We start from the raw sequence: 72,089 nt of genomic DNA on the forward strand, positions 1-72,089 counted from the left end.
GCTCCTCTTTAATATGCATTGCACAATGCAGCCCAATATGCAACACTGTGTCCACAGCAACACACTGTGTAGGATGCACATAGCCTACATGGAGTTTATTGAATCCTGAGGTAAGAGTAATAATTATTTACGCTATGTACAAAGTATGTTGGACTTTCTGTGTGAATTGTCAAAACTAAAAAATAAAATAAAAATTTGTGCTACTGATAAATATATATTTACACGTTTAGAAACTAATGAATTGAACAATGTATTTACATAATAATAGCATTAAATTAAATGTATTATTAGTTTAAATTGGTAAGTTTAACAAATGTGTATTTTGAATTAGCTTAAGAACACAATAACAAACCAGGTTCACTGCAATGATGACAAAGCAGAAGTAATTCAAGTGTAACAAACTAAATAAGAAAGCAGAAATGTTTCTTAAGAGCTTTTGTTCTTTTACTCAAACAAGAATTTCATCAGAATACATTACATCACTTCCCCTTCTATTTTTATATCAGCAATGACCAATCAGAGTTTGTATATAAATACACAAATCGATCTTCTATTGTATTTTAAAATAATGCATCTGTTTATTTCACTTATCTATGACTTGGGAACAAATAATTTTAAATGTTTAAAGTATAGTAATCACAAATTAATTCAAGTCAAATTGTTCTTACAATCTTTGTGCTTGTAAAAATCATTTGATGTTTATATGTTTGTTCAATCCTGTTTTTTCATCTGCATTTAACCTTATGCGCCATTCAGCCTCCTTACATTCCAAGAGATTATTATAATCTCCATTCAGAGTGTTTGCTACACTGTTCAGCACAGAAACAAATTCTTAAAATTGTCACATTCCAAAGACTTCTTGGCTAGAGCATTACTAATGCTGTGTTTCTTAATAGCAGAGATGTGTTCATATACTCTTTTAGATAGTTTCCTTATTGTTTTCCCTACATAAAAAACGATCACAAATCTCACACAATGCTATGCACATATTACAGTCATAGTTTCTAGCCCAAAGAATCTTATCTAAGCTTTTTAAAACTATAAAGGATGTGTTCATTAAAAACCCACAAAATTTCTTGCTTTTAAATCTGAATGTGCCTGGAAAGGTTATTGTTGCTGCTGTTTCTCAAATTTTTAGAAATTTCCATCAATGCTTTTAAATTGCACCCTCAATTGTAAGTAAAAGTAGGTTTGTCACCTACTACTTTTGCCAAATCCTTTTTACCTAGAATTATTTTCCAATTTGTACTTGTCTTTAGTGATTGGTAATGCAAATGCTCTATTAAATTCATTGGATAAAGTTGTTTCTTTATATCCTTCAGAATAGGTTTACATTTATTGTACCTGTTATGAAATATTTCCAGTATGATATTATCCAAAAAGTTATTCTGATAACCTATTTCCAAAAATAACCCTTTCAACAACTCTGCTTTGCTGAAAGAATAGCATCATCACTAGTAATTTTGCTTGGTTTAATAAATGGATCTTTAGCTACATTCTATTTCATAAACATAGGATGTTGTCTATGTGTATGTAAATAGTTGTTGACAAAAGTTTCCTTTTCTATATACTTTACTTTCAAAGCTCTTGGTGTCTCTGCTGACTATAATGGTTAAATTTAAGAAGTGAACTGATGAACCCCTACTATTTGAGGTGAACTTTAAGAATTCAGTTTTGTCTTATTTATTTCATCAAAAAAGCTGATCAAATTCAACTGATGAGCCTCAATAGGAGAATAAATCATCAATGTAACATGTAGAAAATCATCTTTTCAAAGAGAGTTTACGTCTTTAAAAAAAGTTTTTTCCCACCAAGCCATAACTAAATTTGCAAAAAACTGGAGTGACTCTAGCACAGATGGCTACACTCTTTGTTTGCTGAAAATATTTTCTTTGAAACATAAACACATTGTTTTCAAGGATAATTTCAAGTAGGGTGCAAATGGTGCTAAGAAATGTATTATCAAGTTCAGTAAACTTAGATAAATAGTTCCAAACAAACTGTATTCATGTATCTTTGTGTATAAAGCTGTAATATCTAAAATAACCAGAAATCCTTCCTTACCTTTAATATCACAGTTGGGTGGCAGTTGTAATACATGTCAAGAATTCCTTAAGTATATTCTGATTTTTGAACAATGGGATTTAGCATTTTGTCCAAAAAAAATAGAAATTGTTTCTGTTTTGTAGAAATCTGCTGCCACTACTGGTCTAAAGGGTGGCCTTATTTTATTTTTACAAATTTTAGGGATATCAAAGATTCTGGCCACCTTGGGTTGTGATACATTACCAAATTCTTGCAGTTCTAAGTTAATATACCCTTAGGTGAACAAGTCATAGTGCAGTACATCAGTTTTAGCCAAATTTCTGACCAACGTCCAACTTCTTAATTCTTTATAACAGTTACTGTCATTCAACAATTCAATCATAGCCTGATTGCAGTAACATTCATAATGACTATACCATTCCCCTTATCTGCCTTCATTAGGCAAATTTGTTATTTATTAATTCATTGAATGCTTTTCTTTCATTCACTGTTAAATTATACAATTTGGAACTGTTCTTATACTGCAAAGACTTGAATGCAGCACAGGGGTGTGTGTGTTGTGTTTTTTTGAAAGATTTGTCTTGAATAGCAAAATGGGGAATATCATGTAGAATTTCCAATTTACAAATGTATAGTTTAAGATCTACCTAAACTTTAGTTAAATTAGCTTTTTGAGAAGAGATAAATAATAAACCTTTGTGCAATACAGAAACATGTTACAAATCCATTTTGAAATTACTCTTATTGTAAATATTATTACAATTAATCATACTCTTTCCCCCTTTTCCTTTCCTTTTTACTGTGTCTTTCCATTTTGTAGTGTTTGTGTCCCTTCTGAAGTTGGGTAACTGGTGGGAAAAGGAGTAGAGGAGGTGTTTGCTTCTTCTTCATTTCTTGTTACCATTTGGATAAAAGAAATGGTGGAAAATCAATGTCTTTGTTTGCTCCTGCTGTGCATTATTCTCTCTTGATCTTTTGGATTTGTTTTGATCTACTATACCAGAATTTACTGAAATTGCATCAATTTCTTTGGTTTTAATTGGATAAGCTGTGCCATTTTTATAAGCTTGAGCATCCCTTAATAATTTCTTTTCTTTTCTGTTTACTATAGTAGAAATGTGTCTGTTAACTTTGGCAGTGATTCCATTATATAAAACAACACATGCACTGAAAGCAGGAGTGTTTTCTTGATTTGGTTATTTAATACTTTAATCTCTTGTAAAATCTCATTGGCTTTAGTGTAACCATAACAAGTATTTCAAACATTTCCAAGCCTGTTCTGTTGAACAGCTTGGTTAGACTAACATAAAGTTTGTCTCCACAATTAACTCCACTGGGATACTTAAAAAGACATAAGCTAAATGGAACTTGTTAAATTTTTAAACAATGCTACGGATATTGGATTTCACATTGCCATGATTTAAATTTCAATAACATTTTCTCCAGTGCAAATATTTTATTTCTACATGCCAATCATTTTAGTAGTTATACTGTCTATTTGTGCAATGAACTCAGTTGGATTGGTATTGGAGCTGAATAAGCCAAACAGTTTCATGTACATATCACATAGCTTTTCAACAGAGTTTTCTCCTTCATTTCCTTCGTCCACAAGTATATGGTCATCTTCAAAACTTAAAAACAAACTGCTGAAAAATCCACTTTTGGTATTGTCACTATAATGTTCCATTGCTTTCATCTGTTTGATGGAAGCACTTCCACTTTTTAAATGGCTGAGAACCTCCTGACCTTCGTTTACAGCGGAGGTGAGTTGTTGGGTTAAACCAATTAAACACAACAGGAAGATCAAATTTTATTGGACTTGACTACACATGATTACCCCGATACAACATACTATTCTCCCAATGTAATGAATGATCAACTGGAAAACATAGCAGAAACTATGATAAATAATGGTGGGAATAGTAATAACATTAATTATACAAACAATGAAATGTTGGGAAATTATGAAATTAATATTCCTATTAATTTCCATATTGATTTAAATATTGATAATTACCTGGATAATGTTAATCAATGTATATCAACTAATAATTTTGAACCAATTGATAGAGAATTTTTAAGCAATCCAAACATAATAACTAACACCCATGGAGATTATAAAATATTTAATTATTCTAAACATGTATTAAATAGTAAGCATGCCAATCTATTTTCGTGAGGGTTTAATTTTGTACCCTGTCGCAAGGGGAGATTAGTTAGTTCAATCATTGATTTAAAATTATTTAGTAGAAAATTAAACTTAAAATTATTTTTTGATGGTAATGTACAAGACAATAGGAATAACAACACAGGATCTGATTTGAGTAAACCCAGTGTATTTAATCCACCTATGAATGATAAAATAGCTACATTTGAAAAACGGGCTGAAATGGACATTAGGGAATTTTTCAAACAGTATAGAACACCCATACATAGTAATATGACTGAAAGTGAGGAAGAAATATTTAAGCATATACTAAACATCAAAGACATCAGAATAATGAGGCCTGATAAAGGCAGTGGTGTTGTTATAACTGACAAAGGGGACTATGTTTCTTACATGACTGCTATGTTATTGAGTAAATCTTATTCTGAAATAAGCATAAATGAAATTAATATCGCCCATAAAAGAATTGATAATTTATTGGAAGACATGTTAATGCAGGGTGAAATAATGGAAGATGAATATAAATATTTAACCAATGAATTCCCGGTTATTAGTGGAATATTTGGCATACCAAAAATCCACAAAGGTCTTAACAATTTACAATTTAGACCAATAGTGGATGGAAAGAGAAACAAAACATGTTTCATTAGTCAATATCTAGACTATCACTTCAAACAAAGTATGTCCAAATTTCCATATATAACCAGGGATTCTTGGGACTTCCTTAACATGATGAATCAATTTAAAATGAATGATGGAGATATAATGGTAACAATAGATGTATGCAATCTTTTTACATCAATACCACATGATATAGGATTGATCTGGCTAGAAGAACAGCTTTTTGAGTCCAAAACATTTGACCAGACAAAAATCAATACCTTGATTAGCCTTATGGAAATTGTACTTCACAATAATTATTTGTATTATGAAGGGAATTATTACAAACAAACTGATGGAGTTGCAATGGGGGCAGCATGTGCCCCCATGTACGCAAATTTAATAATGACATATTGGGAGTATAATTACATATTCAATAGTCCATTTCAACAATATATTAAAATATATTCCAGGTATTTGGACAATATCTTTATAGTATGGGACAACGATGAAACAGCATTAAAAATATTCCTTGAATATATTAACCACAATGTTCGATTTTTGAAATTTACACATCACATTGGTTATGAAAACATATCATATTTGGATGTGCAATTAACATATGATAAAAATAGGGGACAGCTAAAATCAAACATTCACAGAAAATCGACCTTTTCAAATTCTTACCTTCACTATGATAGCTGGCACCCAGACCACCAGAAGAAGAGAGTTGTTAAGGGTCAGATGGTCAGGGCGGCCAGGATGATTAGTGAAGAAGGGGAATTTAATGAAGAGTTGGAGTTTATGGAAAATATGTTTTTAAATAGGGGATATCCAAAAATCTTATGTGAAACAATCAAACAAGAAGTTAAAACCAAGAGACAGGTAGGAATATATCAAGCCATACTGTGTTATGGCTATGATAAAGATACAAGTAAAACACATAATGAAAATAAGGATCAGATACCCCTATACATTTCTGTATTTGACGACTCTACTCAAACAATAAGGAATATCATCAAAAGAAATTGGAGCCTATTCATTAACGATCATATGGTGGCACAAATATTTCAGGGACCAATTAAGTTTGTATACAAAAAGGATACATCCTTTAAGGAATATTTTGAGAATAATATGGAAGTACAGAGATATAAAACCCACAGACCAATAGGCAATTTTAGATGTGGAAGATGTACAACATGCAAGTATATCCATGATACACAGGATAAAATTAAGATAAACCTATATAATATTAAAATTAAAGGGCATTTCAATTGTCATACCTTAAATGTTATATATGTTGCACTTTGTCAACATTGTAAAGCCTTTTATATAGGTAAGACAAGTAGAAAGTTTAGGAGCAGAATAAAAGAACATCTTTTGGATATAAAGCATATGAAAACTACGAATGCCCTAGTGAGACATATTCAACTATATGCTGATCATAGGTTTAAATTTTGCGTCATTGACCATATATCCAATGATGCACAGGGAAGATACACAAAATATGATTTGGATATACAGGAGCTAAGATGGCAGATTCTTTTGAATGCCCACAATTGGCCGGGGCTTAATGAATATTGTACAATAAAACCCATTCTTATGAAAAATCATATTAAGGGTAAGCATTGATATAGTTTTATACATTACCAAATTAATAATTTCAAAATAATCCTAACATTAGGGAAGTGTAATACACTTAATGTGCATTCTATGTACATCATTGTATAATAGATTGAGTAATGTATAGGTACATATAAAAACCCTAAGGAGTGACAAACACAATGGTAAATGTCACTAAATAAGATATGTGTATATATACCATATAATGAATAGTATTCATACAATTAGGGTGGTGTGTTATACAGATATATATGTACATTGAAGCGAAACAACTAAAGATATTCACACATTGCATCATAATTCACATATATACATACATATACTTTTAACAATAGATTAGTAACATAATATTTAGTATTTTATTATGCAATATATTTTCTATGTCATTTTTTATTATTTCTTACGTCATTTTTTATGTGATTTTTCATGTGATATTTATGTTATTTTTATATTATGTACATACAAAATATACGTAATGAATATATATAAGAATTACATGAATTTATTATGTCTATCTAATTTTAAACATTTTAATCCATAAATTGTTTAAGTAGTACATTTAATTATCAATTAATTAAACAATTGGGTGGATCTGCATGTATATATAAGGGAAGCAGTAATCAGTTTAGTTATTCTGATGAAGTTCGTCTTGGCGGACGAAACCCGGGTAAATCATTGGATTGTGTTTGCTGCACTAACGTTGTGTTGGCTGTACTTGTTTTTGTACCTGTTTTTACAAGAATAAATATCCATTATTGCTGCAGAAATTTGGAGAAAACTCTTCAGCGTGGAATTTTTGGTGACAGTGATAACAGTGAAACATTTTTATGCAAGGAGGTAACGTGCATTAGCTGTGGTTTACCCCGACCGTGGAACTTCCTGGTCGTTTATTACCAGTTTGTGCTTTACTTTTGGATTGGTATTGGAGCTGAATAAGCCAAACAGTTTCATGTGCATATCACATAGCTTTTCAACAGAGTTTTCTCCTTCATTTCCTTCGTCCACAAGTATATGGTCATCTTCAAAACTTAAAAACAAACTGCTGAAAAATCCACTTTTGGTATTGTCACTATAATGTTCCATTGCTTTCATCTGTTTGATGGAAGCACTTCCACTTTTTAAATGGCTGAGAACCTCCTGACCTTCATTTACAGCGGAGGTGAGTTGTTGGGTTAAACCAATTAAATTTGCAGGTATAGACTGAATGGAGAAATCCAAATATGAGTTTATGACATGCAGAGCTCTGTTTACAGGGGCAACCATATTTTTATCGTTTGCCATCACTCCCCACTTATCTTCAACTTAGAAACTGCACCAAAGTGTAAAGAATGTGTATTTTGAATTAACGTAAGAACACAACAACAAACCACATTCACAGCAATGACGGCAAAGCAGGAATAATTAAACTATAACAAAATAAATAAGGAAGCAAAAACATTTCCTAAGCACTTTTGTTCTTTTAATCAAACAAAATGTCATCAGAATGTACTACATCACTTCTCTTCTCTTTTTATAACAACAATGACCAGTCAGAGTTTGTATTTAAAATACATGAATCAATCCTTCATTGTATTTAAAACAATACATCTGTTTATTTCACTTAACTATAACTTATAAACAAATAATCTTAAATGTTAAAAGTATACTAATCACAAAATAAAAATAATGGATTTAAAATACTAAGTGCTAATTGAAGTCAATTTGTTTTTACAATCTTTGAAATGGAATGTAGATAAAAGCCAGTTTATTAGACTAAGTAGAATGACCAGTGACAATGCTATTTTTTCACCAAAGCAGAGGTGTTAAAAGGGTTATTCTTGGAAAGAGGTTATCAGAATGACTTCTTGGATAATATAATGCTAAAATATTTCATAACAGGTGCAATAAATTGAAACATATTTTCAAGGATATACAGTTGAGCACAACATCTTATAACACTAAGGTGGCAACATCTCTATCCAAAAGATTTAATAGAGCATTCCCATTGCCAGTCCTTAAAGATATGGGATGGGCATTGTATGGGAAGTTTTAAGTATAAATTGGAAATAATTCTATGTAACAAGGATTTGACGAAAGTAGTAGGTAACAAGCTTACTTTTACTTTCAAAGGAGGAAAATAATTTAAAAGCAGTGATGGAAAATTCTAGAAATTCAAGAAGTAGCAGCAACAATAACCTTTCACAGACAAGCAAATGCAAAAACTGCAAATTTTGCAGGTTTTTAACAAACACGTCTTTTATACATTTAAAAAGCTTAGATAAGACTCTTTGGGCTAGAAACAATTATAACTGTAATTCTATAGGAATACCATACATAGCATTGTGTGAGACTTGCAGAAGTTTTTATGTAGGGAAAACAATAAGGAAACTACATAAAAGAGTATATGAACACACTCCTGCTATTAAGAAACACAATATTAGTAATGTCAAGCATTCTTTTTAATGTGCCAGTTTTAAGCAATTTTTTTTTTTTGTGCTGGACAGTGTAGCAGTTGACACTCTGAATGGAAATTATAATAACCTCTTGGAATGTAAGGAGGCTGAATGGCAGATAAGGTTAAATGCTGATAAAAACAGGACTGAATGAACATATAAACATCAAATGCTTTTTACAAGTACAAAGACTGTAAAAACAATTTGACTTGAATTAACACTTACTATTTTTAGAGCCATTGTTTTTATTTTGTGATTAGTATACTTTTAACATTTAAGATTATTTGCTCACAAGTCATAGTTAAGTGAAATAAATTGGTGTATTATTTTAAAATACAATGACTGATTGGTCATTGTTGGTATAAAAAGGGAAGGGAAGTGATGTAGTGTATTCTGATGAAGTTTTTGTTTGATTAAAAGAATGAAATTGCTTAAGAAACATTTTTGCTTCCTTATTTTGTTACAGTTGAATTATTCCTACTTTGCTGTCATTTCTGTGAACGTGTTTGTTAAATTGGTTAAGATATTTGAGACTTTAGGCCAAAGTTTAAAATTTCGTAAATTTTCTTTGCTGTTAGAGTTGGTTAAAGTGATTCCTTTCTTGTGTATTGATTTAAGAAAATCAGATAAAGTTGGGGGATCCTCTAACAGGCAGTTTTAGTGATTGCAATGGCATTTTTATAATCCAAAGTAATGGAAAATGGCATTTCTATAATCCAAATCATTAAAGAATATGATTATTGGACAGAACTGTATCATCACTAAGGGCTTTTCATCCAGAAAAAGGAGGTCATTGTCCCACTGTACTCACCCCTCATTAGACCCATTATAGAATACAACGCCCCATTTGGTATGTACCTCTCAAGTCACCTGCAACAACTGGAAAGGCCACAGAAATACTTCACCAAAAGAATCACAGGCCTAAAGCAGATGCCCTATGCTGACCGCCTTAAAAACTCCAGTTATACTCTGTTGCATATCGTCTACTCCAAGGCGATCTCTGCTTAACATACAAGGCCATGTCAAACCCAGAGCTGTTGGACATGCTACACTTAAAGAAATCCCAATCCCTCAGAGCCACATGCTCCAGGGATCTAAACCTTGTCATCACAATAAACAAAACATGCTGGAGGGATAGGTTTCTGACTCAGAGACTCCCCAGACTCTGAAATAGACTGCCCATACATGTCAAGCAGAGCACCTCTTTGACCCTCTTCAAAAGGAACCTAGATGATTGGATGGGAGAAAGGAAATTCACCCCAGGGATCAGGTCAGTCACCCTGCTAGACAGGGGTCCATGGAAGTAAATAGTATGGGAAGAAATAGCCAGGGAATTGTTATGGTTAGTCTTCTATAGGCCCTAGGGCTGATAGCCTAGTACCAACCAATGAACCTTTGAACCTATTTGTCTATAAAATCTGAGTAAAACTTTCTTTCATTCCAAAAATTAGAAAGTTTTGAGCATGCATATTTAATATGTTCCCAGTTTGGTTTCTTTCCTGAATTACACCTCAAACATTTAAAATAGTTATTTTTAATGAACTGATTTAACTTATTTAGTGAATAACACTTTCAATGAAAGATGTTCTGTACATACATTTTCCAAAAGAGAGATCTAGATGTTTTCTTTATAGATTCAAAAGTTATATATATATATATATATATATATATATATATATATATATATATATATATATATATATATATGGGTCCCCTTCACATGGTCAATATTTCATGTTGAAGACCATATGGCTGAGACCATATGATCAACATTGAAAATGTCGACCATGCGGAATCGGCATCTCCGTACAGCACAGAATGAAAAGATTTCCATCTTCCGCACTGTAGTGCGATATCGGACTTGGTATATTTAAGTTACAGGGGGTTGGTAGTGGAGCCCCCCCCATGGGGGTGCAGGGGGCATAGCCTCCCTGCTAGCAGTGTGAAGGTAAGTTATTGTTGTTTTTTTTATTACATGGTCGACATTTTGAATGTCAATCATATGGTCTCGATATATGGTCTTCGACATATACTGCTCAGACAAGCTCCTCGTGGTTCTACAGAGTGGTCCTAGCAGTAGGGAACTCAGAAAAGTGACTACTTTCTGGATTTAAGTATCTTTGCGTTTTTTCACTTGGAATAGCTTCTGTAGCTTACCCTGAACTAGCTTGAACTGTTTTTTAACTGTTTGCTGCATTATTTTAAAATCTGCACTTAAAGTTACATTTTAGTCGAATTTGATCGAAAGTTTGTTTGTTGTTTGTTTAATTTAACTGTGGAAGCTGCCCACTAAAGTGTGTTAGCCTGTGTAACTAATTTATCACTGTTTCTGCATTTTCTGTGTGTTTCTACCAAAAAAACCAAAAAAATAAAAAAATAATCCTTGTTTTCCCGCCTCTCCTCGACTAGTTTAGACCAGTTTACAGGCATTGCTGTATTCTGGGCTGTGGTGTAGTTCCTGTGTTGTCCATTACCTTACTTGGATAGAAGGAAGTTTCTTTGCTCACCAGTGGGAGTGGGGAGCCTTGAGCAGCCTACCTGTCCCTGTAGGAAGTGACCTCAGCACAAGAAGCTGTAGTAATTGGTTGTTTTGGACCATTTCTAGCTCTTTTGTAGTTCACTGTTTAAAATCCACCTCTGGGCATTTTTTTCTGGCTATACTGCTCAGACAAGCTCCTCGTGGTTCTGCAGAGTGGTCCTAGCAGCAGGGAACTCAGAAAAGCGACTACTTTCTGGATTTAAGTATCTTTGCTTTTTTTCACTTGGAATAGCTTCTGTAGCTTACCCTGAACTAGCTTGAACTGTTTTTTAACTGTTTGCTGCAATATTTTAAAATCTGCACTTAAAGTTACATTTTAGTCAAATTTGATCGAAAGTTTGTTTGTTGTTTGTTGAATTTAACTGTGGAGGCTGCCCACTAAAGTGTGCTAGCCTGTGTAACTAATTTATCACTGTTTCTGCATTTTCTGTGTGTTTCTACCAAAAAAAAAAAACAAAAAAATAATCCTTGTTTTCCTGCCTCTCCTCGACTAGTTTAGACCAGTTTACAGGCATTGCTGTATTCTGGGCTGTGGTGTAGTTCCTGTGTTGTCCATTACCTTACTTGGATAGAAGGAAGTTTCTTTGCTCACCAGTGGGAGTGGGGAGCCTTGAGCAGCCTACCTGTCCCTGTAGGAAGTGACCTCAGCACAAGAAGCTGTAGTAATTGGTTGTTTTGGACCATTTCTAGCTCTTTTGTAGTTCACTGTTTAAAATCCGTGTTTGCACGGCTTTGCGCGGTTGTGTGCATAGCACAGCGCCGGTTAAACAAGGTTAAACTTTTTCTGGCTCCGCCAAGTCTGCTCTTCAAATTTTCCCTTAAGGAAGCTCTACTCTTAGTATAACCAGACTAGTTACTATATTATAAGCCTAGCACTTGTTCTCAATACTTCTCTACTAAGTAAGCACTCTCGTACTAAGTAAAGCACTACATCTACTTACCACCCCTGTGAATATCCACTTCCCTTAAAGGTACAGCACCCCCTTATACTGTTCTAGCATGTCGAGTGGTAGATTACTGGCGTTGTCTCCAATTCAGCTGGTCAATCTGGGAATCTTGAGACAATGCTACAATTGTCTCATGTACACAGACAACCCTCTCCTCCTCCCAACAAACACAAATACATGTGAGAGATGCAACTATATAGCCAAACTGGAGGCTGAACTCTCTCAACTCAGGGCTGGCATGACCAGACAGGAGGAGATGGCAACCACACACACAACAATCCCAGTCCCACATAGACCTACCACAACTGCAAACCAAACACATAAAAACACAAATACATACTCGGAGGCTCTAATAAAAAACTTACCAAAACAACAGAGGCTCCCAAAGCAGACATCCAAAAATCCACCACCTCAAAACAAAACACATGCAACAGATACTTCAATAAATCAGTGTGTCAACCAATCACAGCCCTTAAGGCCAAACACCTTGCCAGATACACAAGTAATAGGTGACTCTATAGTCAGACACACTGATGTCCCGCTGACCAGGCTGAACAAGAAGAAGGTGACTGTGAGCTGTCTATCAGGAGCTAGGATCCGCCACATAACACACGCACTCAAGTCACTCCAAAGCAAGTACAAATATGACTCTGTCATTGTCCATGCTGGTGTGAATGACCTAAGACGTACCTCCCTGGACTACATGAAAAGAGACATAGAAGAGCTCTCCGATTATGTAGCCCAGGCTGGTATGACCCTGACCCTGAGCAGCATCTTGCCCTCACCAAGAATGATGCCACAATACAAAGACAAGATGATCAGCTTTAACAATTGGCTCAAGTACTGGTGTCATTCTAAAGGGATCCAATGTCTGTCTGCCTTGGATGACATGTTGGACAAGCCACGCTGCTTCACAAGGGATGGCTTACACCTGTCACCACTGGGCTTCCGGATATTGGCTAAGGCTCTTGCCACCCCCATAGTGCCTTTTTTTAGGCAAGGCTCAAAAGACAAACCCACCTCCTTAGAAAACAAAAATGGAAAAAAAACTAAGGGTAATGCTGCTCAACGCCAGAAGTCTAAATCTCATGATGCAGGCACTTGATGCACTCCTCAGCATGGAGAACATCGACGTCTGTGCAGTAACTGAAACCTGGTTCAAGGCTCCTGAGAGCACCCCAGCACTACCAGGCTATACCTTGTATCATGCTTTTCGGCCCCAAAACCAGGGCCAAACCACAAAGGGAGGGGGAGTGTCCATATTCATCAAGGACATCCACACCTCCAGATTAGTAGCAACACATGAAGCATCAGAGACCATATAGGTGCAACTAACCATAGGCAAAACTGCTATACAACTGGTAGCATGTTACAGACCACCCTCCCAATCTCAAGAACCCCACTCATCCTTCCTGAAGACATTGGAGGATATGAATGTATCACAAAATACCATCATACTGGGAGACTTCAACTACCCAAACATAGATTGGGTACATTATTCTAGCCCTAATAACCTATCCCAAAGGTTCCTGGAATTCATAAATTCAAATGCACTGGAACAACTAGTCACCTCTCCCACTAGGGGAGATAATATACTAGACCTGATCATCACAAACATGGGGACAAAATGCTCCACACCGGAAGTATACCCCTCACTAGTGAGATCTGACCACAAACTAATCACCCTGGATATACATATCCCACCTCCACCCCCAGCACAAAAGACCACAGTGAAAAACTTCTCAAAAGCAGACTTCACTCCTCTTAAGACTGAGATGGTATCCTTTAAGCCCACTGTGCCAGTGGATACCATATCCCACAATGCCGAATCCTTCACAAATGCTTTCTATGGACATCTCCAAGAATGCATGGATCATGCAATCCCAAACAAATCCAAGTCCCTCTCCACCAAAGGAAAGCATCCTGTCTGGTGGACCTCAGCCATAAACAAATTGTATAACAAAAGAAGGAAGCTACTGCATGTCAGAGCAAAATCCCATGAAGGGAAGACATCTCTGATCAACATTAGCAGAAAACTACGTTCTCTCATAAAAACATCCAAGGCCAACTTTGAGAGAAAAATCGCTAAGGACACTAAAGATAACCACAAAGCCTTCTTCAGCTATGTTAGAAACCTGGGCAGAAACCCTCAGATATGCTCAGAGTTGGTTCACAACAACAAAAAATACACTGAACCCACAGATATTGCCAACATTCTGGCTGACAGGTTCAGTGCAAATTTCTCCCCTCCTTCACCCCCAAAAGAAGAAATACTTATCCCAGTTGAATGTAATCTCCCTGTCATCTCAGATGTCCAAGTGAGAACTGCCCCGAACAAAGCAAAAAACACAGCATCAATGGGACCTGATGGTATCCCAGGTTGCATGTTACGTGAACTCTAAGAGGAGCTAAACCCACACATAAAAATGCTATTTAACCTTAGCCTTACTTCGGGATATGTACCTGAACACTGGCGTACAGCAACAGTGATCCCACTCCACAAGGGGGGTGCCTCTACAGACCCTGGAAACTACTGCCCCATAATCTTAACCAGCCTGGTCTGCAAAGCTATGGAAAGAATCATTATGGAACTCATAAACAGAGACATAGGGGACCTACAGATACTTGACCCCACCCAGTTTAGCTTTGTAAAGGGCAGATCCTGCCTTTTAAACCTGGTTGACTTTTTCAAAACAGTCACTAGAGCCATTGATGAGGGCAAAGCAGTCCATACAGCATACCTGGACTTGGCTAAGGCCTTCGACACAATACCCCACTCAGGCATCATAGATAAGCTCAACAGCTTAAAAGTAAACCCTTATGTCACTAGATGGGTTGCAAACTGGCTAAAGGACAGAACCCATAAAGTTAAAATCGCTGGAGCAATGTCAGACTCAAAGCCAGTCACAAGTGGTGTCCCACAGGGATCTGTCCTGGGGCCCCTCTTGTTCGGCATTTATTTCTCAGATGTTAAAGCAAACATGGGAGGGCTGTGGCTGACAAAGTTTGCAGATGACGGCAAACTAGGCGCCATAGTCGATACACCAGCAGACACACACATCCTACAAAAAGGCCTCACAGAAATGGACAACTGGTGTCGGAGCCACGGCCTTAAACTAAATGCCAAAAAATGTATAGTCATCCCCTTTGGGAAAAACAAAGTACCCACAAATTATCACATAGACAGCAACCCACTGAGTATGGAAAAAGTAATCAGAGACCTAGGGACCCAAGTCGGCAGCGACCTCTCATTTGACACCCACGTTGCCAAAGTGGTTAGAAAAACATTCTACCTTGCACACCTCATCATGAAGGGATTCACATCCAGATCCAAGGATGTCATTGTACCCCTATACTCCTCCCTCATCAGACCCATGATTGAGTACAATGCCCCATTTGGTATGTACCTCACCCGGCATTTGCAACAGCTGGAGAGACCACAAAAGTACCTCACCAAGAGGATCAAGGGTCTCCAACATATGTCTTATTCTGCCAGACTAAAGAAACTTCAGCTCTATTCAGTAGCATACCACCTGCTCAGAGGTGATCTCTGTCTGACGTACAAGGCCATGTCCAATCAGGATCTGATGGACATGCTCCACCTCAAAAAATCCAAATCCATCAGGACCACGAGAGCTAAAGACTTAAACCTCGGCACAAGTATGAATAGGACATGCTGGAGGGATAGATTCATAACCCAGAGGCTTCCCATGCTTTGGAACAAGATCCCAGTTCGTATTAGGCAGAGCCCTCACTGACTCTCTTCAAGAGAAATCTTGATGAGTGGATGGGAGATCATAAGTTTACCCCAGGGGTCACATCTGTGTCACTGCTAGACAGGGGCACAGTAAACTAATTCTATTATATATGGGGACCTTCATTGTGTCACTACTAGACAGAGGCACAGTATTCTAAATTTATTCTGTACATTTTTGTACCATTTCATGGGGTGGCAAAAGCCACATCACTATGGCTAGGCTTACAAATGCCCCAGGGCAGAAAGCCTAGTACTATACTATGAAACTATGAAACTATGAAATATCGGCCATGTAAAGTAGACCCATATATATATATATATATATATATATATATATATATATATATATATATATATATGTATATGTATATATATATATATATATATATATATATATATATACGGTTCCACTTCATATCATCGAATTTCATTTCATCGAATTTCAAAACATGAAGACCAAATTGTTGAAAACCCAAATCATTGAAAACCCATATCATTGAATCTCAAATCATTGAAAACTAGAAAGCAACTAGAAATAACATTCCACAGAGTTAGTACTGCATTTATGTAGGGGGGGCAAGCCCCCCTGTACCCCACACCTCCCGTAAATAAATATACCAACTCCAAGATTGCACTACAGTGGGGGAAAAAGGTAATTTCCTAACCACACTGTAGTGCGACCTTGGAGTTGGTATATTTAATTATGGGGGTGTGGGGGGTACAGCCCCCCACATGGGGGGTGCAGGGGGGCTTGTCCCCCTGCATAAATGTAGTAAACAGTGTCTGGGATGTTATTTCTAGTTGCTTTCTAGTTTTCAATGATTTGAGATTCGATGATATGGGTTTTCGATGATTTGGGTTTTTGACGATTTGGTCTCGATGTTTTGAAATTCGATGAAATGAAATTCGATGATATGAAGTGGAACCGTATATACATATTTATATATATATATATATATATATATATATATATATATATATATATATAACTATATATATATATATATATATATATATATATATATATATATATATATATATATATATATATATATATATATATATATATACTGTGTATATATGTATATGGGTTCACTACAAAATTTCAAATTCCCCAAATCTCGAGCTTCAGAATATCGAGTTCAGAATCTCGAGATCTTGGAATCTTGAAATTGTGAACCCACAAAACACCACCCAACACACTAAAACATGTGTACGCAGGGGGCAAGCCTGCCTGCACCCCCATGTGAGGGGCTTAGCCCTCCACACCCCCACAACTTAAATATACCAACTAAATATACCAACTATGAGATTGCACTACAGCGAGGACAAAGGAAATCTCCCAGACCGCGCTGTATGCCAATCTCCATTCAGGATTTCGTAGTTTTGAAACTTCGAACATATGATCTTCGATCATATGAAATTCGAAGTTTTGAGCTTTGAAATTCTGAACGGAACCCATATGTGTGTGTGTGTGTGTGTGTGTGTGTGTGTGTGTGTGTGTGTGTGTGTGTGTGTGTGTGTGTGTGTGTGTGTGTGTGTGTATATATATATATATATATATATATATATATATATATATATATATATATTTTTTTTTTGAATTGTTAATTTATATTCATTTTAAAACAAAACCTCCAAAATGCTACATTTAAATCAGATTTAAATCAGTTGTATATTATAAGAGATTATGTAAATCTTATAGATTGCAATTACTGTCCTTGTTATCATAGACAACTTTAAATAAATACTGTAGAAATTTAGGTATAACAGATTGTTGATATATTACTGAATCTAGTTTTGACTGTAACATCTTTGTAATACCTTGAATTATTAACTTGTCTTCATTTTTGTATTAAATTAAATTATATTAGAATTGTTTATTTAGAGCAAGTGAGATTCTTTAAAAAAGTTATAACCACCAATAAATCCTTTACTTCTCCATTTACTCATTAATGATGAATTTGCTCTTTCTGTTAAACCCTTTTTTATGTACAGAAATTGAATAAAAAGATATACCCATTTCTTTAAGTCTAAATGCTTAAATATAAAGTGTCTAAAGCATTTAAGAATATTGTTAATATAAGGAACCTCTGCTGGATTTTATATATATATATATATATATATATATATATATATATATATATATATTGTATTATAAAAATGGTATACTATCCCCATTTTATTACCTGTGCTTATTTTTGGATATTCTACCATTTTATTTTTTTTTTCTCATTCATGAAGGCCAAGTATAAATTCTTCCAGTTAGTAGCATTGCATGAGGAATCAGCCAAAATGTTATTGTTTTAAAGGTAAATGGTAGACAATAAGGTTCATTATCAGGAAATTTTAATTTCCATTTATCACAGGTCTTATACAATGTGCATAAACCAGCCTGTTTTTTTTAAGATACCATATCATGTTTACAGTTCATGTTTAATAATTAATTGCTGTTTATTAGGGTTAAGAGCAGTAGACTGATTAAAATATAATAATTTAGGTAAATGGCCATTTTAATGAGATCTTCAAAAGAAAAGTAAATTTGATTATAATTAGTAACGAGTTTTTATTTAATTATCAAATTACCAAAACATAATTAAACTTCTTCTAAATTATGTTTAATTACACTCCTATATATTTGAGTTCTTTATCAGTTTTTAAATTAAACAAAGCAACTGTTAAACTGTTAAATGATTTATTCATAAGTAATGATTGTTTTATTTTTATTAAAAAATAAAGCATAAGTTGATTTAAAAAAATTATATATTTAGATGAGTTGTTGGATTATCAATGTTTGTAACAGTTAAGAGAATGTCATCTGCAAAAAGTAAAAGTTTTGAATTATAGCTATGTCTTAGAGTTATCTGATGTATTTTTTTTAATCACTTCAATATGTTATTCCATCACTAGGACAAATAAAGGTCACAAAGGACAGACTTGTTTTGTTCCTTAATTCATTCAAGCCTATAGCAACTTTTTGTGTACTCCCAGTTCACACCCATAGCTCTTTATGGTGTCCAGAAGTTTTTTAGGTCTGGTTCCTTTAACTAAATGACTTACCAGATGATAATAATATGCTTGGTTAGGAAGTGTACAGAATTATTAACAAAATTACACTAAGATTTTAGTCTGAGATGTCCTGCAGTAGAGAAATTAGTCACTATTTGTCATTTATTATTCATATTTTTCATATTTTTCATATTTTCTTAACATCAAGCCCTATATGTTATTGAAATGTATGGTGTGCATATAATAAGGAATCACCATCCATAATATTAGGAAGATATTTTAAATTTAGTAAATTCACATGACTTATAAGCATTTTTGCTGAAGCTGATATGCCTGTAGTTTTCTGAGCACTAGCATCACTACTATCAAACATGGAGTTGAAATATCCATAATGAATTATGCTACCTTTCATTTTTATGATTAGTGTATTTACATTTTTCTTGACTTTTTAACTCCCATACCAGATATAAAATATATATTGGCTAGACTAGATATTCTGTTTTGAAATTTGATAATAACCATTGTAACCATGCATTCATAATTACTATAACTAAATAATATTTTGTCATAATAATATTTTGTTTCCATAATATAGCTACTCCTCTTTTATGCTTAAAAGTGGAATGAGCTATAATGTCATATTTGCTAACATTTAATTTAATAATTTATTTTGAAAGTATGCATGGTTCTTTAAGAAAGAAAACTTTAATATTTGTTTTCAGATAATTTATCAGTGCTGTTTTAAGATGATTCTTTATACCATTAATGTTTAGTGAAAGGAAGTTTATGGTAAACATTTTCATTCAAAACAAAATTGATAAAGTTTTAAAAAAATTACATAAGATATCCTCAATAAACAATTTGAAATATTAATTTTAGTTTTGACATAGAAACATGGAAAACAAGAAATACTTTTAGTTCAACACATTTGAAATAAAAGAGATGCTAAAATATTTGCTCTGATGTTGTCTTTTCTGTCTGGGTTCAACCTGTGAGTTATTGTATCTGACTTGGATCTGATGCCAGATGATTTTCAAGACTTCAAGTCAGCAAACTCCACCTCTTCTACTCACAACCCCCCCACAGTACTGTAACTGCCTCAGATCTAGTTTGCTATGCTTCTGGATAGCAGCTCAGTCATTCTATCCTTCCTGTATAGTTTTTTGGAAAGGTTCTTTGCTCCTCTATCTGTTTTTTCCTAGTGTTGCTAGGATAGTGTGTGTTTGTTGGTGACAGGTTTTTAGTGTCAAATTTTTAGATAGATTAGATAGTTGTTTTTTCCACCTTTTGGGACTTGTACTTGATTGCAGCTGTGTCTATGTGTATTAGTAGTATAGAGAAAAGCTTTAAAATGTGTGTCTTGTGGTCATAAGCTTCCCTCCCAGGTTGCTCATGATCACTATGTTTACTGTCTTGAGGCCACTCATCTGGAGTTCCCTTGTGCGATTTATGAGGGCTTTGGCTCTTGGTGTTCAGTAAGAGGAGGTCCAAGTTCATTCTCAAGGGTCTTCTTCCCTCAGGGGATTCTTCCTTGGTGGCCTTCTCTAGTAAAGGTTCTTAAGGTGGGTCACAAGCATGCTAAGGATCCAAAACCCTCTAAGGTAGACCTTAAGCAGTCAGCTCCAAGTGCTGCTCCCACTCCTAGCCAGCCAGATCTGAAAGTCTGAAGCACCTTCAGATCTTCTGGCAGCCTCAGCTCCATTGTTGGCTCCAACATCTGAGTCAGTTGACTTTGGGGCGGTGTCTCAGGGCTGATCTCCTTTGGTTTCCCTGGCTCAGAGTCATTCTCCTTTGGCTTTGATTTCTCATAAGGCACCTTCCCAAACCATTAGGGTTCTGAGACATTTTTTGACTAGGGTGTTCCTTCTAGATGGGATTTCTCCCTTTTTTCTCCCTCAACACCAAGGGAGTTCTCTCCAGAGTCTTCCCCTTCATGTTCTCAGATCTGAGCTTCTCCAGCTTAGACCAGAAAGCTGGAGCCATTGCCTTGTTGGTTGTTATCCAAAGCCCCATCAGTGGCCTCCTCAGTTAGATCATCCTGGTCCAAGGGACATCATAAGGCATTCAATTTGGAGCAGATGATACACTCCTTTTTGCAGGCACAGATTGAGTTAAGCTTCATCCTTTTGGCTCTGGACCCACAGCCTGGTGCCTCTGCTCCCGTTGCTTAGTTTCCTCCCCCTGGGCTGTTTGGATCCATGGTCTTTGGATCCGGTCATCTTTCATACTTTACAACTGGAGTGGACAGCCTGGCTGATATTGACTGTTGTCCTGACTTTGGTTTTCTCAACCCTGGCTGTGCTGCTGCCAGACAAACACCAATGCTGACAGATTGAGGAAGGAGTCTATGGCTAGGGTCGAGATTCCTGTTTTAAGGTTGTACCTCCCACTTAGAGTTTCTGCCTTTGATAACTTGGCATCGGGTCAGAGTGGAATGGCTCTAGATTCTGACATATCCTTGGGGTCTTTGGAACCTAGAGCCTCTAAGTCAGGATGGGCTGCATCTGCTTCTGCATTACACATCATGGAAATGATGTTCTTCTGTCAGGTGTGGGAATGGTCTAGCATGACTGATATACCCCCCTTCCATTTCTGTGCCTGTGTATGCTCCTCAGCTAGCTCCAGGCTAGCCTGATCTGGTTGGTCTCCAAATTGTCCTCCCAGTAGGGCCCCCAGCCTCTTCCTTTTCCCTCCCAGTTTTCTGGGGTGGGAAGTCTCAGGGAAGAGAGAGTGTAAGAGGAAGCACTTAGACTCACCTGAGAAATCCCTCACTGAGGACACCAACTTTGAGGAAGAAGGGTCCCCAAATCCCCCTGTGAAAACTCCTCTTTTGGCGATCTTTTGGAGCTCCTCCACAGATTAGGCTGGACTGCTGAAGCCCCTTCAAGGAGTCTGTATTTTTGAAGGTCTTTGGGTGAGCTCATTTATGTCCTGGGTGGTTCCCCATCTGGACACCCTTATTGATTTAGTGTTCTGGAGGGAATAGAAGAAATCCATTACAGTGGACAACCCCCAAGAAGCCCAACAAGATTCTTGTTCCCCCTGAGGATCAGCTTCACTGGAGTAAGTCTCTCACTGTGGCTGCTATTGTGGTGGTGGCCATCAACAAAAAAGGACATTTCCAAGGAGTGCTCCTCAGTCCATCTGCAAAACAGACAGTCTCAGGCACTGGACCACTTAGAGAAGCATGCTTCCTCCTCAGCCACGTTTGCATTGAGGGTGTTAAATTATTTGGCTTACTTGACCACGATTCAGCAGGACATTGTGTCAGAAGTGTCAAAAGCAGTAAGGGCACCGCATTGTTCATAAGCTCAGAATGTTTTATAGTTTAACCTGTTCACTCTTCAATCTATTTCCAGTTTGTCCATTCGTCTGCTTTTCAATGCAGCTAATGGTATGTACTGAGCAGCTGGCACCTGTATCGCTATATATCACCATGCCTGGATGAGTTGTGATTTGCGGACTGCTCTGAGGTTTCCTTTGTTAATGCCCCTTTAGATGGCTCATCTCTGTTTGGGCTGAATGTAAAAGACACTTTGACCATGAGTGAGCAAAATGAAAACATGCTGTCTGCCACTGGAGTTCAATTTGCTACCCCTCAACATTCCTTTTCTCTGAGTCTGAAGGGTGGCAAATGTCTCTTCAGTCCTTTCAAAAAGTTGTTTTTGAGGGCTGCCTCACCGCAGAGGTTTAACCACAATAGATGCTACCCTCATAGCAGGGGCCACAGAACTAGGGCTTCCATGGAGATTTCTCTGGGAGGACCTTTCAGCAGTCCTTAAGGGTTGCCTGGTTGCCCTACTCTGGATGCAGTCAGGGGTCAATTGGCTGTACACATGAAAGCTTTGCAGGCCATTGCCTCAGATGAATGGGTTAAGAATCATATCCAGAGGCTACTCAGTTCCCTTTTTAGAAGTCTTCTGTCTAACTCCCAGAAGACTTCCAGACATTCCACCCATTAAGAGAAGAGCAGCGGCCATCAAAATTCAGAAGCTGCTTAGCAAGTCAAGTCATCAAAGAGGTCTCACCAGACCAACAAGGATACAGAGTCTACTCAAGGTTTTTTCTGGTTCCAAAGGAGAACAAGAACCTCAGGACAATTTTGGATTTGAGCTAGGTGAATCAGGTTTTGAAGAAGGACAAGTTCCAGAAGGTCATGGTGCAGTACATCTTACCTGTGAGGAAGGACGACTGGATGTGCTTTAAAGATCACAAGGATGCCTACCATCATTTAAAGATAGCAAGGCAGAGCAGGAGATTCCTGTGCTTCCAAATAAGAGTCAATCATTATCAGTTCAGAACATTGCCATTTGGTGTCACCACAGTCCCAAGGTGTTCACCAAGTATATGGCAGTAGTAGCAGCCTGGCTCAGGCTGCAAGGGTTTCAGGTCTTTTCTTACTTGGACAATTGCCGCATAACCTCTGCCTTGAGAGCATCTTTAATCAGGCCAGGGATACCTTACTCTAGCTTTGCAGTTCCTTATGTATGACAGTCATTTACCAAAAGTCCAGTCTGCATCCATTTCAGGCTTTGGAATTGATAAGATGTTATCTGGACACAGCCTCCCAGATTGCTAAGCTTCCACGGTACAGAATATCAAGCCCTTGGGATCTGGCAAGCTGTTTATTAGTGTACAGAAAGCTTCCAGCATATCTTGTCCTCAGACTTTTGGGCCACATGGCAGCTGCCATTTGCTTAGTTCCCTTGGTCAGGTGACACATAAGAGTACTACAGTGGACCCTGGCAACTTACTGGCCATATTGAATACATCCAATTGATTTTTCAGTTTCCCTGATGTGAGTTTGTCGGATCAAATCAGTTGGTGGTTAGAGTTTCCTCTGGTGTCCACCAGGAGATCATTTGTTCTTCTCCCTCCTCAGGTTATGGTCATGATGTACAACTGTCTGCTGCAATGGGAGGGATATTTCAAAGTGAGGGCAGTCCAAGGGTGTGATTTCCATCTAGATGTACAATATATCTGTAGTCTGGTATCTGAATAAATGGGGGAACCTGATCTTACTGTCTTTATTGGGAAGCCATCAGGGTCTGGCAGTGGGTGACTTCTATTCAATATTTTCTGATTGCAATGCACATCTCAGGATAATCCAACATCTTAGTGGACACTTTGAGCAAGAATATTCATCTTCCTCATGAGTGGTACCTGAATCTGAGACCTGCTGCTTGGATTTTTTGGCATTGGGGCCTGCTGTGTTGTGACCTGTTTTCTTCCCCATATAGCACTAACGGCAACAGCTATTATGCCTTAGTTCTCCTCAGGACAGTCACCCAGGGATGCTCTCCTGTATGCTTGGCCCCAGGGTCTCCTGTATGCTTACTCTCTGACCCCAATGATAATAACATTTCTTCAGAAAGCATCTCATTGTAGAGTGACTGTAATCTTCATTGCTCCCTTTTGGCCTTGCCAGGTGTGATTCCCTTTCCTTTGGCCTATACTGAAGTATCTTCCTTGGGTCCTGGATCCCATTCTGGATTTCATTTCTCATCCATTGGGCTTCAGCCTGCCAATCCTTTGAACTCTCAAGTCAGCTTCTTGGTTTCTTCAATTCCCTTGATAGTCATGAATCCCAAGCTTTTGGACCATGTTGCCCACATCCTTATATCTTTCCAATAGTCGTCTACTCATAAGGAAGTGGAAATGCTTTTCCTTATGGAGTATCTCTAAGGGTTTGTTTTCCTTTCAGCATCCTTGGAGGCTATCCTGGCTTTTCTGACAGATTGTTTTAACTCTGGGTCTAGCTACTCCATGATTAACTGCAGCTGGCTGCTATTTCTAATTTTCACACCAGTAAAGATGATATGCCTTTAACTCCCTGAAGCTCTCTAAGATTTTTCTTAAAAGAACTTTGTTACTGCATCTTCTGGTGTGACACCAAGTTCCACCCTGCAACTTGCTGTTTATGCTTCAAATGCTGGTTTCACCTCCCTTTGATCCTTTGCTGCCATTATCTTAAGTTATCATGGAAGACTTTGGTTTTGGTGGCCCTTACTTCTGCCAAGCATGTGTCAGAGTTACAAGCCCTCTCTGTTGTACCTCCTTAACTGATTTTCCATTGAGACAGTGTGTTCTTCAGACTGGATCCTTGTTTTTTGACTCTAAGGTGGTATCAGAAAATAATGTGAATCAGTTGATTCATTTGCCAGTCTTTTTCCTCAAATTTCCTAACAGGGGTGAACATCTTCTGCATTGCCTTGACTTTCATAGGCAGTTGAGGTTCGATTTGGATAGAACAACACCCTTTAGAAAGTCTAATCAACTGCTTATATAATTTTCTAAGTCCCACTTGAGTGCTGCTATTTGTAGGGTTACTTTGTCCAATGGCTTTCTGATTGTATTTCTTTTGTACAAACACAAAAAGGTAAACAATCAAATGAATCCAAAAAGATGACTCGCAACAGTTGCAGGCAAACATTTTATTCAAAACAGTAGTGAAAGCTTGTAAGCGCTTTCATCGCAAGTAAACATGGAACAAAAGTGCTTACAAGCTTTCACTACTGTTTTGAATAAAACGTTTGCCTGCAACTGGTGTGAGCCATCTTTTTGGATTCATGTATTTTTTTTGTGTATGGTTTGAAGGGGAAGTTGATGCATTTCAAACCCAAAGGTCATTCCACCAGAGCTAAGACTACTTCTACAGTTTTTATACTAGAGCTGCTTTGGATGACATATGTGCAGCTGCAACTTGGGTAGCGCATCAGACCTTGTGCCACACTACAAATTGGATATCCAGTCCAGGTCCAGAGCTTCAGCTGGTTCTACCATATTACACAATATTCTTCCTTGTGGCTGGGGACAGTCTCACAAGCACAATCCAGATGGAAAAGGCAACATTGGAAATTAAAGTTGTGTATTCACTATAACAATAGATCCATATTGTCTGTTTCTGTGTGATTCAACCTTCCTCCACCTGGCCCCGCAATTTTGGACTAGCCTTTTACATCAGGGATGATCAGCTAGGGAGCCTGCTTTCTTTCTTTGGGTTCTTTGCCTTTTTCCATCAAGTTCTAGATCTAAGTGTTTAGTTGGTGGAGGGGGCAAGCTAGATTTGAGACAGTTCTAGTAATGTGGATGGTTATGATGAGAGGAGGCAGAGCTTGCTGAGCTGAAGTCTTTGGAACTAGCAGGCATCGGGTCCTAGTCAGATCTGATGGCCCACAGATTGAACCATATGGAAACAGAAAATACAGAGCTATCATTATGGTAAGTACATAACTTCCATTTATCAATGCAATTATAAGTATAAAGAAGAATTTAAAAACAGTCTAGATCCAAAGGTTCCTAGTTTGACTAGATAAAACTTTTCAAACTTTTCAAACTATCCAATCTCTTATCCAGCTTTCAAACAAGATGAGCAAAAGAAAAACAATTGTATATGTGAAAGATTCCTGCAGAAGTTGAAATATAAATGGGATATCTTCTTGGTTAGGGTTGTACTGAATATTAAAAAAGATGCTAGATTAATTAATCATGTAATAAAGGATACATTCATTTTTAGCAGAACTGCATATGACTAAACAGACTAGCAATCATCTTAGCAGCTGTTAACTTATTAATCAAATATAATTCATTTTACATTCTTGACTAACAGCAATCTGTCCTTATTCAAACTGGTACACTATTTAAAATGTTCACATTTTTGATTCCTTTCCTCCTGTCCATCATAAATTTGACTTATTTATTAGCTGGAAAGATATAAGATCAAAATCAGTCAAAATAAGGATTTGCATATAGGTTATTGAAATTCAGAAAACAAACTGTGAAAATAAAAAAGCTCAGCAATTAATATTCTATATAAAAGTTCCAAACTGACAGTAAGAAAACTCCACATAAATATCGGATAATGATACAGGCATTTATATGTGAATTGTGCATTTGTATGTACTTTATTTAGTACATTATCAAATCATCAAAGTCCCTTTTCCATTTCCAGTAAGCAAAGTATTCAAATACATTTTTAAAATATAATGATACTGCCTGCCAAACACTCTTGAATTATGAATAAAGTGGTGTAACTAAAGCTGCAATATTGATCAGAACATCAGCCTAAACATTTTTATATTACTGTGTGTATTCACAATAAAATGTGAGAGTATATAACAAAACTATATTAATACATAAATGGAAAAGGCAATATGTGTATTGTATAGATAATTCAGTCGATGTACTATATAAGATGATGAATAATCTGATAACTGCAAGAGACATCATAACAGGTTATTAGTAATAAATATTGTGACAAACTACTTATGTACTAATAAGTATAACAATTGTGCATATAGAATGCTACAGTCAGCATTGTCAAAATCTGATGAATGTCTACAGTTTACAATCTCATTACAAGATTTGAAATATATGCAGATATAAATGTTCTTATTTTAAAAGCTACAAGGTTTATATTTTGAATATCATATAATTATCATTTTCTGTTAATTTTATAAATTTTCCTATTCATCGTCATCTTCTTTCGGCTGTTCCCATTAGGGGTCGCCACATCAGGTCAATTGTTTCCATTTCTTCCTGTCCTCTGCATCTTGCTCTGTCACACCAACCACCTGCATGTCCTCCCTCACCATATCCATAAACCTTATCTTAGGCCTTCCTCTTTTCCTATTACCTGGTAGCTTCATCCTTAGCATATTTTTCCCAATATATTCAGCATCCCTCCTCAGCACATGTCCAAACCAACGTAATCTTGCCTCTCTGGCTTTGTCTCCAAACCTTCCAACCTGGGCTGACCCTCTAATATACTTATTCCTAATCCTGTCCACCCTCGTCACACCCAGTGCAAATATTAACATCTTTAACTCTGCCACATCCAGCTCTAACTCCTGCCTTTTTGTCAATGCCACTGTCGCCAACCCATATAACATAGTTGGTCTCATTACCCTCTTGTAGACCTTCCCTTTCACTCTTACTGGTACTCTTCTGTCACAAATCACTCCTGACACTCTTCTCCACCCACTCCATCCTGCCTGTACTCTCTTCTTCACCTCTCTTCCACACACCATTATTCTGAACTATTGAACCCAAGTATTTAAGCTCATCCACCTTTGCCACCTCTACTCCTTGCATCCTCACCATTCCTCTATCCTCCCTCTCATTCACACAAATATATTCTGTCTTAGTCCTGCTGACCTTCATTCCTCTTCTCTCTAGAGCATATCTCCATCTCTCCAGGGTCTCCTCCACCTGTTCCCTACTCTCACTACAGATCACAATGTCATCTGCAAACATCATAGTCCACGGGGACTACTGTCTGATCTTGTCTGTAAATTTTCCTATTATTATTGTGAAAAACTAAATGCTGCAGATGTAAACTAAAGAAATAATACAAGTATATCTGAAATAATAGAAACATATTTTTATCCAGGATTATATGTTAAGAGAACAAGTCTATGTAGATCTAGTTTGACAAGACGTATACCAGATCTAAATAAACATTCTAATGTTCTAAATCGCAAATCTTAAAAGATCTGAATTCCACTTATTTACTAAATCTTATCATACCAACTAATATTTATTCAAACTGAATGATTGCATTACCCCATGAAAAAAAGTATCAATCATATTAATTTTAACTAGATGAATACTATTCAGATCCCATATTTTAGAAGCTCACATAGACTGACTAAATTATTAAGTGTTGTCTGCATGAGATAAAATCTGATGATTTTTGAAGTATACCCACTGAGTTTATCTATGTATAACAATCCCAAGTACAAATATATACCAGATTTACCACCAGCAATCTGCTCCAGAAGATGACATTAAATGCCAGTAAAAACCTTTAGTCAATTTCAAAATGTGTTAATTGTACTTAAAAAGAGCCTCCACTTTACAACTATAGAATCAGTTATGGAGATAGATAGTGATGTTTAAACACCAAATAATGTTTACAATCGTAATCTCAGATTTTCCAACCCTTTATCTGGTGACAAAACACAGCAAGAAGTAATCTTTCCAAGCACTAAAATCTCCAAACCACCAACATATAAAAATACTCAACACCTCAAGCTTGATACAATGTTCAAAACTATTGGCTATGAGACAGACACGTACATATAAATATCTACTATAAGTCTTCAGTGTCTTGCATCTTGTCCTCGGCTGTACAACTAGAGCCAGTAACATGTATTTCTACCTAACCTGTATTAAAACAGGGCAAAACTTAGGCAACTACAGCATTCTGACAATAAATCAGTTTTCTTATCAGTCACCAGACTAACAAAACAACACAAAATGAGATATAAATAGAAAGGCAAACTGAAGTTAATTTTATTTTCCCTTATTTCCCATGATCACTGCCGCCATAGCTTACTTTATCAAATCTGACACAAACAGGCCGACAGTAAACATGGAATGACTGTTAGTTGCACTTAAAAAACAAACCAGCTAGAGTTTTTATCTCATTTTTTATATTAGGCAAAGGCAATTTAGCTAAAAAACAAAACACAAAAAAAACACAATATTTAATCATAAAGCCTGACTGTAAGTTCTTGTGAGGTAAATACTGAATCCTAAAAAGTGAAAATGTTCTTTCATTATACTGCACCTCAGTCTTTCCATATATTCTCAATTTGCCCAACATCACTGATAGGAGGATAGTTTGAAAGGCACAGACAGTGCTGTGCTCAGAATAAAACAATGCAAGAGTGCCCTCCTGTGGCAAACAATGAAATATCAAACAAATTCATGTAATAACTAAAACAAGAACCCTTTAAGTTCTACAAACGTACCCGACTAGGTTAGGCAGAAAGAAGTAATAACATTCTCAATATGCTCTCTGTTAATCAAATAGCAGCAAGGAGGGGTATAGCCAGACATTTAGGTTTTGTACTCAGACCTAATGTTGTTGCCCCCATTTCCCACCTCTCATTTTAAAATGTACTCAGTCCTGAAAATGGTACCTCCAGACGTATGAGAGACATCACTTTCAACTGTTACCATTTATACCCATAAAAAGCTGTTTTTAGAAGTGTATTTCTTTCATACAGGTTTTCTTTGAATACATCTGTACTGTAAATATTTGTTTACACAGTTCTAAACATTCTGTGCTTTTCGAGTGTTAAAGTTTCCCCCGAGATGCTCAGAAAAAAATGCATTTATTTGAGTACACTGAGTATGCCTAGTTGCACCCTTATTTGCAAGACTTGTGATTGTACCTTGTGATGTCCCTCTTATGGGCCTGTAATCAAGGAGTCTCAATCCTTACCACTGACAGACATTCACTTGGAACAAAAATAGATACACATAGTATTTTCAGATGCAGCTGTGTGCACCAATTACAATTTCTCTTAAGAGCACACAGGGAACACACTCTCTTCCTGGGGCTGGGTTTACCTCTTTCTCTTCAGGCCACAAATAAAACTCCCCACTGACACAGCTATAGAGTTAAGTCCTTAGCCAGGTGTTCCATGTCAAATTCTCTACCATCCTGTCTGTGAAATCAGTGCTCTCAGTGTCCCTGTTCAAAGTAGCTGACACACACATTCTTTGAACTTTGGTTTTCACACACACACACACACACACACACACACACACACACACACACACACACACACACACACACACACACACACACACACACACACACACACACACACACACCTGGGAAAGGCTGGCACTGATTTACCAGCTATGCCTGGACTATAAGGTAGCACAACTGCCACCAGCCAGTTACTCTAAGTCTCTTACAGGGTATCCAGTTATACTGAGTGAAATTAATACTAATACTAGTGGTAATGTTGACCAAACAGCAAGGCTTTCAAGAGCAACCAAAGTGTCACCAAATAAATATAAGTACTCTCAAAGGTTAAACTATTCTTTTAAAGACCAGCTATAATGAAAAAATGAAATATATTTAATAATCAATAATAAAAGAACATGTAAATACTAAATATCTATTTACAATAAACACTTGAGTTTCAATTACAGGAAATATTAAAATAAAACAGATGGAAAGGTTCATACAGATAGAGAAAAACACTACTTAACTAATCTCACTATATTTCCCGACTGACTAAAGAATCACTGTTCCCTAGTTCACTTACTAGTGCAAGGCAAAATGAAGTGGGTGAGTGGTCCTTCTCTGTCAGGTTTCAAAAACAGATTGCTGTGAGACTTCTGTCTCATTTAGTATTAAAACATCATTTCAGTGCTGGATTACAGAATAACATCAAATATATCTGGTCATCTCACTCTGGTTCCCACACTACAACTGTACTAGAAACTGAACCAGAATCTAGCACAAATGTGTCATAATACATACACATAGAGCTTTGCTAAGATGTGTTATAGCATCTGGAAGCTATAAAACCATTTAAAAACTTCCACCCTTTCAGGGTAGCAATTAGTTCACCCCTTAGGACAATACATTAAGATTCTTAATCCTAATTTTCATAGACATTTTGTTTCTGGCTGTAATCAGAACCTTAAGATACAATTGTTATGGCCTAAACCAGATAATTTAAATCCAGACTATTTTTCAAAGTTAGCTGGACTAAGATTAACGTCTTTTCTTCTGATATCCTCTGTAGCAATATATTAATTTCAACAGTTACAATACAGTCTGACATACAGGTGTATTTCTTTTCTGCCCAGCAGGACCCACTGTTGGTACATTTTTAACATAAGCAGCTTTACAAATACATTTTCAATACAACCACCTTTACAAATGAGTTTGATGCACAAATGACATATAATTCTTTACAAAACTCCAGCTAGCTATGCTGGCATATGTTATACATCTACAGCCATACTTTTGGCATAGCTGGCACTACTTCACATTATCACATCTCTCCCCCTTTTGAAGACTCAAGCTAGTTTCTCAAGTGACACTGGAGAAACATTGCTTGAGAGGAATTAGCATGTCTGGGAATACATTAATCCATACGTTGTCTTGAGAGTCCATGTGTATTGGCATTGTTGACCCCACTATGGTGCTGCACTGTCAAGTCATATGCCTGCAACCCTATGCTCTGCCTTAATAACTTGGCATTTTGCTGGCTGTCTCAATGTAGCCATTTTAAGGGATTGTGGTCTGTAAATACAGTGAATTTCCTTCCATACAGATAAGGCTGAAGTTTCTGCAGTGCCCATACTATGGCTAGACATTCTTTTTCTACAGCTTCATAACATTCCTCCCTAGGTTGAAGTCTGTGGCTGAGATATACAACTGGGTGCTCTTTTCCCTCTGAGGAAATCTGGCTGAGTAGACTCACCATCCCCATGGTTCAAAGCATCCACCTGCAGAACAAATTTGTTGCTGTAATCTGGACTGGCTAACACAGGGGGTACTCCCGGAGCACCTTTAAGCTTTTGGAATGCCTGCTTGTGTGCTGGGGTCCACACTATCTTATCTGCCCTGTTTTTTCTTGTCAGGTATGTGAGGGGAGCAGCTACTATACCCCACTGTCCCCAAGAATGCACTCACCTGATTTTTGGTAACAGGGGCAGGCCACGCATAAATGTTTTCCTCTTTGGCAAGTTCTGGCCTGATCTTTACACTCCCCAATCTATGTCCCAGGTAGGAGACCTCTATCATACCCACCTGATACTTACTGGGCTTAATGGTCACTCCTACCCTTTGCAGTCTGACCAGGACCCGCTGACATGCTGAAGATGCTCTTGCCAGGAATGGCTGTAGACAGCAATATCATCCAGATAAGCAAGGGCATAATCTCCTGCTCCTGCTAGGATAGGATCTACCAGCCTCTGGAAGGTTTCTGGTGAATTTTGCATTCCAAAGGGCATCTTTGTGAACTCGTATAATCTGAAAGGAGTCACAAAGGCTGACCTCTCTCTAACAGTGGAAGTCAAGGGCACCTGCTAGTAGCCCTTGGTCAGATCAATAGTGGTCAGATACTTAGCCCTACCCAGCTACTCTGAGGCTTCATCTGTCCTAGGCATAGGGTAAGCATCTCACTCTGTGTGACTATTTAGTTTTTGACACTCCACACAGAACCTGGTGCTGCCATCTTTCTTTGGTACCAGCATCACTGGGGAGGCCCAGGGACTGCTGGATTCCTGGATTATCCCCACTTCCAACATTTTCTGTATCCCCTCCCTCAGAGTCTGCCTGACTTGCTGAGGCACTCTGTAAGGAGCCTGCTTGATAGGCCTTTGGGTCCTGAATCCACATGGTACTGCACCAGGTGGATGTACCTAGGTTTCCCAGTGAACATGCCCCCAAACTCCTGTAACACTGCTCAGATTTCTTGAACCTGGGTAGGGTATAGCTGCTGAGACATTTCTATCCCTTCTACTGAGGTGTCAGTCTGAGCCTCACTGAGGAGATCAGTCACCAGATCCCCCTTAGACTCCTCCTGCCATAAACTGCAAATACTCAGCATCAGGTCTTCCCTATCATGGTAAGGGTTTGTCATGTTAACATGGTACAATTTGCACCCCTGCCTCCTGGCTAGCAGGTTTTCCATGTAAACACCACTGACCTTCCTTACCACTTTAAAGGATCCCTCCCAAGTTGCTTGCAACTTATTGTGTCTGACAGGAATGAGCACCATAACCTTCTGTCCCACAGCATACTCATAGGCTCGAGCATTCCTGTCATACCAGACCTTTTTCTGCTGTTGTGCTTCTGTCAGGTTCACTTGGACCAAGCCCATGAGCTCCCTAAGCCTTGGCCTGAGGTTTAGGACATATGCCACAACAGACTATTTGTGGGATTCACACTCACCCTCCCACTCATCACGAATCAAATCTAAAGGCCCCCCTCACCCTATGCCAATACAGCAACTCAAAGGGTGAAAAACCTGTGAATTCCTGGGGTACCTTTCTGTATGCAAACAGCAGATAGGGCAAATATCTGTACCACTCTCTCATAAACCGGTCTGCAAATGCCAGTAGCATGGTCTGTAATGTAGAGTTTAACCTCTCCACAAGACCATTAGTCTGGAGGTGGTAGGGTATGGTCTTTAGGTGCTTCACCCCACAGCACTCCCACAGACAAGCCAGCAGGGCTGACATGAAATTGGCACCTCTGTCAGTCAGTATTTCTCTAAGGAAACCTACCCTGCTGAAAATCTCTAACAAACCATTTGCCAGCTTCTCTGCCTTGATGGAGGGCAGAGCCACTGCCTCAGAGTATCTAGTAGCATAATCTACTACAACTAGGATATACTTCTTCCCTGTGGAACTTGGGGTACTCAGAGGCCTCACAATATCCATAGCTACCCTCTGAAATGGCTCCTCAATCACAGGCAAAGGCATCAAAGGAGCTGTGACCTTGTCTCCTACCTTGTCTACTTTTTGGCACTGCTCACAGGTCCTGCAGTACCCTGTTACATCCCTTGCAATCTCAGGCCAATAAAAGTTCTGCATAATATGTTTCCTGGTATGCTTTATAGCCATATAACCTACAAAAGGAATGTCATGGGCTATAGCTGGAAATAACCGCAACAAAAAATTCTGCATGGACGGTAGGTGCCAAGGCTCAAAAATAATATGAAAAGTCACAAAACAGCCAACACCCAACTGGAAACAGAAGTATTTAATATGTGGCACCACAAAACATTAAAGAACAGACCGGTTTCGGCCCAATAGCCTTTTTCAATGTATATTTCAACCTGTAATCAACCACTTATTTTTATACAAAGTCAAAAGCTTTAATTGATCATTAATTGAACAATTATAGATGCTCATTTAAACCAGGTGGAAATAATCCACCCAGTTTCACAATATATGATTTCTCCTTTTTATTTAACAACTTATGCCGACCTGTTTTCAAGGATCTGTTGCCCATAATTCTGTCAATGATAATAAATTTAAATGTAGTTGTATTATGTAAAGTAGTATGTTTATGCAAAGCATTGGTCAGATGTTTGTTTGTAATATTACTGAGATGTTCTGAAATATGAAATTTAATGGGTCTGGAAGTTTGGCCAACATAAAAAAGCTGAGCACGAACAAATTGCAAGGTAAATGACCCAATCGCTGCTGCAGTTAGAAAAAACATTAATAGAAAAAACTTTTGGAGTGTTTTTACTAGTGAATTCTTTCATCTGAAGAATATGTTTGCAAAAAGAACAATGCCAACAAGAGTAACATCCCACCACTTTGGTCCCATCTAATGTAGCCTGCACTGAATGTTCCAATGGTATATATCATTTATAATGACTAAAATGACTCCCAAAGTCTGGCCTTTACGGAATGAAACTAAACATTTATTTCCCTAACATGCCACATAATTTATCATCAGCCAACAGAATGTCCTAATGCTGTTGCACTATGTCCAAAAATTCATGTGTATTTCTACCATACGTAGTACTGAACCTGATTCTGTGATCCCTCTGGAACTGACATTTTTTATATGAAAGTAGATAATTTCTGGAGAGTTGTTGAACCTCCCTACTGGTCTTAAACACCTTGGCCATAGGATACCCATGTTCTCTAAAACAATTGATTAGATCCTGATCAAAATGCTTATAGTCCTCAGTGCTGGAGCAGATCCTATGTATTCTCATAAATTGCGACTTGGGGATGTTAGTAATAATGTGTTTAGGATGACAGCTGGAGGTGTGTAATAGTGTATTTGAATGATGGGGTTTTCTATATAGTGAGCTGGATAAGGTACCATCCGGTTGTTTATATATGGTTACATCCAGAAAAGAAATAGATGTCAAATCATAACTGACCGTAAATTTTATGCCTCATTTATTCTCATTCAAATACTGGACAAATTTTTGTAGATATATAACATCCGATTTCCACAACATCCAGCAGTTATCCAAAAACCTCCATCAAATGTCAATTTCATTAAGAAATATGTTATGATTACTATCATAGATAATAATCTGTTCAGATCAGCATATATGGTGCAAAAGATGCACCCATAGCTGTACCCTTCAGCTGTATCTAGCATTTGTTATTAAAGTAGAATACATTTTTAGAAAGGACGTGCTCTGCCAAACACAAAAAGATCTTGATGAAATAGACATTTGGTGGAGGTTTTTGGATGACTGCTGGATGGTCTGGAAATTGGACGTTATATAGCTACTATAATTTGTCCAGTATTTGAATGAGAATAAATGGGGCATAAAATTTACAGTCAGTTATGATTTGACATCTATTTCTTTTCTGAATGTAACCATATATAAACAACCAGATGGTACCTTGTCCGGCTCACAATATAGAAAACCCCATCATTCAAGTACACTATTACATGCCTCCAGCTGTCATACTAAACACATTATTACTAACATCCCCAAGTCGCAATTTATGAGAATACATAGGATCTGCTCCAACACAGGACTATAGGCATTTTGATCAGGATCTAATCAATCATTTTAGAGAATGTGAGGATCCTATGGCCAAGGTATTTAAGACCAGTAGGGAGGTTCAACAACTCTCCAGAAATGATCTACTTACATATAAAAAAAGTAAATTCCAGAGGGATCACAAAATCAGGTTCACTACTACTTGTGTTAGAAATACACATGCATTTTTGGACATAGTGCAACAGCATTAGGGCATTCTGTTGACTGATGATAAATTATGTGACATCTGATATGCATGGATTCCCCAATAAGTGCTCGCTCACCTTGAAAACAGCAAATGGAAGAACACACTTTTCTCCTTGGTTAAAATACAGCTGTTTATTACCCAAAACAGGAATGACAAAGTTAATACATCCAATAAAATCCAAAAAATGGAAAACAGAAGTTCCTATGTAATCCAAAAAATGGAAAACAGTGGTTAAGCGCTTTCACCCGTATATCGGGCCTTAACCACTGTTTTCCATTTTTTGGATTACATAGGAACTTCTGTTTTCCATTTTTTGGATTTTATTGGATGTATTAACTTTGTCATTCCTGTTTTGGGTAATAAACGGCTGTATTTTAACCAAGGAGAGAAGCCTGTTCTTCCATTTGCTGTTTTCAAGGTGAGCGAGCACTTATTGGGGAATCCATGCATATCAGTTATCAGTACTTTTTTGGAATCATTCAGAAATTATGTGACATGTTAGGGGATAAATGTTTATTTTCATTCCATAAAGGTCAGACTTTGGGGAGTCATTTTAGCCATTATAAATGATATATATCATTGGAACATTCAGTACAGGCTACACTAGATGAGACCAAAGTGGTGGGATGTTACCCTTGTGGGCATTGCTCTTCTTGCAAACATATTCTTCAGACAAAATAATTCACTAGTAAAAACACTCCAAAAGTTTTTTCTATTAATGTTTTTTTCTAACTGCAGCAGCGATTGGGTCATTTATCTTGCAATTTGTTCATGCTCAGCTTTTTATGTTGGCCAAACTTCTAGACCCATTCAATTTTGTATTTCAGAGCATCTCAGTAATATTAGAAACAAACATCTGACCAATGCTTTGTATAAACATACTACTTTACATAATACAGCTAGATTTACATTTATTATCATTGACAGAATTATGGGCAACAGATTCTTGAAAACAGGTTGGCATAAGTTGTTAAATAAAAAGGAGTAATCATGGATTGTGAAACTGGGTGAATTATTTTCACCTGGTTTAAATGAGCATCTATAATTGTTCAATTAATGATCAATTAAAGCTTTTGGCTCTGTATAAAAATAAGTGGTTGACTACAGGTTGAAATATACATTGAAAAAGGCCATTGGGGCGAATCCGGTTTGTTCTTTAATGTTTTGTGGTGCCACATATTAAATACTTCTGTTTCCAGTTGGGTGTTGGCGTTTTGTGACTTTTTTATAGCTAGAAATGCCAGATGGTAGACTCTAGGCACTACTAACTGCTGTACTACCTCACCCTCTAGCCCTCCCTCAGGTGTCCACTCTCAGTACAGTAACCCTTTGTTCCACTATACAGACTCCTCTCTTCCTTAAGAATCAGGTGCCTCCTTAGCAACCTCCCTCACGCCTCTTAGTTTAGGGTCTGAGAGATGATCCTGTCTCAACTCAGCCTTTGTGACCCATCCTAGCTCCCCTTTCACAGGAAGGTTGGTATCCTCTGAAAAAAGTATCTCGCTGTCAGCCTGGGTGCTACCACTCACCTCTGCTCTTGTAGTCACTCTATCCAAGGGAAGATCAATACCGACCAGCAGCTGTGGCTCACCTTCAGGCTTAATGCTACAGGGTAGCTCCCTCCATGAAATAGCCACCACTCCAGCCCTGGCTTTACGTGTGGGGTTTGTTTGGGTCATCCCCTGGCTACCAGCCCCACATGCCTCTCTCCAAGCCTGACTGTGTGTAACTCCATGCACACAAGGTACTGCATTATCAAAATCATTCTCTATTAGGATATCTGCAGGGATATCCTCAAACACACCTTTCTGCTTGGTTCATTTTCCACCCTCCCAGTCTAAGTGAACCCTGGCCAAAGGCATTTGGAATGGCATCCATCCTAAAGCTCTGACTGGAGTGGACTGTCCAAACAAGTACCACTCCTCTTTAACCATTGCAGGCTTCATAATGGTTATGTCAGAGGCTGTGTCTTTCTTAGCAGTGGCCTGTTTTCCATTCGCTAAGATAGGATATAAACTCTGGGAATAGTCTGGTACCCCTGTTGTCTCCAGACAACTTACCACTGGAATACTTTTATTCCTGGTTCCCCCACATTTTGTTCCCCATCTTGCTTCTGTGGACATCTCTATGCTACATAACCCCACTGGTTAAATTTAAAACATGTAACCCTCGATCCTGGCTGTGTACTTGAACTATTGACTTCCCCTGTTACTGGTGGACTCTGTTGGGGTGGTTTAGGCTGCCCACCATGGGTTCCCTTATATCCATGTACAGTACTGGGTATCCCCTTCTTGTGCAGTGATGCTATGCTTGCTAAGTAGAGATCCCCTTTTTTCCTCAGCTCATCTGCAGAGTTATACTGTTGGTCTGCCAACCAGATTCTCATGTTCTCAGACAAAGTGCTAAGGACTTGTTCCCTCACCAAAAGGTTTGCCAACCTTTCAAAAGTTGTGACTTGACACCCACTCACCCACCTATGATAATAAGTGCTTAACGCAGCAATATAATCACATACATACACTTTCATCTGTCTTGTGTCTATGCTCATGAAACTTTTTTTCTGTAATCTTCAGGTGTTAACATAAAGCATTCCATTAAACATTTTGCTTAACTTTATCATAGTTTAAACAACCAGTTTCAGACAATTTAGAAACAGCAGTTACAGCTTTACCGTGGAGTAGGGAGGTTCAAGAACTGTACCCAATAGCCCTTGGTCAACATTATACTGTTTATATACTCTTTCAAATATATGAATAAAACTATCAAGATTATCACCCTCTGTAAATTGTGGGAAAAATGTACTGACCTTTATTGCTTTTGGGCCTTGGTTATTCCCTTCCCCATTACTTCCATGGCCCTGACTAAGAGTCTACATCTTCATCTCATGTTGGTGCTGTTTCTCATTTTCTTCAACCTCCAAATGCTGCAGTCTCTCTGCTGCTTCTAGTTCCAAATGTTTGGCCTCCAGATTAAGTCTCTCTAACTCTAGTATGGGTTTTTGAGTCCTCTGAAGAAAAAGTTAACTGTTCTGCTTCTGAGGGCTGCAAATCCCTATCACCAGACTGGTTATCCTCCTGGTTGCTGGTCTGGGCTACAGCTGTGACTAAGGCTGAAATAATTTCCTGTTTAGTCAGGTTGGCATGCACCAGTCCTTCAGCTTCACACACCATGGCCAACTGGTTCTTTGTCAGCTTGCAATAATCCTCTGCTGACATATTTGCCTGCTTTCCCTTACTAAACTGAACTAACAAAAAAATAAACAGAACTGTTGTGAACATGAAACTCTGTATATTTACTTTATGGCTGCTGAGACTACACACATCTTCAGTGACAAATGCCTACAGACTTCAGAAGTTCAATTAATATATACACTGCTGCTCACCAATGTGTGACATCTCACCAATGTGTGACATCCCTCCTCTGGACCAGTAATTAAGGAGCCATAATCCTCACCAGTGACACCAGTGAGGGATATTCACTTGGAACAAAAATAGATACACACAGTATTTCCAGATGCAGCTCTCTGCATCAAACACAATTTCCCCTTAAGAGCACACAGGGAACACACTCCCATCCTGGGACTGGGTTTCCCTCTCGTTCTCTCTCCATGCCCCAAATAAGACTCCTCACTGACACAGCTATAGAGTTAAGTCCTTAGCTGGGTGCTCCAATCCAAGTCCCTCATTACTCTCTCTGTGAAAGCAGTGCTCAGAGTGTCCCTGTTCAAAGTAGCTGACACACAAAATCTTTGAGCTTTGGTTTACACACACACACACACACACACACACACACACACACACACACACACACACACACACACACACACACACACACACACAGAAAGGCTGGCACTGATTTACCAGCTATGGTAGATAAGGTAGTTCCCCTGCCACCAGCCAATAGCTCTAAGGCTCTTCCAGGGTATCCAGTTAGACTGAGTGAAGTATAATTTTGACCAAACAGCAAGGCTTTTAAGAGCAGCTACAGTATCACCAAATAAATATTAGTACTCTCAAATGTTAAAATATTCACTAATAGATCAGCCACAATAAAAAGTTTAAATATATTTAATAATTAATAATAAATAATAAAAGAACATGAAAATACTAAATATCTATTTACAACAAACATCAGAGTTTCAGTCACAAGAAATATTAAAAATATCACAGATGTAAAGGTTCACACAGATGTAGAAAAACACTACTTAACTAATCTCACTATATTTTCCTGACTGACTAAAGAATTACTGTTCCTTAGTTCAATTACTAGAGCAAGGCAAGATGAAGTGGGTGAGTGGTCCTTCTTTGTCAGGTTTCAAAAAACAGACTATCTCATTTAGTATTAAAACATCATTTCAGTGTTGGATTACAGAATGACATCACATACATCTGGTCATCTGACTCTGGTTTCCACACTACCTCCTCTACTAGAAACTGAACCAGAATCTAGCACATATGTGCATAATGGGTCTACTTCTAAATTTCAAACTAAGATGTATTATAGCATCTGGAAGCTGTAAAACCTTTTCAAAAACTACCACCCTTCCAGGGTAGCAATTAGTTCACCCGTAAAGACAATATAGTAGGATTCCTAGTCCTGGTTTTCACAGACATTTTGTCTCTGGTTGCAATCAGAACTGTAAGATACGGGTCTATATTAGAGCACCGAATGTTCAAAATTTTGAGTGTTCTAATACTGAACCCTATGAATCGAAAATTTAAAACATCAAACATACAGAACAGCAAATTTATTCCTAGGGAAAAAAATTGCTGTTCCAAACACATACACACAACACAAGTACACCAAACAAACAACAATCCACACACATACACCTAAACTCTTACACTTAACCCTACACTAAACTATACATACACCACTAACTATTCACTTACCTTAACCCAAACCCTAACCCTAAGGTCCATGACTATCACACAGTCACCTCACCCACGCCCTAACCCTAACTCACCTACCCCGCCCTAACCTTCACGTCCACATAATCGCACACTTACCTAACCCACACCCTAACCCTAGCTCACCTAACCCACCCTAACCGTCATGTCCACACAATCACACACTTACCTGAACCCAACCAGTAACTTTCCATTACAGCGCTGAAAATATCAAAGCAACAGAAATGGACAACCAAATTCTTTCCCTAGGAAAAATACATTTTTCTGTTTCTTCAATATTTTCAGCGTTTGCTGAAAACAGGTCAATATTAGAACATTCGAATTTTTGAACGTTCGGTGTTCTAATATAGACCCTAAGATACAATCTTTATGGCCTAAACCAGAGAATTTAATTTCAGACTATTTTTCATAATTAGCTGGGTTGAGATTAACCTCTTCTCTTCCTGTATTCTTTGTTGCAATACAGTCTGACATACATGTGCATGTCTTTTCTGTCCAGCAGGACCCACTGTTGGTACATTTTTAACACATGCAGCTTTACAAATACATTTTCAATGCAATCACCTGTACACATCAGTTTGATATACAAAGGACATATAATTCTTTATAAAACTCCAGCTAGCAATATTGGCATATTTTACACATCCACTACCTTACTTCTCCTGGCTTAGCTGGTGCCACCTCACATCATCACATACCTTATTAAAATAATTTATATAAAAGAGAAAGAGTTAGACAGTAGCAGTGATCAAAGTACAGAAAGTAATTCAGTACTTTTGTCAGTTAAAACATTTTTGAGAAAGCAACAAAAGATTTGTGAGTTCTGTCATTTTAAGACTATTAATAAATATTAAGTATGTACTCATGTTCTTTTGGTAATTATTGTGCAGTACCAAAGAAATAAAAATAAATAAATAAACTAAAAGCTTTTTTTAACTAATGTGACCATAAATACAGCATAAATTCTCTAACCTCTGATTCTGGTTAGTTCATGCAGCTGCGGACAGATTGCATACTGTCTTAGTAATAAATCAAGTATCATGTACTTCTTACCGTTAATCACAATTATTTGTAGAGAGTTATTTTGCCAGATTTGCATGGTCTCTGAGAGGAGTATATTTTTCCTAGCCCTGTAGAAATAGGGCACAGCTACACCATCCATAGCCAAACTCCTCCTCTAGATACATACCATCAAAGAAGTTAATGAAGAGTGAACGCAGAGAGTAAAACTGACTCTGTCTTTTCCTTTGCTCTCCTTTTCTTAGTTTTCCTCTAAAATCATTGCCATTAGAACCTTATCCATCAAACAGAGCACAAGCTGTCCCATGCAAAAGAGGGGATGAAGATCTCACCCCAGTGTCAATGAAAAAAAATGTTCAGAGACAGAATTAAAATCAACTTTACCAAATACATTCTGCTAAAATCAACTTTACCAAATACATTCTGCATGTTCACCAGCTTCAAAGCCCATCATCTCAGCATGGCAGAATAAACCCCACATAAAACAATGTATAGCAGGCTTTCTTTTTATTCTGCTTATAAAGGAAGAAGATCAAAGACAAATTGAAGCCTTCTGCTTCCACCTTTCCCAGAATCACTGCTCTCAAAACATAAGAAGGATTATAATTATGTCTCTGCAGTGAGAGCGAAAGAAGAGAGCATTTGCATAAGAACATTGTGACAGTCATATAGATGTACAATATCAAATTAGTCAAACTGATTTCCCATATTGGAACATATCCCCCCCCAAAAAAAACCCTCACAATACAGTGTTGTATCCCACTAAATATAACACACTTGCATTGTCATGACAAGAACAATGTGGATCCAGATATTGTGCTATGTATCTAAAGAGCTATATTCTGTTGATCGAAAAATTGATAAACATTAAAGCAAACTAAGTTTATTCAAGTAAAAATGAAAATATGTATTAGTTACTTTGATGAAAGATAAACTAGGCTAATATTGCTTTTGTTTTTGTTTTTCATATGTCCACTCAACTTGAATATTATTACATCATCATACTCAAATGAACATACAAAAATATGTATAAGATAAACCATAGCAGTTTATGAGAGGCCTGCTTTCAAAGACTAAAAAGGAGAGAGCTACAAATGTAGGCAATTTGGAATGCATTTATAGTTATGAATTTAAAGATCTGAGCATTGTAAAGCCATTAGTAAGCACATGCCAAAGTCATTAAAATAATGTAACAAAAAGCTGAGATGGCTATAATGGATTTAAAGATATTCATTTCAAAGCCTTTATTGCACTCTACACAAGATTTAATAAAGCAGCCCATTTAAAGCCTAAAATCATGTTCATAAAATATATTCCTGTAGTCCTCTACAGAAATGCTGAAATATACTAAAAGAGTATTATAGAGATGCTTAATAAGACTGGTTTACCTTACTTCAAGTATCAGTAAACATAATATAATATAATATGGATTGATATATGTTGTAATAAAACAACTGAACATTATATTGAAGTATTTATGATGCAAGAAAATAGTTGAATAAATAAAGTATAACAAAGTCAAGTATTTTTAACATTTAGTGTAGATATTACTTTCTCTTTGTTTCTCCTTCCTCCTGTAGGATGCATTTTATTTATTTATTTATTTATCTATCTATCTATTTTGCTTGACATTTCTGTCTAACCAATATTGCTAGTGGATCTCTTAAAATAAGAATAGAACCAGCCCATATTGTTTAAATCAGGAATAACATTGTTATTCTTAACAAAAGCCACAACTTCTTCTCAAGAGTTAAAAGTTCTTGGACCATTGATAAGGAAAAATTTAGCCTTGCTGGATATAGCAAATGTACTTTATTGTTGTTCTGCTTCATGTACTTAATCAATGGTCAGCATTCTATCATTTTTTTTTCTAAAGATTTTTTGTGCATAGCCATTGTCAAATATTAGTATACACTGAGCTATTTTGATTGGAGACTTTGATGAATTCATTATTGATATATGTTCTTTATCAAAAAATATATAAATTTAACAATTGTAAATCTGGCAGCAGAGTATGGGTTAGGATATATGTCTTTACTTATTGTTGAATGAGCTCTTTCTATTCCAAATGATCCTTCCTGAAGATTTAATGTTTGTGATATCAAAAAAAGTAAGAAAAGCTACCATATCAGACCCTCAGTTTTCTCATGAACTCCAAAAAATGTGTAGATTGTTCCTTCTCTCTCTATTTTCCAAACACTCTAATTTTATTAACCAAGTATTCTGTTTTAATAAAAAGTCAATCTGTAATTCCTCTTGTTTTATTCTTCCATCTGTTTCAGTGAGAGAAGTTTCAATATCTTTTATCTAAAGTGAATGTTTTTCAACTATATTTTAAGTAACTCAATTTACTTAGAGCAATTTTCCTGTATGTATTCTAATTTATTTTGAAACGTATCCATTTTAAGTGTGATATCTTAAGCAGAGGAGACGATTTGCTGCATTTTGTTTTTTGTAGCCATTTCAGAAGGAGATGACCTTAAACATTTATCTGATTAAGAGAAAAAAATGACAACTAGAAGATGCTTTTTGTTACTATATTCAGTACTTCAAACAAAGTTGGTTTAAACTTTGATTTCCATTTTCTATTAATTGCTTTTTTGAAAGCTACCCATATTAAACTTAACAAGACCTTACTATGACTAGGCAATTCATATCCTGTGTCCAAACTCAAAATAATAATTTATTTACATGCACCCATTTGCTTACTCAGTATTTCTGAATAATCTGTAGGGAATTTTTAAAATCTGTCAACTTCTTACACTCCTAAAACATGTGTTCCCAATTACCTCTTAATTAACCCATCCTACCTCCAACATTTGCCATCTACCTGAGGAAAATTTCTTTGGAGTCTGCTTGGTGTATAAAAACACCTATGCAAACACTTCCAAGCAGAAATTCTAAAACTTCTAGAGTCATCTAACAGTAATGTACATTTAGCTAACTTTGTTGTAGCCCAGAGACAGAAGGTTAGCTCTACAGGTCAAGCAGTCACCGTATCTCCATTGGCACAAGTTCATTACCTACTATATTAAGAAATTATATTTCTGAAAAGTATACCATTCAGAATTTCATTTCTAGCAACTTTTTCAAATTTCTTTATTGAATTATCACTTGTGACATAGACAAACTTACATTTATATAAAAGCTGTCAAACCATATTAACAAGTTTACAAGTATTACACATCATGCATATTGTTATATATCATATAATCTAAGCAACATTATATAAATTATTCAGTGACTGCCTTCTCTTAAATCATATTCCTTCTCCAAATCATTTTATGCATGAATTGTCCCAAACATTTTCATTTTTTTAAATAAGAAACATATTTATTAAATTATCACTTATGACATAGACAATCATACATTTATATCAATGAAAAGAAACCATACTGACATACTTTAGTTACAAACATTATACATCTGTTATAATCTCTCTCCAGTCATTGTCAGTCAAACATTACAAAGCTCATTCAAATCATGCCTTCTTTTAAACCTCATTCCTCCTACAAAACATTATTCTGCATGTACTTTTCCCACAATTTCCATTTTTCTATGAAATTTGCTGCTATCCTTTGCTGAAGATCCTATTTCCAGTTGTTTTATCACTGTTACTATATTCATTACTTATAGTACAGTTGGTTAGATTTTGATTTCCATTTTCTAGTAATTGTTTTTTAGGTAACTACCATAATTAGACTCGACAAGGCCTTACTATGTTTAGGCAATTCCAATTCTGTATCATAGTTCAAAAAATCATTTCCTTAGTTATACCAATTTGCTCACCCTGTATTTCTAATAGCATAATCTGTAGGGAATTTTTAAAAATTTGCCAACTCATTACTCTCTTCCCCATCACACCTCCAACATATGCTATCTACCTGAGGAAAAATTCTTCAGAGTCTACTTGGGTTATAAAAATACCTATGTAAACACTTCCAGGTAAAGATCCCAAATCTTCTAGACTGTGTTGCATATGTGGGAGTTATACATAGACACCACATTGTTTCTTTGTGAATTGCTTATCCAGTCTTTCTTCTCAATCTTTTCTAACCCCCCTCAGATTGATTCTTATAGTTATAACGCAGTGTTTTATATGCTTTACTAATTATCCCCTTTTAACAGTAGCTTCTGTTCTGGAGTCTATTAGAAACTCTACCAGTGCTGGTATTTCACTTGGGATCCCCCTATTCCTTTCTCTTTGCCAATTCCCCGATATCAATTCTTGATAGGGAAGGCAGTCACTAGCCTGCATTTGAAATAAATTCTTGGTCTCTTCCCATTCTATTACCTTTCCCTCTCTAATTATCTGCTCTCAATAACCTGGTTACTTTGCCAGTTTTCTCCAGTAAATTCCATTTCCCTCTTGTTTGTTGTCTGTATCCCTAATTGCAGTTATCCCCTACCAGCAGAATCTCCTTTCTCCATTCTCGTATTGGCTTAGTTATTAGAATACTTTCTGCTACTTTATGAATATAATATTATATATGATTATTGTTATTCTCCTTAAGGATCTCCAGCCAGCATCCAAAATCCCAGTGACTCCTTGGTTCTTGAGCTTTCCCCCATGTCATCATCATCCTCCCTTTCCACTTTCAATTATGTCTTTCTGCTTTTGCTCTGTACAGGAGCCTTAAATATGCAGCTCTGAGATATCCCTTTAAATCAGGTAATCCCAAACCACCTTATTCTGCTGGAAGGATCAGCTTATCCCACTTGACCCTTGCTGTCTTCCCCTGCCAGATAACTTCTTCAGCTCTATTAATTGCTATCCACAACTTCTCTTCTGGTTAATAAAAATATGCCTTACCTGTGTATAAAACTAAAGGGATTAAAACATTTTGACTGCTTGTATCCTGCTATCCATATCCATAAAACAAACTTCCAATTACTCAGTTTTTGTATTATCTTTTGTTTAGTCTCTTCTCACATATCCTTAACTGCCGTAACATAATCCTTTTTAATCCATACTCCCAAGTACTTCATTTTATCATGTCCCTATAAATATGGGTATTGCTGAACCAGTTCATTTGTGGGTACGTAGTTTACAGCCATTGCCTTTGTTTTACCTTCATTAATTTTGTATCCTCAAAAGACTTGAAACTGTCTCATAATGTTCCAAAACACTATAATGTATTTTGTTGGTTTTATCAGGTATAAAATCCATACCGATTATATACTTGAAATTCTGAGTCCGTTATGTTCTTTGGGAGTGGTTCTAAATATAATGCAAATAACAAAGGGGAAAGAGGACACATCCCCCTGGTTCCTCTACTCAAACATGACTTATCAGAGAGGAACCCACCCACTTTAATTTTTGCCTCTGATCCCTCATGTATCCTCCTAATCAACCTTATCATTTTATCAGGGAATGCAAATTCTTCCATTGCTCTATTCATAAAATCCCAGCTTACACGGTTGAATGCTTTCTCTGCATCAAGACCCACCAACAATTCACTTCTAGCGTCTTAGTTAAAATGAAGCTTCTGTTAAATACAGCATTATCTTCATTATCCATCTCCCCATGTCATCCTTTCCTGGAACTATTCTCACTTGCCTGTTCTAATGTCTTCATGCCTCTCTGTATAATGTGCTCTCATCCCTGTAGTATAAGCCATCTCATTCATTATGGCTACATGTTATCCAGAAAACTCTACTAAATATAATTTCTTCTTGTTTACCAAAATGAACTAGGCTACCTTTTTTACATTTAACTTGAACCCATTGCCCTTGCACCAATTGTTAATTTGGTCTAAGTCATGTCGGTGCAATTGTGAGTCAGTTGAAGATCAAATGACACCCAATTTATAGTCATCTGCAAGCTTAGTCAACAAATAGGCCAGATATGCTGGCCTGAAGATCTGAGAAATATATGCAAAATTGGAGAGGGCCCAAAACTGAGCCCTGTGGCACACCACTGATAAATGTGCTGCTTTCAGAAGTGGCACCTGCTACTCTAACCACATTAATTCTGTCAGACAACCAGTTAGTTATCCATTTACACAATATAAGGATTTATATTCACATTTATAAGTTTATCAATAATGCTTGCATGGGGAGTGGTGTCAAAAGCCTTGGCCAGGTCTAGGTATGCTGTATGTACTGCATAACCACTAAGGACTACTTCAGTTACTTTTTCAAAGAAATTAATGAGGTTAAAGAGGCAGGACCTTACTTTGATAAAGCCAAATTGATGAGGGTCTAGGATGAGAGATTTTCAATGTCCAGATTGATGTAGTCTGAGATAATTTGTACATAGCTTTACATACCAGGCTAGTGACACTAATGGGTCTATAGTTACTGGGGTCTGTGGTTGAGCTACCCTTATGTAATGGCATTACAATAGCTGTTTTCCTGGTTTCAGGAATATAACCACTGGAGAGACTTAGATTAAAGGGGTTAAGTAGGGGTTCATACATACCGTATTTGGCGCTCATAATCAGGCAACCTGGTATGTCATCAGGGCCCATGGATGAAGTAGTCTTAGCTTTTGAAAGGGCTGAGAGAACAATTCTCATATCAATTAAAGGGGGTGGCTGGAATTGTGGAACCTGTGGAATATCTATAACTGTGTGGAGTAAAATTTGCATACATTTTGTTTGCTAGGATATTAGTTATTTCCTTTGGGTCAGAAAGTGTAGTATTATTGAGGACTAGCTCCAAACACTGTTGGGTATTGGTTCTTAACTTCCTGACATGGTTAAAGCAAGATTTGTAGTTATTTTTGTTTTTATTGGGTATTTTAAGTTCATATTCAGCTTTGACCTTCTTTATGGTTCCCTTAAGTTCCTTGTTAGTTTGCTTAAGTGTGCTCTTAAGGTAGGTAGAATGAGACATCTTATAAACATTAAGCAGTTTCTTTCTCTTGTTATATAATTTATTTATATGAGTACTCCACCACAGAAGTTTGTTTTTTTAAACTTAGTATATTTGTTGTGGATAAGGACTGCCTTATGTTATCCTTTCCTGGAACACTTCTCACTTGCCTCTTCTGATGTCTTCATGCCTCTCTATATAATGTGCTCTTATCCCTGTAGTATAAGCCATCTCATTCATTATGGCTACATGTTATCCAGAAAACTCTGCTAAACATAATTTCATCTTTCCATGCATGTTTTGACTTTGTAAACTACTTCTTCAACTAAATGTTGTAGCATATTTTTGCATGTGTAAATATGTATATGTTTTATAGCATATCTTTGTATCTGTAAATGTTTTATTAATTTCTTATTGTTCACCTGGGCTGTGCTTGCAAATGGTACATTGAGATCAGTGCACTATCCCGGTAAACAAATATAAATATCAGTTACACAATTCTTAGCAATATGCCCTGTCTTCTAGATTTACAATAAATTATTTCACTTGTGTCATTTTTGAGTGATTGCAGGCAACCGTGCATTTTTAGTTACAGGCTGGCTAACAGTCTTTCAGTTAGCACAACTAACTTGTCTGTCTTAGGGTCACCCGTGAAAGCTGATCTATGTAAATTAGCTGTGAGTGTCTTCAAAATTTCCAGTTATAACATTTTATAACTTGTGTTCACAAAACATACCAACACAACCCTAAAAATCATTTTTCAGTTATAGTCTAACAAATCTGTACTTCCCTTGTCCATGTAAACGTTAAGGGAATATGACATCTTGACACAGACAGCCTGAACCCACTCTTCCTGAGTTGCATATGTCTTGGAGGCAGTGAGGCATGTCACCATCCTTGCTGAGTTTTTTTTTTCAGTGATGGAGTAGTCTTTGAAGTATCTAGTGTAGTTGTTAATGGGCATATCTGCTGTTGCACACTGAACACGTCTACCTGTCTGTCGGTTCATTCCTGTCTTGCCAGGACAACGTGGACTGCATCAGTATTGTAGTCTTCTGTATTAGAGTTGAAAAACTCCACTTTGGACTAAAAAAATTTTTATATGTGCATATACAGGCAACACAATTTTCTTTCTCTGCTTAGTTATGGAAGCAAATCTCTCTCTTCTTTTCTCATAGGTTTATAGGTAAGTACTAGGCATTCAGTCTGCAGACCAATTCAAGCCTAGCCAAAAAACCCGATTCAGAATTTCCCTCTAACCTTAAGCAGGTCAAGACAAGATAAACCAGGAGAGAATTTGAGGCTGCCCATTCAATTATCTATGTTTACCTTGAAGGTGGCAAGGGTGCTACTTTGCTTGACATGTAGTTGAAGTTTGTTCCAGAGGTGAGGGATACATTGGGATATGAATCTATCACTTCAGCTTGTCTTATCTGCTAATAAAGGTTTAATTCCTTTAACTGGGTATTTGATGAACCATTAGTTCTGTGAAGGAATAGGAGATCAAATAGGTTTGGAGTTTTCATAGCATGAAACGCTGCACATACATCTCAGTGGAGAAGTCTGTAAGAGAAAGTGCACAGAGAAAGGGATTCCAGTCTCAACGGATAACTAAGTTTTGAGGCCATTGATCTTTTTAGTTCTGAATCTCTGTGGTCTCTTAAGTTGTGTGATATGTTTAGATAAATACATGCTAAAAAGTGCGTTCTACTCATTAATGCGTCTGCTAGGATATGAATAAAAGAGAACTAAAATGACTTTGGAGCTACTGGAAATACCTTCAGAAATTAGGCCAGTTAAAAGGCTTTTTGAATTACAGTGGAGACGTGATGATCAAATGGTAAGGAATGATCAAAAAGCAGTGGCATCTTGTGATATTGGACTGCAGCCCCCCCCAGCTGTAAACCAAAATAAAAAAATTCCCAAAATAAAAAAGAAAATCCCAGAATTCCACGCATGCGTGATTAGAAACTTGAATCCAGACTGCTGTTTAACCAGTCCAGATTTGAAAAGAAGGCAGCAGTCTACAGGTGCCCCAGAAGTCTATGCGGTTACAACTGCATAGACTGGAAGGGGATCAGACCACAAGGTCTGCAGTCTGTGCATGCTTGGAACGAGCTGAGGCAGCACACGCATGCGTGGTGCATTCCAGCGCCAAGAAACAGGAACCGCTGCTGCAATTTTGAACTCAGGGGAATTGGAACTGGCTTATTTATTCTGTGGACTTTGAATTTATTCTAGCATCGAGAAGCGGACTTGGAGGATGGGAAACTGGCTTATTTTGGCTGCTGCAGACAGGCTTGGGAGCTGGATTCACTCACGTACTGCTTATTTTGGTGTGTGTGTGTGTGTGTGTGTGTGTGTGTGACGGGGCAGCAATACTGGGCACACAGTTTCAGGGTACTCGTTGAGCAAGAGAAACTAAAGGAATGGAGGAACTGGTTAAAGCTGGGAAACAGCGAAAATGCTGCTACTTATTACTTTAGAGACTCTGACCCCATGCTACGGGCACTGAAAAGATAACCCAAAAACGCAGCCAAAGGCAGTAAATGTAACAGGAAACAGCTGAAGAAACTGTGAGCAAAACAGAGGCACACAAAGAATGCAAATTACAGTATAGCTTGCAAAAACCTAGCATTAACACACAATATCACATGTTTCGCGTATACAAGCACTCACCCACAAGCGATGCTAGCAGTCTACAGAGATCAGGACTGGAGGGAATGAGGGGGGTTATTTGAAAATGGCGCCACTTGAACCAGCAAACCAATATAGATTTAGGGGCGGGGAGTAGGTATGAAGAGGGGGGGGACACAATAGTAGAGACTAAGGAGGATAGGATGAGGTAGGGATAGTGGGAAGGATGTCTGTTAGAAAAAGGGAGGAGTATAAGGTTGGGAAAAAGTGAAGGACAGAGAGAGCCAAGAAGGAGGAAGAAAGTCAGCAGAAAGTTATCAGTGAGGCAGAAAACAGTTCTGAGGTGAGAAAGTACAGGATAGGTTCAGTGTAAGAAAAATTTAATGAAGGGAGGATTATTCAGTGCTAGAAGCTGAAGCAGGGCAATGGAACAAAAATATCTGATTTTACAGGGTTTAAAGAGGGCAGAGCTGGGTTAAGAGAAGAGTTGCAGTATTGTGATAACTGCAGACTGGAGGACATTGCCACCTAGTGGCCAAAATAGGTAAGTACGAGGATAGACCATGGGCACAGGGGAAAATGGGAGGAATCCTAGAAAGTAAAGGGGGAATGAACTCCATGGTAGGCTGCTAGCTGTTGCTCACTGGGATGGTATATCACAGGGTAGATTATGATATAGTTGTAATTGTTAATTACATACACGTTTTAGTTCTTGGGGAGGTTAGTAAAACACAGCAGGATTTCCTTTGAGATGTCCATTTCAAGGGTGGGAAGTCAGGGTTCCACGCAGAGCAATGGGACACACTTGGGGTGGTAAAGATGCAGTAGGAGCAAACTGTAAAGTAAAGGAATAAAATAACAGTTACATATGATACAATGTTTCTGACTATAGATGGGATAAGAAGAAATAAAAAATAAATGTAGTGAATTGCCTGGAGAGGGTAGAGTGTCGACAGTGTGCGAGAGTGAGAACAGGGGTACAAACCTTTCCACTATAGATATAGAAACACAAATTTGTAGGCTACAGTCTTTAGGGACTACTTAAAATAGCAGTTGGGAATATCGAGCAAATACTTCTATAGCTTCAGGGAAGGTAGCAAGAGCAGAACTGCTATGGCTATATTCTATTAGAGCAGCACTAACATATGTTAGACAGTTACAGCAAACATTTACATGCAGAAATGAAAATCCTAGCACAGAGAGTAAACGCAGTAGTCACAATGCGGGAAACCAACAAACCAACAGTGCAGACAGGAGTCCACTCACAGCATTTGTTATTGATCAAAATCACTTAGTGTAGCAGAAACATTCTTTGGAAAAACAAAAAGCAGAAGTATAGCAGCAAACCTGTCATATTATACTGGTATTGAGAAGCGTACAGACACTTAACTGAAATTAAATGCAACAGGCAGTGAAAGTAAGACTTAAAGCTAATTTGTATGCATTTAAACTGCCTTTAACTATGCTGCACAGTTTAGAAACATCAGCGTTTGGTCAATTCGAAAGCACATTTAAGTGTGTCGGACAACTGAAAATATCAGCGTTTGGCCAAAGCCACAGAAACCAAGCCTGCAAATGCAGACCAAAGGAACCATTAGCATTAAATTGGAAGTCCGAGTAGTTGACTGTCTAACACTATGAAGCATCTGATAAGCCGTAATAAATCATCATTGGAAACTCGGGAACCAAGTTTGGCATGGAATCATCATTAAAAACTTAGGAGCCGGGTCGAGGTGAGCCTGTGGTGTGAGCTTGTTAACACGCAGACAAGATGGATGGCTAATTGCAGGCTTAGGGGAAGAAAGCCATTTTAGTGATGTAAAAGCTCAGAAGGCGAGCAAAATGGATGGCAGACTACAAGCAGAGTGGGGAATTTAAATCTCGTCAGAGGAGTCCATATTAGGGGTGGGGAGTAGGTATGAAGGGGGGGAAGGAAAAAACGCAATAGTAGAGACTAAGGAGGATAGGATGAGGTAGGGATAGTGGGAAGGATGTCTGTTAGAGAAAGGGAGGAGTATAAAGTTGGGAAAAAGTGAAGGACAGAGAGAGCCAAGAAGGAGGAAGAAAGTCAACAGAAAGTTATCAGTGAGGCAAAAAACAGTTCTGAGGTGAGAAAGTACAGGATAAATACAATGTAAGAAAATTTAAATGAAGGGAGGATTATTCGGTGCTAGAAGCTGAAGCAGGGCAATGGAACACAATATCTGATTTTACAGGATTTAAACAGGGCAGAGCTGGGTTAAGAGGAAAAGTCGCAGTATTGTGACTGTATACTAACTGCAGACTGGAGGACAGTGCCACCTAGTGGCCAAAATAGGTAAGTATGAGGATAGACTATGGGCACAGGGGAAAATGGGAGGAATCATAGAAAGTAAAGGGGGAATGAACTCCATGGTAGGCTGCTAGCTGTTGCTCACTGGAATGGTATATCACAGGGTAGGTTATGATATAGTTGTAATTGTTAATTACATACACTTTTTAGTTCTTGGGGATGTTACATAAAACACAATAGGATTTCCTTTGAGATGTCCGTTTCAAGGGTGGGAAGCCCGGGTTCCACGCAGAGCAATGGGAGGCACTTGGGCTAGTATACAGCTCAGCAAGCTCCTACCTGGTGCCCTGCAGAGTTCTACAGCAGCAGAGAGACATAAGAGAGACTTTGGAGTGATTAAGTATCATTTTTCTGCATTTTTCTTGTTGCCTTTAGCTAACTCTGCCTAAAACGCAGATTTTCTAGAGTTTTTGTGATTTAAAAAGCTTGTTTCTGCTACATATTGTACTTATTTTACTGCATGCACTTTAACAAAGTTGTTTTTGTGTTAAAATTACCTGTTTAACTGTTGTAGGCTACACACTCAAGTGTGATAGCCATTTCTCTGCATTTAAAGTGTTTTTTTGATTGTATCTGCTTTATTTTCTGAAAAAAAAAAAAAATAAAAATATACTTGTTTTCCCACCTTTTAAGCTAGTTTAGTCCAGTTTTCAGGTTCTGCTGAATTCAGAGCTGTGGTACAAGTTCCTGAGTTGCCCATACCTTACTTGGATAGAAGGAAGTTTCTCTGTTCACTGTGAGAGAGGGAGCTTTGAGCAGCCTATCTGTCCCTGGAGGCGTGGTTTCAGCCCAGAAATTAGTAGTTTATTGGCCATTTTGGGCTAATTTCTATCTCTTTCATTTCCCTGCTATAAAACCCACATTTGCAAGGTTTTTGTGCTAGTATACAGTTCAGCAAGCTCCTGCCTGTTGCCCTGCAGAGTTCTACAGCAGCAGAGAGACAAAAGAGAGACTTTGGAGTGATTAAGTATCATTTTTCTTCATTTTGTTGCTGTCTTTAGCTAATTCTGCTTAAAATACCAATTTTTTAGAGCTTCTGTGATTTAAAAAGCTTGTTTCACCTACATATTGTACTTATTTTACTCCCTGCACTTTAACAAAGTCATTTTTGTGTTTAAATTACATGTTTAACTGTTGTAGGCTACTCACTCAAGTGTGATAGCCATTTAAGTGCATTTAAAGTGTTTTTTGATTGTATCTGCTTTATTTTCTGAAAAAGAACAAAAAAACCCCAAAAATATACTTGTTTTCCTGCCTTTCTAAGCTAGTTTAGTCCAGTTTTCAGGTTTGTGCTGAATTCGGGGCTGTGTTACAAGTTTCTGTGTTTGCCCATACCTTACTTGGATAGAAGGAAGATGTCCTTCATGGTTCACTGTTGCAGTCATCACTGTAGGGTTCTTCCTGCCAGCAGCAGCCCCCGATCGACCAGAATCCCAAAGTCTGGATTGGGCGCCAGCTGAGGTCGCATTTATCCTGATGTCAATGCACCGGAAGGTATAAAGACCTCAGCTGACGCCATTTCCCCAGTTTTTCTTGCCATGCGGTGCCCTTTGCAGTTCACTGATGCTAGTCGGCCTGTTCCTGTTTGTTTTTGGATCTAATCCCAGGATTTTTGTTTTTTACAGATAAGTACCCCATTGTGGAGGTCTTTTTCTTGCTCCAGTCAGATGTCAGAAAAAGTTAATAATTGTATTTCTTGTGGGAAGCAAATACCTCATAGGGATTTTCACTCTTACTGTATTCCCTGCCTGGGTCCTGACCATGACGTTGCTAATTGTGTGTTTTGTGCTAGATTTAATCAGCGTACTATTAGGCATAGATATAACTTTGCCTTTTACTATTTTGGAAAAAGGTTTAATTATAACATGTCTTCAGATTCTTTTCCAGCTTCTGGGGTGTGTAAGAGGCACAGGGATGCAGACAGGCCTCCGAGGTCCACAGCAAAGGATGTTACTCAGTTATTGCCAGTTGCTGGTTCGTCGGTCATCAGTGATGCGCCTTTGCAGCCCCTGTCATCCGCCTCTTTTGAAACAATTGCCTGTACCAACTCCAGTGTGGAGCTGATGGGGTCTTCAGAATTGCCAGGGACTGGACCTTTGGATACTGCTCCCTCAGTTGGGTCCGGAGCCGGTAGGCAGGTACCGGCTTCTGAGGGAGTTCTCAGGCCTTCACAGCTTCCTGTAAATATGGTTTCAGGTTTACATGCTAAGTCAAAGTCTAAGGTTCCAGCTAAAGTGAAATGGCTAGCACAGGCACCTTTTGATCAGGGTCCTAGGCCTCAGAGGCAGATGCTTAGGATGGCTGAAGATCTCTTAACTATGATCAGGGATTCTCATCCCCCTCCTGACAAGAAGCCTAGATTACAGTCCGATTATGATTCTTCAGACCAAATTTCTGTTTCTTCTGCTTCTTCCCTTGAGCAGGATTATTCTTTTCTTCTTTATGAGGATTCTGATGCAGAAGATTCCTTTCCTTCCGCCTCTCCTCCTGAGGATTATTCTTTTGGTGAAACTTTGCATGATATGAGGGTGCATTTTCACTGAGAAGGGCAGGAATTCTCTGAATCTAAGAAAAGGCTCAGGGATTTTCTTCTTCTCCCACAGCATAAGCCTCTGGCTATTCCCCCTGTATTGGACATTGTTGATGATGTTTTTTCGGAAGCTTCTCTCTCTCTCTCCCCTGATTCTTTTCCCCCTACTCCGACCAAACCAGATAGGTATTATAGGGTTCCAGATTTTCATAAATTTCTTTTTAAAAATCTTTCGCCTGATCCGGAAACAATTTCTCAGGGTCCTAAGGGTGTTAAAGCGGCCTCTGCTAAAAATCCTATTCCCTTTGACCGAGAGTCCAGGGCTTTGGAGAGATGGGGTAAAAGGTTTATACTTCTGCTACATTGTCTATTAGGGCTTTGAACTGTCAATTTCATATGTGAAGTATCAGCAATACCTTTTATCTGTATTTCAACAAAAGATGTCAGCTGTGTCTATTGGTGCGGATAATCAGGAGTTACAGGATTTATTGCATGCTATTGAACAACTGGGTAAACATACTGTGGTTTTGATTCTTTGGAAGCTTCTTGTAGGGCTACAGCAACTGGCGCTGTTATTAGAAGACATGCTTGGTTAAGGGATCAAAGCTTGCTGGATCAGATTAAAGCCAAACTTTTGGATGCCCCTTTGCAGCACAATGTTCTGTTTGGGTCCTAAGCTGAAGAGGTATTGAAGAAAATGGAAGACAAAGACAAATCTATGCAGACGGTTAAGGATTTTCTACAGGTGCAACCTCCTAGATTTAGTAGACACTGGCCAACTAAACCTTGGTCCTTTCCGGGCTCGGACAGGTCTCAGAGAGGCAGATTCAGGCATTCCAGAGGTAGGGGACAGTCACAGTCCCATTTTAGGAATAGGCAGTGGAGTGCCCCCTCTCCCAAGGGAGGTGAAGATAAGTCTCAACCCTACTGAAAACAGTCTTTATGACTCTCCCTTTCTGGTTCCAGGGGCTCCTCTCCTGGAAGCTCCTTTGGGGGGAAGGATTTCTCTTTTTTATCAAAATTGGAACCACATAACCCATGACAAATGGGTTCTGGACATAGTCTCAAGAGGTTACAGATTTCATTTCCACACTTTGCCAAAACTGAAAGGTTGGCCAGACCTGCCAAATTATCAGTGGGCAGAGGCACAATGGCAGGTTCAGTCCCTCCTGGCTATGAGGGCCATAGAATTGGTGCCAAATTTAGAAATAGGGCAAGGTTTTTATTTCAGACTTTTCCTGGTTCCCAGGAAGGAAAATTCGTGGAGACCAATCCTGGACCTCTCTGTCCTAAACACCTTCCTAGATATACCAAAATTCAAGATGCTCACTCTGCAGCAGCTGCTGCCTATGTTGGGCAAGAATGCTTGGCTGGTGACTTTGGACTTAAAAGAAGCTTATCTGCATATTCCTATAAGGCAAGAGTGCAGAAGGTATCTGCATTTCAAAGCGGGCTCAAAACATTACCAGTTCTCTGTGCTGCCCTTTGGCTTATCTACTGTGCCCATGGTCTTTACGAAGTGCCTGGCACCAGTAATGGCATTTTGCAGACAGAAGGGGATTCAAATTTACCCTTATCTGGACGACTGTCTTCTTTAAGTGGACGACAAAGACACTCTACTTCGGCATCTAGCCTTTGTGCAGCATCTTCTTCAGTGCCTCGGTTTCACAGTGAATCTAAAGAAATCAAACCTGGTACCCACACAACAGATTACTTTCCTGGGTGCTCTTCTGAGTACTTCAACCCAGATGGCTTCCTTGACACCAGACAGAAAAGTGCAACTGGCTTCTTTTTTCAGACACCTGGCTTCAATGAAACAGCTGACTGCAAGAAAAATTCTGCAGGCTTTGGGTTACATGGCCTCCTGCATTCTGCTAATACCATATGCAAGGCTGCATATGAGGAAACTGCAGTGGTACCTCAAGAGTGTCTGGTCTCAGCATTACCACAGTTTGGCAACAGTTGTTACGATTTTGCCTTGTCTCCAGCGAGAGTTTCTTTGGTGGGCCAAAGCCTGTCTACAGAACAAGGGGAAGCCTTTTTGTCCTCCGCCGACCAACCAAGTTCTGACAACGGATGCTTCAGATTATGTATGGGGAGCCCACATGCATGGGAGATGTCTTCAGGGTGTTTGGACGAAGGAGCAAATACACCTGCACATAAATTTGAAGGAGATGCTAGCTGTACAGAATGCCCTGATAGCCTTCAGGGACCTTCTTCTACCAGGACAATTGTTGATACGGACAGACGACACTACAGTGATGTGGTACATCAACAAGCAGGGGGGGCTCTCACTCTTACCCCATGTGCAGACTAGCCATGAATTTCTGGTACACTGCTCTGACCTGCAGTGTCGACTTACAGGCGCAATTCCTGCCAGGGAAAGACAACACTCTGGCAGACGCATTGAGCAGATGCATTTCAGATCCACACAAATGGATGTTGGATGTTCGGATATTCAGGATGATTATAAAGGCTTGGGGATATCTGGACATAGATCTCTTTGCATCCCCTCAGAATCATCAACTTCCAACATTCTACACAAGGACCTACCACAAACTAGCATGGAAAGTGGATGCCCTCTCATTCAGTTGGAAACACCTCTCAGTATATGCTTTTCCTCCCTTTCCTCTTCTACCTCGGGTACTTCTGAAGATAAAACAGGACAGACTGAACATGATTCTACTGGCTTCCAATTGGCCTCGGCAATTCTGGTATTCCACTCTGATGAACTTGGTTCAGGAGCCTCTCTGGATTCTGCCTCAAATCCCTCATCTACTGTCTCAACGGGACGGCTGGATACTGCACAGTCATGTCGAGACTCTGCATCTAGCTGCCTGGTGGATCCAAGGTCTGTAAACACCTCTGCCCTTTCCAAACAGGTATTGGATGTAATCCTTGAAGCTAGATGGCCCAGCACTAGAAAATCTTATGTGGGAAAATGGAAAAGATTTTGCTCCTGGAGTCAAGTCCAGGGTGGTGATTCTTCTGTTCCGAACATTCCTCTGATTTTACAGTATCTGACAGAGTTATTACATACGGGCCTATCTTTTTCGTCTGTTAAGCTTCATGCTTCTGCTATTTCTGCACATTACGATATGGATCCTCCAATTTTTTTCTCATCCATTACTTAAACAATTTCTTAGAGGGACTAAGAATATTCGGCCTCCTATAATTGCTCCTGTTCCCACTTGGGATCTTAACTATGTTTTGGAGAAATTAACTTTGTCTCATTTTGAACCTGCAGCTTCCATGGATTTAAAATTTTTGTCTTGGAAAACTGCTTTTCTTTTAGCTATTACCTCTGCTAGAAGAATTTCGGAATTGCAAGCACTCATGGCTGTGGAACCTTCCTTAGTTTTCATCAGGACAGGGTATCTCTAGGACTAATCCCACATTTATGCCCAAGGTGGTTTCGGCAGTGGCCTTGAATCAGTCTATTCATTTGCCTACCTTTTATCCTAATCTTCAAAGTGAGGAAGAAAGTCTTTTGCACTCTCTAGACGTGCACAGACAGCTTCGTCTATACCTGGACAGGACCAAGATATTCCGGAAATCTGATCAGTTGTTTGTCGCTTATGCTCCTACTGTTCAGGGGAAAGCAATCACTAAGCAAACTATTTCCAAGTGGATTGTCCATTGCATCAAGTTCTGCTACTCTTATCATGGCAACCCGGTTCCTGTTAATGTTAGGACTCATTCTACCTGGGCTACTGCTACCTCAGCAGCTTTTCTTTGTGGGGTTCCTACCAAGGATATTTTGGAAGCTGCTACTTGGAGTTCTGTACATACTTTTTCTAAGCGTTGCAACCTCCCTCTCTATTCTAAATCCAGGGCAGGTTTTGCTTCTGCGGTTTTGTAAGGTTTTGTGACCGCTCCCTCTGTTTCTCCTCCAGCCACCCTTTCTTAGCTTTGGGCCTCAACCCTACAGTGATGACTGCAACAGTGAACCACGAAGGACGTTGTACAGTTGTGTACTCTTACCATAAATGTAGATGTTCGAGTGTGTTCACTGTTGCAGTCCTGGTTACCCTCCCTCCTATCCCCTCTTTTGTTTTTTCTTTGAGTATTGTCTGTTATGAGGTATTTTGGTGGCTGAGGTTTTGGGCATGGTTTCTTTTTTAGCCTTTTCTTTCTGGGCACCTGACATCTGGGGCAAGAAAAACTGGGGAAATGGCATCAGCTGAGGTCTTTATACCTTCCGGCGCATTGACGTCAGGATAAATGCGACCTCAGCTGGCGCCCAATCCAGACTCTGGGATTCTGGCCGATCGGGGGCTGCTGCTGGCAGGAAGAACCCTACAGTGATGACTGCAACAGTGAACACACTCGAACATCTACATTTATGGTAAGAGTACACAACTGTACTTTTCTCTGTTCACTGTGAGAGAGGGAGCTTTGAGCAGCCTATCTGTCCCTGGCGACGTGGTTTCAGCCCAGAAATTAGTAGTTTATTGGCCATTTTGGGCTAATTTCTATCTCTTTCATTTCCCTGCTATAAAACCCGCATTTGCAAGGTTTTTGTGCTCGTATACAGCTCAGCAAGCTCCTGCCTGGTGCCCTGCAGAGTTCTACAGCAGCAGAGAGACAAAAGAGAGACATTGGAGTGATTAAGTATCATTTTCTGCATTTTGTTGTTGCCTTTTGCTAATTCTGCCTAAAACACAGATTTTCTAGAGTTTCTGTGATTTAGGGTTAAACTATTCCAGGCTCCACAAAGTCTGCTCTTCATTTTTTCCCTTAGAACTAGTCAAAACTCTCAAATTTAGCACTCTAACTTCCTTTTACAGCCCAGCACTTGCTCCAAGCTGTCAGTAAGCACTAATAAATGCTAACACAACACCTCCCCCTTTACTATACAATAGTACAAGGCTCTCTAGTTTCTCCCTACCGGACAATCAGTAAAACAGTTCAGCTACCCATACAGGCATGTCCAAGGGCAGTTTCAGGTATACTCTCCAGGCCAGCTGGTGAATCTGGGAATCTTGAGGCAATGTTACAATTGCCTCATGTACACAGACAACCCTGTCCTCCTTCCAACAAACACAAATATATGTGAGAGATGCAACTATACAGCCAAACTGGAGGCCAAGCTGTCTCAACCCATGACTGGAACAGCCAGCCAGGAGGAGAAGGGAAACACTTGCACCACACTTCCAGCCTCACATAAAACAGTCACACATGCACCAGCAAACAACACACATAAATACACAAAAACATACTCAGAGGCTCTAAATAAAAATTTGCCTAAGCAGCAGAGACATCCAAAGCAGACATCCAAGCAATCTCCACCCTCAAACAACAACCAAGTATCACATACTTCACAAAGTCAGTGTGCCACACAACCACAGCCCTTAAGGCACAACAACACACCCAATGCACTAGTAATAGGTGACTCTATTATCAGGCACACTGACGTCCCACTCACTAGACTGAACAAGGAGAAGGTTATTGTAAGCTACCTGTTGGGTGCCAGGATCCGCCACATAACACAAGCACTCAGGTCACTCCAAAACAAGTACAAATATGACTCTGTCATTGTACATGTTGGTGTGAAGGACCTGAGACATACCTCCCTGGACTACATGAAAAGAGACATAGAGGAGCTCTCTGATCATGTAGCCCAGGCTGGTATGACCCTGACCCTGAGTAGCATCTTGCCCTCACCAAGAATGATGCCACAGTACGAAGAAAAAATTATCAGTTTTAACAATTGGCTAAGCTATTGGTGTCATTCAAAGGGGATCCAGTGTCTGTCAGCCTGGGACGACATGCTCGACAAGCCACACTGCTTCGCCAGAGATGGCTTGCACCTGTCGCCCCTAGGCTTTCAAATACTGGCCAAGGCTCTTGCCACCCCCATCGTGCCTTTTTTAGGCAAGGCTCAAAAGACAAACCCACCTCCATAAAGAACACAAGAAACCAGAAACTGAGGGTAATGCTACTCAATGCCAGAAGTCTAAACCTCAAAATGCACGCACTCGAGGCACTCCTTAGCATGGAGCAAATTGATATCTGTGCAGTAACAGAAACCTGGTTCAAAGCTCCAGAGAGCGCCCCAGCACTACCAGGCTACAACTCATACCATACCTTTCGGCCCAAGAACCCAGACCTAAATACAAAAGGAGGGTGTGTGTCCATTTTCATAAAGGATGCCCACGCCTCCAGATTAGTAGTACAGCATAAGGCCTCAGAGACCATCCATGTGCAACTATCAGTGGGCAAAGCTGCTTTTCGGATCATAGCCTGCTACAGATCACCTACCTTTTCTCAGGACCCCCCACTCAGCATTCCTGAGAACATTGGAAAATACAAAGGTCCTACCTAACACCTTGATATTGGGAGATTTCAACTACCCAAACATTGACTGGGTTAACTACTCGAGTACAAACTCCTTTGCCCAACGCGTCCTAGAGTTTATAAACTCAAATGCCCTGGAACAGCTGGTCACCACGCCCACAAGAGGTGACAACATACTGGACCTGATCATCACCAACATGGGGGATCAGTGCTCCACACCAGAGGTAAACCCCTCGCTGGTAAAATCAGATCATAAACTAATCACACTGGACATCCACATCCCGACCCCACCCCAAGTCAAGGAAACCACTGTGAAAAACTTTTCAAAAGCCAACTTCACACTTCTCATGACCGAGGTGGAAAGTTGCATAGCCCCCTTGCTAAAGGATAATGCTGCCCAAACCACAGAATCCTTTGCAAGTGCATTCTATGAGCATCTACAGGGATGCATGGATCGAGCCATCCCAAGTAAAACCAAAACTCACTCCTCCAAAAAAAAGGAAACCAGTCTGGTGGTCCCCGGCCATAAATAAGCTTTACAACAGAAGGAGGAAACCACTACATGATAGAGCTAAATCCCAAAAAGGAAAGGCATCACTAATCAATATTAGCAAGAAACTACAATCCCTCATAAAATCATCCAAGGCCAGTTTCGAAAGAAAAATTGCCAAGGACTCTAAACATAACCACAAAGCCTTCTTTAGCTATGTCAAAAATCTAGGTGGTAACTCTCAGATATGCTCTGAGCTAGTGCAAAATGGCAAAAAATACACTGAACCAACTGATATTGCCAAAATCCTGGCTGACAAGTTCAATGCAAACTTTACCCCCTCTCACCCCAAAAGGGCTGGTGTCCATCCCAGAAGAATGCAGAGCCCCAGACATCACGGACACACAGGTAAAAACAGCCCTCTCCAAAGCTAAGAACACAGCATCAATGGTACCGGATGGTGTCCCATGCTGCGTCTTACACAAACTCCAAAAGGAACTAAACCCTCACCTAAATTCACTGTTCAGACTCAGCCTTACCACAGGCTATGTACCCAAAGAATGGCGTACAGCAACAGTCATCCCACTCCACAAAGGTGGTGCCACAACAGAACCAGGGAACTATCGTCCTATAAGCCTGACTAGCCTAGTCTGCATAACTATGGAGCGAATCATCATGGAACTCATACACAGAGACATTAGGAACCTCCAGACACTAGACCCTACCCAATTCGGCTTTGTTAAAGGCAGATCCTGCCTCCTAAACCTAGTTGACTTCTTTGAAACAGTTACCAAGGCCATAGACGAAAGAAAGGTAGTCCACACAGCCTACCTGGACCTCTCTAAGGCCTTTGACACCATTCCACTCTCTGGCATCATAGATAATCTTGAGAGAATTTCAACCAATGGAACCTTGTCTTCTAAATTCACCAGTTCAAAATATCCGAAAAGAAATGCGAATAAGAAAAAACTCACTTTTAATAACAAACAAAACTTTCGGGAATAACCCTTCTTCAGTGCTGTTAGAATAGTAAATGAACTCAATACACTCATATTTATATATATAATTAACATAAACACATGACACAGCCAACCTATGAAAAACATCTAAAAACACATCAATTAAAATGTCATCAATTAAAATTTAAGGCAACAGACTCAAGTAAAATTCATGAATATGTGAGCGCATATAAATTTTAATTGATGAAATTTTAATTGATGTGTTTTTAGATGTTTTTCATAGGGTGGCTGTGTCATGTGTTTATGTTAATTATATATATAAATATATGAGTGTATTGAGTTCATTTACTATTCTAACAGCACTGAAGAAGGGTTATTCACGAAAGCTTTGTTTGTTATTAAAAGTGAGTTTTTTCTTATCATAGATAAGCTCACTAGCTTGAACATTAACCCCTATGTCACGAGATGGGTTGCCAACTGGCTCACGGATAGAACACAGATGGTCAGAGTTGCAGGTGCCATGTCCGACTCTAAACCAGTTACAAGTGGCATCCCACAGGGCTCGGTCCTGGGACTCCTCCTGTTTGGTATATACTTCTCTGAGGTACAGGCAAGCATGGGAGGACTATGGCTGACCAAGTTCGCAGATGACTGCAAACTGGGGGCCATAATCGCCTCACCGGCTGACACAGACATCCTCCAGAAGGGTCTCACAGAGACAGATACCTGGTGTCAAAACCATGGCCTCAAACTGAATGCCAAAAATACATAGTCATCCCCTTTGGGAAAAACAAAGTGCCCACGAATTATCACATAGGTGGTAATCCACTAAGTACGGAAGATGTAATTAGGGACCTGGGGACCCAGGTAGACAGTAACCTTCGATAATCACATTGCCAAAGTAGTTAGAAATTCCTTCTATGTAGCCTACCTAATCATGAAAGGGTTCACCTCTAGATCAAGAGAGGTCATTGTGCCCCTCTACTCATCACTCCATAGGCCCATAATAGAGTACAATGCCCCATTTGGAATGTACCTTAGTCGACACCTGCAACAGCTGGAAAGACCACAGAAGTACCTCACCAAGAGGATCATAGGCCTCAAAGAGATGCCCTATGCAGCTCGTCTAAAAAAACCTCCAGCTTTATTCGGTTGCTTACCGCCTGCTCAGAGGTGATCTCTGCCTGATGTATAAGGCCATGTCCAACCCGGAATTAATGGACATGCTCCACCTCAAGAAAACCAAATCTCTTAGAGCCACATGCTCCAGTGAACTAAACCTCAGCACAACAATAAACAGGGCATGCTAGAGGGATAGATTCCTGTCTGAGAGACTTCCCTCGCTCTGGAATAGAATCCCAATTTATGTTAGGCAGAGCCCCTTGCTTACTCTCTTCAAGAGAAATCTTGACGAGTGGATGGGAAATCGTAGGTTTACCCCTGGGATCACTTCAGTGGCCCTGCTAGACAGAGGCCCAGGAAACTAATTTAAATGGGAGGCGAAAGCCAACACATTCTGGCTAGGCTTATAAATGCCCTTGGGCAGATAGCCTAGTGCCTACCTATGAACCTATAAATATGCAGCAGGAGCAAACTGTAAAGTAAAGGAATAAAATAACAGTTACATATGATACAATGTTTCTGACTATAGATGGGATAAGAAGAAATAAAAAATAAATGTAGTGAATTGCCTGGAGAGGGTAGAGTGTAGGCAGTGTGCGAGAGTGAGAACAGGGGTACAAAACTTTCCACTATAGATATAGAAACACAAATTTGTAGGCTACAGTCTTTAGGGACAACTTAAAATAGCAGTTGGGAATATCGAGCAAATACTTCTATAGCTTCAGGGAAGGTAGCAAGAGCAGAACTGCTATGGCTATATTCTATTAGAGCAGCACTAACATATGTTAGACAGTTACAGCAAACATTTACATGCAGAAATGAAAATCCTAGCACAGAGAGTAAACGCAGTAGTCACAATGCGGGAAACCAACAAACCAACAGTGCAGACAGGAGTCCACTCACAGCATTTGTTATTGATCAAAATCACTTAGTGTAGCAGAAACATTCTTTGGAAAAACAAAAAGCAGAAGTATAGCAGCAAACCTGTCATATTATACTGGTATTGAGAAGCGTACAGACACTTAACTGAAATTAAATGCAACAGGCAGTGAAAGTAAGACTTAAAGCTAATTTGCATGCATTTAAACTGCATTCAGCTATGCTGCACAGTTTGGAAACATCAGCGTTTGGTCAATTCGAACGCACATTTAATTGTGTTGGACAATTGAAAACATCAGCGTTTGGCCAAAGCCACAGAAACCAAGCCTGCAAATGCAGACCAAAGGAACCATTAGCATTAAATGGGAAGTCCGAGTAGTGGACTGTCTAACACTGTGAAGCAGCTGATACGGCTCAATAAATCATGATTGGAAACTCAGGAACCAAGTTTGGCATGGAATCATCATTAAAAACATAGTAGCTGGGTCGAGATGAGCCTGTTGTGTGAGCTTGTTAACACGCAGACAAGATGTATGATTAATTGCAGGTTTAGAGGATGAAAGCCATTTTAGTCATGTAAAAGCTCAGAAGGCGAGCAGGATGGATGGCAGACTACAGGCAGAGTAGGGAAGCCACTTGAGTTATTTTAAATATTGTCAGATGAGTTTATACACAAAAGCCATGTAGGCGTTATTAGGCTACAGTCCGTGGTTCACTAATTGCAGCGAACAACGTAGAAAGCCGCTTAGATTGCATGGGACAGCCATACTGGGCACACAGTTTCAGGGTACTCGTTGAGCAAGAGAAACTAAAGGAATGAAGGAACTGGTTAAAGCTGGGAAACAGCGAAAATGCTGCTACTTATTACTTTAGAGACTCTGACCCCATGCTACAGGCACTGAAAAGATAACCCAAAAACACAGCCAAAGGCAGTACATGTAACAGGAAACAGCTGAAGAAACTGTGAGCAAAACAGAGGCACTCAAAGAATGCAAATTACAGTATAGCTTGCAAAAACCTAGCATTAACACACAATATCACATGTTTCGCGTATACAAGCACTCATCCACAAGCGATGCTAGCAGCCTACAGAAATCAGGACTGGATGGAATGAGGGGGGTTATTTGAAAATTGCGCCACTTGAATCAGAAAACCAATACATATTTAGGGGCGGGGATTAGCTATGAAGAGGGGTGAGGGAGAGAGGAAAAAAACGCAATAGTAGAGACTAAGGAGGATAGGATGAGGTAGGGATAGTGGGAATGATCTCTGTTAGAGAAAGGGAGGGGTATAAGGCTGGGGAAAAGTGAAGGACAGAAAGAGCCAAGAAGGAGAAAGAAAGTCAGCAGAAAGTTATCAGTGAGGCAGAAAACAGTTCTGAGGTAAGAAAGTACAGGATAGGTACAATGTAAGAAAAATGTAATGATGGGAGGATTATTCGGTGCTAGATGCTGTAGTAGGGCAATGGAACAAAAATATCTGATTTTACAGGGTTTTAACAAGGCAGAGCTGGGTTAAGAGGAAGAGTTTCAGTATTGTGAATGTATACTAACTGCAGACTGGAGGACATTGCCACCTAGTGGCCAAAATAGATAAGTATGAGGATAGACCATGGGCACAGGGGAAAATGGGAGGAATCCTAGAAAGTAAAGGGGGAATGAACTCCATGGTAGGCTGCTAGCTGTTGCTCACTGGGATGGTATATCACAGGATAGGTTATGATATAGTTGTAATTATTAATTACATACACTTTTTTAGTTCTTGGGGAGGTTACATAAAACACAGCAGGATTTCCTTTGAGATGTCCTTTTCAAGGGTGGGAAGTCAGGGTTCCACGCAGATCAATGGCAGGCACTTGGGGTGGTAAAGATGCAGCAGGAGCAAACCAGAAGCGATGCTAGCAGCCTACAGAGATCAGGACTGGAGGGAATGACCGCCAGATTGAGATAACCAATGGAGTCCCCTAGAGGTTTGTACCGGGCCCTCTCCAGTATGATATCTACTTCTCTGATCTCAGAACTGTTAACCAGGACCTCTGGTTAACTATATTTACAGAAGACCACAAACTGGGTGCAACTGTCAAGATTACCTCAGATACCTTTGCTCTTCAGAAATAGCTTACTCTAGTTAGTACTTGGTATATTGATAATGGTCTTAAACTGAATGCTAAAATGTATAGCATTGTTACTTTTGGAAAAAAAGCAATTACCTACAACATACAGTATAAATAACACTCTCTTACTAAATGAAAGAATAGTCACGGACCTTAGCTCTTGAGTTAATAGTTCTGTCTCCTTTGATCATCAGTTTGCAAGTGTAGTCAGGAAATCCTTCTACTTAGCATAACTAATATCCAAAAGATTTCATCAACATCCAGAGAAGTCATTGCTCACCTATAATCAACACTGGTAAGATCCACTATAGAGTATAATTCTGCCTTTGGGATGCATATCACTCAACATATCAACAAACACAAAAATCCCTAGAGGTTCTTAACCAAAATGATCTCTTGTCTTAAAAGCCTTAGTTATCAGCAGAGGATGATAGCCCTGTCCCTGTATTTCATATCTTATAGACTCTCAAGGGTTTATCTGTGTCTCACTTACTGCGCCATTAGAGTTCTGGTGGGCCTTGACTTCCTATATCTCAGTAACTCAAACAATGCAGCTAAAGCTACAGCCAGTAACCTCACTCTTCATTAACAGATAAACAGAATACGATGGAGAGAGATCCATCACTCTGTCTCCCCTTTTCTTTTCAAAGTCTTCTGCAGGTTAAAACATGTGATTTAATATCTTCCTTCAAACTAAACCCAGATGACTGGATGAGTACTCTAAAATTTACTCAGGGTTAAAGTAGTTTCTCCATTTTTAAGTAAGAAGGTAAAGCCTAAGGTGGTTACTGGCAATGAGTACACATTCATTAGACTAAAATAGCCCTGAGGATAGAGGATAGGAAGAAATGGAAAGAGATGATCCGCTGTGGCGACCCCTAACGGGAAAAGCCGAAAGATGATGATGATGATGATGAGACTAAAATAGCCCTGAATACTCCAAAGAATCTAGCTGTGCCTGAAGTGTAAAGAACAGCCTTTAGAGCCAGCTTTTCAGTTTTTTTAAAGAGGTTTATTTGCAAGGAAAGCTCAAATGTGAAGTAATATTGAAAAAAAAGGTGTTTTCCAATATACAGTTCAACCATTCTAGTTTTCCAGAATTCCTTTCATCACAGCTGGCCAACAAACAATTAGTCATTCCTTTGAAGACTCTCTTTACCCTATAGGCAGGGGTAATTGCACTAGTTTCTTTGAACAGTTTCTGTTCGTTTCCAGTGGTGATGTACATCTTCCATACTGCCTTTGTCCTTCACTTGTAGCTCCATGGAGACTGCTCTTTAGCACCATCTTTCTACCCAGAGGTCTGGAAACTGGAATCCGATCTATTCTATAGTTAGTCCCCATTATATAACCTGAAATGCATCTGCTCCTCATTGGTTGCAATAAAGACATACCTACCTCTGGTTTCCTGACTCATCTGGCAGACGGAGATGAATGAAAGGGTTACATACATACATGCATACATACATACAAATATTTCAAGCACAGGCAATAATGCCCTTCTAGCCTGCCAATATACCTAAACAGTTGCTCCGTAATAAGTGTCCATGTTGTTAAATATCTGAACTAGTGCTTGCTTTAATGTAATTTGGTAGTCTAGTCTGTGCGTTAGCTTAGCTACTCTTTCAGAGAACCAATTACTACACTTATTATTCCTATAGAATCTTCAAAATAGGCTGTCTGATGATTCTTGTACTACTCTTTGATAACCTCTAGTATTCCTTGAATTAGTTGTCTCTGAATACCCTATATAGCTGAATAAGGTCTCCTCTTAAATATCTGTGTGGAACACTGTACAAGTTCAGATATTTCAGTATTTCATAATAACTTAAATTTTCTCGTCCATGGATGCTCTTGGTATTGTTCCACTGTACTCCTTCTGGTTTACTCATGCTTATTTTCTTAAAAAGGTTTTAAAATTATTTATTTATTTGGTTAGTTAGTTATTTTTTTAAACAAATAACACCTTTATCGGATTATTGCTTATGACATAGGCAATGCCTTTGTTTTATCTTCATTAATTTTGTATCCCAAAAAGACTTGAAACTATTTCAGAATGTTCCACAACACTGAAATGTCATTTTTTGTTTTTCTAATCTGGTACAAAGAAATATTTAAAAATAAAGCTGACTTTTCTTGATTACCATACCAATTACAAACTTGAATTTCTGAGTCCATTATTTTCTTTGTCAGTGGTTCTAAATATAATGCAAATTACAAAGAGGAAATAGGACACCCCTGTCTGGTTTCTCTCTTCAAACAGAAGTTATCAGAGAGGAGCCCCCCCCACTTTTATTTTTGCCTCCAATCCCTCATATATTCTTGTAATTAACCTTATTACTGTGCCAGAGAATGCAAATGCTTCCATTGGCTTACTCTTAAAATCCAAATGCTTTCTCAGCATCAAGACCCATCAACAACAGTGGTATTTCTTTATATTCTGCTTCCCTCTGGGTCATCATTGTTCTGTTAATGATGTCAAATGTTGTCTACCTCCTCAAAATGACATTGATCCATATCTATCAATTTTATCATCACCTTTGCCATTCTTTTAGCCATTATAGACAGAAGCACATTATAATCATGATTTAGAATCAAAACTGTCCTATATGAAGCTGGATCTGATAAGTGTTTACCATCTTTAGGTATTACAGCCACTACAGCTTTCTTCCAGGATGTTGGTGCTTCTCCTAATTTTAAAATACTGTTCCAGGTCTGTATCACTTTTTCCCTGCTAGCTTCCAAACTTCCACAGGATACCATCTGTTCCTGGAGACTTTCCTGTAGAGTAGTTATACATCACCATTTTTATCTCATCTCCTCATATTCTAACTGAGCCTCATTTTCCACTAACCTTGGCATGTTTAAATCTTCCATAAACATTTTCATTTGTACTTTTTCTTGATTTTCTACAGTTTGCTGCTTTATATATATTTTCATAAAATTTCTGAAATATTAGTAATACCTCTACAGGATCTCTGATTATTTTCCTTGTTATAGGCTCCCTAAGCTTAGCAACAAGCCATTCTACTTTCTGTTGCTTGAGCCATTGTGCTAAAACCTTTTGTGCTCTGGCATTATTATCAAAAAACAGTTGCTTAGCAGTAATCTTTTTAAACTCATGCATATTATCAAGGTAGTCCCTTATTTTCTCTTTAGCACTGTTCGCTTGAATTCTTCTTGTTCTGTGAGATTCCCCCTATTCTGCGATACTTTAACCTTTGTCAATCCCTCTAAGTAATACTTTAACCTTTGTCAATCCCTCTAAATAATACTTGTTAATTCTTAACCATATCTCTTTTTCTTTTATTTCTACTCTATTTTTAAACTCCCCTTTCATTTTATCCCACTCCCTA

This window comes from Protopterus annectens, chromosome 9.part0 (genome assembly GCF_019279795.1).
Source record: "Protopterus annectens isolate FY-2018-M chromosome 9.part0, PAN1.0, whole genome shotgun sequence".
Classification (NCBI taxonomy): domain Eukaryota; kingdom Metazoa; phylum Chordata; order Ceratodontiformes; family Protopteridae; genus Protopterus; species Protopterus annectens.